This window comes from Camellia sinensis, chromosome 2 (assembly GCF_055761805.1).
Source record: "Camellia sinensis isolate YWXY chromosome 2, ASM5576180v1, whole genome shotgun sequence".
NCBI classification, from domain to species: domain Eukaryota; kingdom Viridiplantae; phylum Streptophyta; class Magnoliopsida; order Ericales; family Theaceae; genus Camellia; species Camellia sinensis.
The window spans coordinates 120,615,906-120,687,994 of NC_138962.1; the positions used below are offsets into that span (position 1 = coordinate 120,615,906).

General features: G+C 35.5%; 1 protein-coding gene and 2 long non-coding RNA genes across 31 annotated transcripts; 2 read left to right on the forward strand and 1 right to left on the reverse strand.

The window, feature by feature from the left end:
- Positions 1–9,811: 9,811 nt before the first annotated feature.
- On the reverse strand, positions 9,812–36,917 carry LOC114323164 (uncharacterized). Of its 28 annotated transcripts, XR_014361584.1 has the most exons (9): positions 35,734–36,895; positions 34,872–34,946; positions 31,881–31,955; positions 26,701–26,775; positions 25,855–25,929; positions 24,452–24,556; positions 24,129–24,203; positions 19,929–20,285; positions 19,431–19,846 (listed from the first exon to the last, which is right to left on the reverse strand). XR_014361584.1 is itself a non-coding variant. In XM_082915504.1 (8 exons), exons 1-8 carry the CDS (start codon positions 36,453–36,455, stop codon positions 10,268–10,270), a joined length of 1,212 nt encoding a protein of 403 aa, XP_082771630.1. In that variant the 5' UTR covers positions 36,456–36,895; the 3' UTR covers positions 9,812–10,267. The 28 variants fall into 28 exon arrangements, 26 of the variants coding, with proteins under 26 accessions (XP_082771630.1, XP_082771642.1, XP_082771639.1 ...); XM_082915504.1 differs by lacking the exons at positions 19,431–19,846; positions 19,929–20,285 and adding an exon at positions 9,812–10,277; XM_082915501.1 differs by lacking the exons at positions 19,431–19,846; positions 19,929–20,285 and adding an exon at positions 11,571–11,899.
- Positions 10,369–17,366, forward strand: LOC145820311 (uncharacterized). Of its 2 annotated transcripts, XR_014361587.1 has the most exons (4): positions 10,369–10,705; positions 11,176–11,241; positions 11,324–11,371; positions 16,571–17,366. It is a non-coding gene; the product is annotated as an uncharacterized LOC145820311 (long non-coding RNA). The 2 variants fall into 2 exon arrangements; XR_014361586.1 differs by lacking the exon at positions 10,369–10,705 and having other exon boundaries at positions 11,108–11,241.
- On the forward strand, positions 17,812–18,580 carry LOC145820312 (uncharacterized). Its single transcript, XR_014361588.1, has 2 exons — positions 17,812–18,168; positions 18,251–18,580. It is a non-coding gene; the product is annotated as an uncharacterized LOC145820312 (long non-coding RNA).
- Positions 36,918–72,089: the final 35,172 nt, after the last annotated feature.

Below are 72,089 nucleotides of genomic sequence, written 5' to 3' on the forward strand. Positions count from 1 at the left end.
TAGAGACTGTCGGCCACCTGCCGGCCATAGAAGTGGCTTGCCGGCCATCTATAGTGCCCTGACAGCCATGGATAGTGGCCTGTCGGCCATTGATGCACTGTTTCACTTGCTGCAACAGAGGACAAGCAAAGCAAAAAGAAGGCATTCTCACAGATTATTTGTACAATTCACCCCTCATTTTCATAAACAAATCCAAGGAAAGGTGAACTTAAGCCACAAACCACCAATCCAAGCAATTTCATTGCATGATGGCTTGTGATTCAAGATATGCAAGCTTAATAAATGCAACACAAGACAAACAAGAACCATTACCCTATCATGCATGATCAAGGGCAATGGAGACCTAGGAAACTTGAGACATTTCATCACTTTGAGTATGAAATGTCCTAACTTTCCTTGTGTTCAATTAACGTTCGATTGAACACACAACACACAAGTTATTATCTTGCTCACTTTTACTTGCCACTCTTATTTGCTCATTTTAATTACCAACCATTACTTAGTCAATTAAGTCCATTGGTGAGAGTTTTCTAAAGTGAAAGAAGTGTCAACCAAGGGGTGGTTTAAGGCATGAGAGAAGTTTCATACCGTTGGTAATGAACCCTCAAAAGGGGATTAAACCATTAAGCATGGACCTCAATCTCAAGCTTAAATAATCCCAAGTTTGAAACAACCCTCAAAGCAAATTAAAAAGTCAAGAAATGAGGGAGGTTGCAGAGATTATAAGTGCTGAAATGAAGTGCAAAAACATCACCAAAACATGCAATCAACTCAAACAATAGGTGCCTAATGGCTTAAAACACCATTCTTGTGAGGACCTTTACACTACAACCATGCAAAACAAGACTCAATTGACCCAAACAGCCCAAAACAGAGCTAAAGTAATCTAAAACAAAGGCAAAAACATGCTGGAATATAGCTACAGAAAGTTAAAAAATCATGTTAACATATTGAATTAACTAGGCTAGCAAACAAACCACAAGGAGAGGAGGCTAACCCCTCCAATTTTGGACTTCAAAACATGTTTTTTGCCACTGAAAATACTCTGAAATTCAACGGTTAGAGGCCCAAAAAAAGTTGGTTTGAAAGTGGGAAACAAAGGTGCAAAAGCTTTAGAAGCAAGGAATAAAAAAGGATGAGACACCCCCCTAATGTTAAATGGCTTAAAACACAAATTTCAGCCCATTAAAACAGAGATTTTTACAGCTCAAAAATGGCCCAAAAAACAGTGAGAAAAGATAGAGAAACAAGTGTACTAAAACAAGTGTTATACCTCTTGAAGCCAAGCACAACTTTAGGCACAAATACAAGTAAAAACCATATTCAAGAGCTCCAACAAGGCCTCAAGGGACCTCAGTTCAAAGGTGATCAACTTTGGTTAAAGATGTGTATGCAAAAGAGTGATATGACTAGGCAAGTGTGCACAAAATTGCAAGAGAGAGAGAAATCTAGAGAGAGAATTTTTTAGTTTGAGATCTTCTAACCTCAAAACATGAGAGAGAGGGGGCCCTATATATAGAAAACATAAATTATATACAAGGAGATCCAGCCCTCCACGTATGGACAGATGCAAGCATTTGTGCAAACAGCTGGTACAGCTGGCATAAAATATCTGCAGAAAACACTGGTGGCCGGCAAGGCATCATTGATGGCCGGCAAGGCACATCAATGGCAGGCAGACAAGAAGTGCTGGCCGGCAGCCTCCATGGATGGCCGGCAGGCCACCAGAGACTGTAGGAGGGAAAGACCAAGGCATGGTCCAAAAATAAGACAAAAAGGATACATGGTTTGAAAGGCTCAAAGTTGTGGCGTTCCGCTGAGGACTTCGAGTACTCGGCGAGCAAACAGGCTCATCATCGGATGTACTTGCAAGGACATCCAAGTCTTGAAGGGTCGTCAAAAATGGGATGTCTACAATGGCGTCTATCTCCCAGGATACAATGATCTACATAGATTGTAATCGCACTCCAAGCAATCTGTACGGCAAACTAGAACCTGTGTTCTATACTCTTAGAAATTTCTCTAAAAACCTAGTATGAAGAACAATGCAAATAGAGAGCAAAAAAACTGGAAGAGAATTAATTTTTTGGATCTTTGAAATCTGCTAGAAACCTGTTTTATAGGCAAATTGGTGACCCTTTAGAAGGGCCGAACAAGTAGGTTTCCAAACCGAACATGTATGATTCAAACTTTGAATAGATTTGCTGGAAAACCAATTTGAATCTGTCCATAACTGCTAAGCAATTTTAAATCTGTTAGAAAACAGTTTGAACTTGCTAGAAAATGGAATCAGAAGAGGCATTATTTGGACAGGAAATTTGAATTCAAATTTGGCGCAAAATTTGAATTAATTTCATTCAAAAAAAATAATTTTCCCGTAAGAATTTTTTGGAAAAAAATCGAACAAATTTTGTCCAAAATTAGTGTAAGGACCCAACCCACAACCCGCACCCGGCCCAGCTCGACCCGGCGGCGCGTGCACATGTTTGGTGGTTTGAGCCAAGTGTCACGCCCCTACGGAATTCTCCAAAATATCTAGAAGGGAGCATGCAAGAAAGAGAGGCAAATGTAAGAATCTAGAACCCTTTAGCAAACTATGGATAATTCTAGAAGAACCTAGGAATTCAAGAACCTATACACTTGTACATATAATTAGATATTTGTATAGATAGTTCTAGAAGGCATTCTAGAACATTCTTGTAGCTTGTAAAGAAGGCTTCCATGAGAAGCTTCTACATGACATTTTCTTGAGAGTTCTAGAACATATAATTAGATATTTGTATAGATAGTTCTAAAAGGCATTCTAGAACATTCTTGTAGCTTGTAAAGAAGGCTTCCATGAAAAGCTTTTACATGACATTTTCTTGGGAGTTTTAGAATGCTCCTAGGGAGCCTATAAATATCAAACTCTCTTGTATTCCTTTTACGTGTCTTTCTTCTAAGTTTGTGAGTTAGGCTGACTTAGCATCATCAAGTGAAGCTTGAGATTGTCTAAGTGCCACACAGATAGCTTGGAAACAACCAAGGCCGTGACACAAGACTCATTTTGTCCATAACTCCTTCCTTCTACAAACTTGGGGTGTCCCTTGGGGCCCAACCTAAGTTTGTCCACGTAGAACTTATAATCACATACAAGCTCTCTTAAAGTTTTAATGTGGGACAACCATTTTAAAGAAACCCACATTTTACTCTTTAATTGTCCATTCCATAAATCCGAAAACGATGTCAACTTCCTATTCACTCATAAACGGTTTTGATGAACCGTCTTCACCGTGTGACTTGCCATGGACCCATCCCAAAAGACGTGTGGGACCCACTCAAATTTGGGCTCAAAGTTAACTCAAAATAAGCTTATAAAAAATCACAATTCCAATAAAAATGACTACATCCATCGACGAAATAGGCAAATTTACTATGACTAATAAATAATACAATCATAAGATAAAAATATACAAAACCTAACACCAATACCCATGACCCTTGCTCAAGGTTAACTGCATTCTTGAGCCCCAATCCCCGCTCATTGGTATTTTTACATTTCACACGCCTCACTTCTCTATTACACACTCCCTTTTAGAGCATCTCAAGCTGTCCTTGTAGTACATTTTGCTATCTCTAACATGTTCATTAGGCGAGTTAAATAACCACCGAAGGTCTCATATTTGAGAAGATCCCACATTTTTAGGACCCTTAATAATATATATGATTTCTTCTCATAATAATGGGCAAAGCTCAAAAAAATTGTTATTTCTTCCAAAAAATAAAGTTTGGTCATGCCTGATAGGTTCAAATCAAAAATTAAAATGAAGCCTCATGTCTTCTTTTTTTTTTTTTTTAATATTTGTTTTTGTATTGGGGGTCAAATAAATAAAATTCTCATGCAATTGAATGTTCTAGAAAAAAAAAAGATATATATATATATATATATTTATATATTTAATTTGACCTCTAAAATAATCAAGTGTGTTTGAAGCCTAATATTTTTCAATAATGGTGCCTGACACAGGGCAAAGCTAGCACGTCTGTTAACGACTTACAAAGCTAAATGACCTAACCGCAATCACTGCTAACGGTCTGACTCTACGCGACTTGGGTGACGTCCCACTAACCCTATCACTGTTCTACCCATCATTAAGCACTAACCCAAGAATATTATTAGTCATAGTTTTATTTTATTCTATTCTAATTATGCCATATATGGTTCATGTATCTACTGTGCTGGAGGAGAAGGTGGAGGCCTAACGGCCGCAGCCAAGAGGAAAATCTGTTCTTGTATTTGAGTCTGGAGTTGTGTAATCTATTGATTACAGGTTTCTAACTGCTGGAGACCCCAAGGATCATTAGACCAAATAGATAAATAATTTTCAATATTACTTTTTCTTATAATGTGAAAATCTAATATATCATTTAATATAACAAGATTATAAACAGACATACATTAAAGAAATACAAAAGAAGAAATACTTACAATCAGAACTTCAAACTTTATTATCTTTTAAACAGTAGTAGAAGGAGTACACACTTTAGAGGGAGAGAGAGAGAGAGAGCACTATGATATTATAAACTTAATACTTCAAAAGAAAAGCGTGCCTTCAACAAGGGTGAGGCATCCCTTAAATAGAAAAATAAAAGTAACAAGATAAGGTTGAGGTAGACAGGTGGCGTGTCCTGGTTAGCTTGGAGTCGATCATCCTTATCTCCTCGAAATTGCCTTATCTATAAGCGTCGGCAGAGGACAGCTGGATGGCCAGCTATAATGATGGCAAACAAAGGAATCTACTTTAGCCGAAAGCAAATTTGTCGCTTCATGATACTGGAAAGTGATGCTGGATTAGTGGAGGACAGAGGTAAATTATTTATTCCTCTTTTCCTTTTCCTTTTCTATCTTTTTCCTGGCTCAACTTTTCAGAAATGAGGCTAGTCAACGAATTCCAAAAATCATCAAAGTTGGGTTCTTCTGGTTCTTGAGACTCTCCTGGTAATACTGTAAATTCATTTTCATCTTCCAAGAGAGGATCAAAATGATCATCTTCGGGACCACCATGACTAGAAGCAGACTTAATGCTGGTATCATCTCTGGAAAAAGACTGCAAGAATTGTTCCTTCATAAAATCCATGCTTTTGATAATTAATTCTTGCTCTGATAATGCTGGAAACTTTTGCCTTCAATCATTTTGGATTTGAACAAAAGGATTTTGTACTAGAGCAGCTGGGATAAGTTTTGGAGTGGTATCCCAGCAAGCCTGTGTATGGGCTTTAATTTTCTGGAGAAGTTCCTGATGTGGTTTAGGATCATCCATTTTATTCTACCATTTATAAAAGAACACTCTTTTTAAACGAGGAATTTTATTCTGGAAGTCACACTGGAAATCCCATTTCCATATCCATGGAATTCCAAATCGAATGACAAAATGGACTATAGATTTGGACATTGAAATATCCTTGTTTACTGGAATGTGACTGTAAGCAGCTTGCCATTCATTGAATGCAAGACGAATTGGTTCTGGAAAAGCATCAATCTGAATCCCAAATTTATCCCACCAAACGAGAAACCAGTTTGGGAGATCGTTGTTGAGAACGGCGGGAAGAGCACGAATAAACCAAGAATGGTTCCGTGGAGGATTCATATAATAAAAGGCTTGGGAAAAAGCATCTATATAATCCTAATAGCTGTAGCGAGATTCCTTATTACGGATCTCAAGAGTTCTGGTAACATGAGGGTGCATACCCCAAGCAGCCATAGGCAAAATTTGCTGGATTGTAACTTTACTGTAATTGATTGGACTGGGAGTACGGTTCGGTTCAGCCAATGTATGTTTGAAATCCATTGAAGCAGTTTCAACAAGAATCTGCTCATAAATATATATGTACTGATCAAAATGAGGGAGGGCATGTTGAGTAGTTAAATACCTCATTTTGATCTCCTAAGGATCATTCATCCATTGGATATCTGCTGTATCAATATAAAGGACAGTGTCCTCAGTAATGAAATTCAAGACATATAGTACTGGAGGAGCTAGGAGGACATCCTTAGCCGTTTGGCTAGATTCCCCTTTTTTACTGGAATAGGCATTGAGCCTTGGAAATTCTGTATGGTAGGGATTTCCCCTTCTGCGGCCCCTTCTGCATGGGCCTCGGCCTCTACTGGACATTGGTTGGACCCTGTAAATATTCACGGGTTAAAAAGTCTGGAAGAGAATTATGTTCTCCTTTGATATATTCAATATCAAAATCAAAGACTGAAAGTTGGCCTTGCCAAGTGGCAAAAATTTGTTTTTGGGCTAAATTTTTAACATCTTTTTTAAGAATTTGTTTTGCTGCAGAACAATCAACTCGTATTAAGAAATGTTGATTTAATAAATCATCCTGGAATTTAAAAACACACTTAATAATGACTAAACATTCTTGTTTGATTGTAGGATAATTTTTTGCAGCTGAATGCCAAATACCAGAAGTAAATTTTAAAAGTTCTTCTTTTTACTGTTTGTATTAAATTGTTTTAATATGCCACCATAACCAAGGTTAGAGGCATCAGTTTCAACAATTTTTTTTCATTCTGGATTTGGTAAAGATAAACAAGGTAGAGTCTTGACTCGAGCCTTAATTTTTTGAACAGCTTCTGTATGTTCTGGTCCCCAGAGTGGGGGATTTTTTCTGAGTCTAGAATATAAAATAGTTGCATCGGTAGCAAGATTAGGATAGTAATCATGAATATAATTTAAACTACCTAAAAATCTCTGTAATTGAGTTTTATCTTTAATTTCATCTGAAAATTTGGATGCAAACTCCATGCTTCTGTTAATGGGGATTATAGTGCCATTATGAATATTATGGCCCAAAAATCTGATTGTAGTCTGGAAAAGTTTCATTTTTGATGCAGAAACTACCAATCCATTTATGATAATAACATGCTTAAAAATATTAAGATGTTTCATATGCTGGTCTATGGATGATGAAAAAATAAGAACATCATCAATACAACAAATTGCAAATTCTGTATAAGGAGTAAAAATATCATTCATAATATGCTGGAATTCAGATGGAACATTCTTTAATCCCAATGGCATGACATTCCATTCAAAATGCCCAAAGGGTACTGTAAAGGCAGTTTTATACCGGTCTGGTTCAGCTATTTGGACCTGCCAATATCTTGATTTCATATCAAATTTTGAAAAAATGATAGCATCCTGGAGGCAATCTAAAAGATCTTTTATATTTGGAACTGGATACCTAATCCATTGCAAGACATCATTTAGAGGTTTATAATTGATAACCAATCTTGGCACACCTCTTTCTATTTCTGCATTTTTATTTATATAAAATGTTGTACAACTCCAAGGAGATTTACTGGATCTAATGAGCTTTTTCTGAAGAAGAGTACTAATCTCTATTTTACAGAGTTCTAAATACTCTTTTTTCATTTAACTGGGGCGAGCTCTAGTTGGAATTTTGCGCTCGTCATATCCTGGTTCATAAGGAAAGGAAACTATGTGTTTTTTCCTATCCCAAAAAGCATTAGGAATATCACTGCAAATTCAGTTTGGAATTCTTGTTTGAGTGATTTGATCTTTTGCTGGAAAGAAGACTATCGAAGCCTTTGTTCTGTAGTTAAAAAACTAATCTCTTTCTGTAAGAAATTAATTTGTTTTTCCTTAAAATCAACTAGATCTTTGATTTGATCTAACGTTTTGGTATAAGGTTCGGTAATAAACTCAAAAATAATCGGCTGATTATTAAGGGTTGTGTAAATACCAATGGAATCAATTTTTGTTATTGGCATTAATAAACACAGGAAATGTGTCCCTAAGATTATAGCTTGAGACATATTTTTGATCAGAACAAAGGATGTTGGTAAACATAATCCTTGATTGCAGATAAGTACTTCGGGAAGTTTATACTGGATGTATAACGAATTACCACTTGCACTTGTAAGGGATTGAGTTGTTTTATGAAAGTATTTAGTAGGAATTAATCCTTTCTGAATACAATTCATATCAGCTCCACTATCTACAAGAGCAATGGCATCTTTTATAATAGAATCAGGTTTTATCATAAAAGTAATTCTGATATACCTTTTCTAAAAAGTAACTGTATTCATGAGCATGAGATAATCAGGCTCAGAAGGTTTAGTTTCAGTTGGTTGACTGGAACTTGAAATTTCAACTTCCTTAGGTTGGTTTTGTAATTGTTTTTCCTGGATTTTCTAAAAGTATTTTTTGAAAAACTTTTATGTTTCTTTTGTTTATGAGGATACTGTAATTTTGTATCATAGGCAAATTGTTCACAAAATTCACCTAATTCTTTTCTTCCTCTAAGATGTTTCATTTGTTGCTGTAATTTAAGGTTATTGCATAAAGCACGTCCTTCATCAGTGATAATACCTATCAATTGACCATAGGTATATCAGTGATAATACCTATTAATTAACCATAGGTATATTCACACCCCTCACTTCTCTATTACACACTCCCTTTTAGAGCATCTCAAGCTGTCCTTGTAGTACATTTTGCTATCTCTAAGAGTAACATGTTCATTAGGCGAGTTAAATAACCACCAAAGGTCTCATATTTGAGAAGATCCCACATTTTTAGGACCCTTAATAATATATATGATTTCTTCTCATAAGAATGGGCAAAGCTCAAAAAAATTGTTATTTCTTCCAAAAAATAAAGTTTGGTCATGCCTGATAGGTTCAAATCAAAAATTAAAATGAAGCCTCATGTCTTCTTCTTCTTTTTTTTTTAATATTTGTTTTTGTATTGGGGGTCAAATAAATAAAATTCTCATGCAATTGAATGTTCTAGAAAAAAAAAGATATATATATATATATATATATTTAATTTGACCTCTAAAATAATCAAGTGTGTTTGAAGCCTAATATTTTTCAATAAAATCTACATTTCATCTCACTAAAATTGATTAGAATCACGCACTTAATTAGTAAACAAATTAAAAAGTATTGTCAATGAAAAAATATATTTATAAAAACTTAATTAATAATTTTGCATTATAAAAAACAAAATGTTTCAAAATAAACTTGTTGAGTTTCCGGTACCAATAAAGCCTTCGCACTGAAAAACAGGCCTACATTGTAAAAACTAATAAAATTTGTGGTTTTTGGACCATTTACTCTAGAGCTATCACGTCTCAATAAAATAAGAAAAAGGTCTAAGACTTCCACAAGCAACCGATGTGGGATTGAATTGAGGGTGTATGTTTAAACGTATGATTGGTTGCCTCGTAGAGTAGAATGTGCTAGTTGGATGTGGGAAGTGGGTACCGAATGTGCTAATCCAATGTGTGTAGGGGAACTATGGATTAATAAAAAAAAAACATGTGCAACCTTTTGGAATCTCACCAACACTACTTCAAATTCAAATGACCATAACTAAGTTTTATCATTTTTGTTTTACACGTCAGCAAAGATAGTATATTCCACAATTTTACACATTTGCAAACTTCTACAAAGAAGAAAATACTTGTATTGAATTTATAATTTTTTTCCTCACATGTAATTTCAAATATATTCATAACATACATATACCGTCACAATTCGATTTCAATCCACTTAATATTTAAACTCGCAACTTTTCATCTGGTCTTCTTTTTGATTTGCTCAACGGTCTAGATTCGAAACATCAATGAAAGTTTAAAAAAAAAAAAAAATTTAAATAATAATTATTTAAATTAATATTTAAAAGATCTTGTTAGTAACTACTACAAAATGTCAAAATATTTATAATCTCAATACATTTTTTACATATCTCAATACAGTTTTACACATTTCCAATTCTAAAGGCTATCTCTAGCATTTTCCATATTTAAATATCAAAAGACCACCATTTAAAATTTGACTTGAGATCCCAAAAATAATTGAGCCGCTCTTACATTATGACACCTTTATAATCCACTGCTGTTTCTTGTTTTTCAGACAGAGAACCATCATCCTAGGAATAGTTTATGAAAGTACAACCATTTGAACTTTCGGATACCACTTTTTCCTTTTTCCTAAGGCAGTATCCCGTATCCCTTATTTTTCTCTGCTTTAGAACATTGTGTAGGAATCTTTTTGTTGGGCAGAAACCCAACAAAAAAGGATATTCAGATAACAATTATCATGTCCCAAAATAATAATCAACGGATCATAGTAAACAACCTTTTTGAATACAACTTTTTGTTTTTTCCAAGCCAATGGCACATGCACACAACGTGCAGCAAACTTTTTCTAAGGCAAAAACAACCAACAAAAAGGACAATCACAACGCCATCATCCATGCCTGCCCCAAAAACATTAATTAAAGAATCATCAGAACCAATGATTGCATAAAAAAAGCACCATAATGGGAAGCATAAAGACACAAAATTGAGGGAATGAGAAAGCTCTAGACATTGGGAACTCCTGGTTCATGGCAATAGAGTTGAGCACATCTCTTCTGCAAATGGATTCCCAGACAGTGCTTAGAGCATGTGCAACCGTGGTAGTTGCCGGAGCTGTGGTGATGGTGATGGTGATTGCAAAAGACATAAGACAGCAAAGCTGGTTGGGAGATTATAGAGAGAAGATGGAAATATTGAGGGAGAAAGAGAGGGTTCCGGTTATAGACTAAAATATACAAGTTCCATGGGTGTTGACTTTTGCAGTGCAAAATGGACTCTAAGGAGGGTCTTTTTTCTCTCTTGGTATCCAACTATCAGCAGTTCTGATGTAAGCTTCTATGGACTCCATAGTTTTCTCTTTCGTGCTATACTGGCTTGCCGTCTATTAAATAGTAAATGGGCAAAGACGGAAAAGCACTTATTGAGAAGCAAGACCAGAAGCACTCATTTAAACAGAAATCAATTTCGACTTGAGAGATGGCACCTCTAGGGTTAGATCCTCCTTATTCGAAAGTCTAGAAGCTTCGAAATCGTTCTTTATTATGTAGAAGTAGCTAGATATATAAATTTGATAATTTTCCAATTTTTTTTCTGAATTAAGTTTTCCATTAGGGTTTGTCCTCTCACTCTCTTCACTAGTCGGACTATACACCTCGTTGCCATCTCTCCGCACCCCCCCTTCTCTCTCTCTCTCTCTCTCTCTCTCTCTCTCTCATTTGGTCAATTGCATTTTGAACTTTGTCTATCCTTCCTAACGTTAGGGTTTTAATCTCATTCGGTTTGCCATAACTCTCACAGATTTTCGATCTTAGGGTTGTCAATCTTGTCGGAGCTGATTACTTTGTGACAGACCTAGATTCAAAGGTGATATACATTCCCATCGTATTTGAAGCTAATTTTTATATGTTTGTGTTTGAATTTATAAATTTTGTTGACTATTTTGTAGGTTTTAAAGATCTGACTTTGTTTTCGGCAAAAACTTTAAGCATTCAAGGTATTAATCAATTTTCACATTTTCTGTGATTGATCATAAGCTAGATCGCTGAGAAACTTTCAATTAGTTGTTCACTATCCGGCTAAAATCTCCATTTTTCTTTTTTTTGCCTTTAAATTTGCAATAGCTAATGTGCTTTTCTATTGATCTTGAGCTCTATATGTAAGTTGAGGTCATAGCAGTGACTGGTCAGGAGTCATATAATACCAAAGGCCTAAATAAACAAACCCCTAACAAATTTGGGGTAAAACTGTTTTGGATAGCTAAAGTAAATCAAATTGAACATTCTTTATTATATCTTTCTAGGAAACACAAAAGGAGTACAAGATTTGCAAAGAGGATGAGAAGTTGTGCTTTCTAAAATTGAATGTGACAAGGCTTTCAAACTTCAAGTCTTTTATCGAACAATTAGGCATACAAACTTCCATGTCTATTCACATATATACTTAGCTTCAAACATGAAACCTTTATACTATCATCATCACGTTCATATATAAGGAAGACGGATGAGCCAAAGCCCAATCAAAGCTGCTTTGAGACAAGAATATTCAGATTTCAAATTATAATAAGCAGTCTAAAATCTTATAAGCTAAATTTGCATTTGAAACGTAACTTATGCATTTTCATTTCACTAGTGATAATGCTCATACAAAAAATACAAAACAAAACATAATTAGGTTGATTCTGATTATGTCAAAACCACAATTTAAGATAGCATTCACAATATCAATAGATTTAAGTTCCAAAGAAGACATTGTTTTGTTTGCATGTTGACCTTCAAGTTTTCATCACATTTGTAGAATTTTGATATCTTTTAGTTGAGCAAAGAGTTTGGAATTGTCCTACGAGAGATGAAAACACCTACACAAAAATAAAATAATAAAACGTAAGGGGCATCCCTTTCATTGTACAAAAGTGCACTTGCTGCTTAAGGCTATAACATTGTCTACTAGTATATATTTTTTTAATTAGTTGCTTATCTTCTGATTTTTAGTATGCCATTTATGTTTTATTTATTTATTTTTTATTTTTTATTCTATGATACTTGAGTGTGTTTGAACTGAATATCAACCAAATGGTGGACTAATGGCACTTGTTAAGCCATTATTGATGCAGAATAGGGTCTTCACCTCTGCAACTTTATATATCAAAATGTCCATGTATATATTTTAATGTGCTAATTTGTGCAAAAAAGGATATTAGACACAGATTCAGGTTTTTGGCTTTATATACCGAAGGATTTTCCCTCCCTTCTCTTCCTTTAGGTTGCTGCCTCTGAATTTTGCCTTTACTTTCATTGAATGTTGCAAACTTTGGTTGTCTTTAGGTTAATATTATTTACTTGCTAGCAATTTTATTACCTACTGGTACTGTACAATCTTCAGTTCTGTATTTGGAATTTTTTATTACTAATTTTACTATGTATAGATAAAGCAATGGGTTGTGGCTATACTTGTTTGAATCTGGTATAAATCTTTCGGACAATGTAATTGGAAGTATCATTGACATGGTACTACTTCCTCGATCTAATTGACGCTTTTTATATGCCAAGGCCTTTGTAATATTGATGCGGGATGCTCACCATTGTGGTTATAATCACCCACTTCCCATAATTTTATGTTATACTCTGAATTTGTTATCTCACTCTGTTACTTTATGCACATCTTGAAGATGTAAGCAACCCTGTTGGTGCCATTTTGGTAAATAACATGGACTACCTTTGAGGCATATGAACATGTATAATCATGTTGATATAGGAGGGATACACAAACAAATCTTTGTCAATTAGTTTTGTTTTAGTTTTATATTTTTATTTTTTCAGAAAATGTAAGATGGGAAGATATGATTTGCAAGGGGGGGATTTTTTTTTCTTTTTTTCTTTTTTTTTTGTAATTTCACGGTTGAAAGACAAAATAGAAGCTCATTGAGGGAATATTGGATCTCTATTTATTAGATGATATTACAGAGTCATAATCTATCCTACTGTTTGCCTACCATTTGGCTCTTGTTGCCTATAGATGCAAAACCCACAAGGAAATTGAGGAAGAAACCCTGTTTTCCATTTTTTTAGAAATGGAGACAGTTTTTGAGGTCTTGACAAGGATGTATCAGTTGTGTGAAATAGTGAAAGCCTGTGTGTTCACCGTGAGAGTGCTGGATAACATATTTTGGATTGTTACTTTCAGTAAAACCGAAGTTTATCTTAAACATCAAGGAAGCACAAATATGGAATACAGGGTACAAATATGATATGATAATTTGTCAAAATCTATATATATATAATAAACTAAGATATAGCTATAGCAGGGTACAATATTAACAAAATATATTTGAAAGACTACTTATTTTTTCACTCAACAGATACGTAACTTGTAATTCCTCATGGTTTTTGGTAATTTAATCATGATTTGGTGAAATGAAGCCTGAGAAATTGATGCAAGACGAATAGGGACAGCGTTGTAAGGACTGTTCTGCAGTTGTGAAAGTGCTGAAATGTAAGGAAAAAAAAGAAAGAAAAAGAAGAAAATAGATTTAGGAATCACTCCTACAATCCCTTAGGCATCACACAACCCATAAAGAAGCTTTAAAGCTCTCAACTTTTTATAAAATATTAACTCAGTTGAATGATAAGCATTACATGACTTTATATAGAATTAAGGGACTTCCTAAATCAACTATAACAAAAAAAAAAAAAAAAAAACTATTATAATATCTTTGACTTTTAAAACTAATTTAAGACTAAATAAGAAACATAATGAAAACCCAATTAAATAACTTGACCTACAAGACGACCCATGGACGACCCCTATAGTCCATGACAACAATAATGAAATTACCAAAATACCCTTGACCTAAAAATCCTACAAAACATAAAAATAATTATAAAATAATACTAGAAACATAATTATATAAAATTCCTCTCAGTTTCTCTATGAAATCATGCCAATATCCAAATATCATTGCTTCTTTGAATTTAGCCTTCCTCGAACTTCTTATACTTTGCACCATTCTCCCTTGGTTGGAAAAAACTCAACCTTGAGTTTTGAAGTGCTGGAGTATAAGAATCCACAAGCTTTGAAATTGCATCCATGGCGTTACATTAAAATGTTCAAGTTGACGCCGCCTTTTCTTCGTTGGAGATTATGAAAAAAAATAATGAGAGATTGATCTTTTCAATCATATCACAAAATTTTTATGGACTAACAAAGTCAATTAGCATAGAAATCAAATTTGAATTCATCCAAATCAAATTTCATAAGGCTTTCTTCGATATTCTCAACTTCGATCCTTCTGTTTTTAGCCTCTTTTCCTAGCACAAGGTCATCTTTTGATTCACCATTGGCTGCTCCTTTGATTATGATTGGAACAAATGCAGTAGGGGACTTTGTAGGCACTACATCGGAGATCTCGGGTTGCAATATCATGACCTTTAAAGGCATAATAAGTTCTGGAACAGCAGCAGGATGCATTAATTCTTCACTCCTTACAGCTTGTGTGACATCCAAGTCTTCTATTTGGACCTCATCCTCTTCTCGAGTAACAATTGGAGCTCCTTGGGGTGCTTTTGAATCATCAATAAGATTATTTTTTCCCATTATAATTTGACTGTTTATGACCTTCTGTTGGGCTGCTCGTCTTTCCAAAGAATTAAGCCAAACTTGAAAACTATCTAACTGCTCCACAATTTTAAAAAGAATTTGATCTCTTTGGTTTTCAAAAAATATTTCCTTTCTGAGAGATCTTCTAAGATGTGTAGACATGTTTTTGAACTTCCACACAACAATAGGATCTTTCACTTTGATACCAAACTAATGCATGACGAATAGGGACAGCAGCAAATCTAGGCTTTTGGGGCTGATTTTAATTGGATTTTTTGGTGGCTGCAATTGCAATAAGAATATAGGGGACAAGTAAGGTTTGTTTAATATATAGGTAAGAGTTTAAGCATGAAAAGATGTGATTTTAGCACTGTTTAGGGGCTGTTATAAGGATGTGAACAGTAACTCGTGAATAGTAAATTAAAACAGAAAAGACGAAGGAGGAAGAGAAGAAAATAAATCTAGGACTCACTCCTAAAATCCCTTAAGCATCACACCTAGGTTTAATTGCATCACACAATCCATGAAGAAACTTCAAAGCTCTTAGCTTTTTATAAAATATCAACTCTATTAAATTATAAGCATTGCATGGCTTTGTATAGAATTAGGGGACTTCCTAAATCAACTATAACCAGAAAAAAATGAAACTACTATAATATATCTGACTTCTAAAACTAATTGAAGACTAAATAAGAAATATAAATAAAACCCAATTAAATAACTTGACTCACAAGATGACCCATGGGTGATCCCTACAGTCCATGACAACAATAATGAAATTACCAAAATACCCTTGACCTAAAAATCTTACAAAACATAAAAATAATCTTAAAATAATACTCTAATAATACTAGAAACATAATTATATAAAATTCCAATCAATTTCTCTATGAAATCATGCCAATGTCCAACTATTATTGCTTCTTTGAATTTAGTCTTTCTTGAACTTCTTATACTATGCATCAATAATGAAGTTGTTCATTAGCTTTGCCTTTCTATTGAGTCTGTTGAGCACAAGCTGACATTCTTTGCATTTTTTTTTCTTTCAACTTTGAAAGAATGCCTAGCCTAACACCACACAAAATGCACAACTGTTTGCTGCTTTGAAAAGCATAGATATGGACAAGGGACACAGATAGGATGACAGAGACACGTCAATATGGAAAATTTGAAAGAAAAAAAATTAAGGCACGAAGATGTTTTGAATACGTCACAAATAATTATATCTTGATATATAGTATATTACTTATATATAATCTTGATAAATAGTAAATTTTGTATCTACTTCTTTTACGTGAACTTTTAGAATATTGGACCATAATGGTTAAAAATAAGACAAACTATAACAAGCATATGTGATTGCAACATTTGCTTCATCCTCGTTAGCCATTTGCTATTACATTTAGATATTTTTTTCATTTTCATTTAATTTTATGTGAAACTTCTATGGGATTATTCTTAATAATTATACAGTTTTTAAGGATATCAAATTCTTAAACTTTGAAATTCATAGTTTGTTTGCCTTCCAATGTTGCATAATATTCCCCCTACTTGTTTTTTTTTTAATAAAAATAAAAGGTTTGACAATATGTTTTTGCAGGGACATTATGGAGAGTTGACGTTATACTATAGTAAATATTTTGTTCAACGCCATTCTCAAAGAAATTCTTGAGAAGTTTAATCTTAAGCTAGCAATTCACTCAATTGAGAACATTGGACGTAATCATAAACCTGCTTTCATAGCTAGTGCTGACAAGAAAAAGAAATTTTATGGAAAGGAAAATTCAACGAAACAAGGAACCGAGAAAGAAGTAGCTATGATGGTGATCAAGCATCTTAACGATCAAAGTGAATTGGTAAATGTCAAAGCAGACCATGAAAGACTATGTGAAGATTATCACAAACTTTCGACAGTGAAGCAGCAGCTAAAGAATGCAATTACTCAAAGTGAAAAATCAACTGGTAAGAATATGAAATAGACTGCTAAATTGCTGATATCTTTTGCACAGCTTTTAGAGCATTGGCTTTTAATCAGGGAATACTTCTCACTCCTCTCTACAAAATATAATATATTTCTTCCTTTTAAGACTGAATATATATTTTTGTCTTTCTAGGATCAAGTGTCAATTCCAATATGTTGATATTTGTTAAATGTAAGTAAGGAATGTTTTCAATAGAGGTAACATTTTTTGTTTTTGAATAATGTAGAAAATGTTGACTGCTTATTCTTTTCACAATTCTTTTAATTCTACTTGCCTGTATCAATATATTTTTATTACGCCATGGCGAATTGCACAGATGCTTTGCACAAGCCAAATGAGTTACATAGCTGATAGATTGTAATCTTAAAACACACCACACTTCCATTAAAACAAAACACAAAGAAACAAAAAAAATTGCTTATATTTCCAGCATCTTCTAACATGAATGAGAAGAATATTCAAAACCCAAGTAGCATAACTTTGGCTGTTTCCCTACACTGAAGTCAAAAGGGTTAAATAACTAACTCTTAATGCCATGTCTAGTAGTATGTAATTCTATGGGGGGAAAAATTCCATATTTTATTACATGTTTTTGTACACAAATTTTTGGGACTCGTATGTAAAAAGCTTAATGCTTTATGTTCCTCAATAATCAGGGTAGTAAATTTTTTGGTGTTGCATAGCATTTTGATTTAATTTTTTTAAACATGTAATTTAGTTTAATTTGAGTTTGTATTGTAATCCCTATGGATTTGTGTTAGATTACATAGTTGGGAAGTACTTGTTGATGGTTCTTTAATACAAATTTTGTTGTTATGTTTTTTTATAGAGACCACTAACTCGAATTACAAATTTACAGATGTGCTTTCTAAAGACTTGAATACTGATTTGCCAAGGACCATAACATCTGTCAGTTCATTCATTTCTAACGGTAAAATATGTATTGTCAACAACACCAATTCATACGACGCAACCATGAAATGTCAACGTTTTGTCATCTTCTTCCAAATAATGATAATGTTCATTATTGGTGTAAGTTTGCATCGGAGCACAAAAGCTCCCATTTGCTTAGAATATTGGGGAAGGCCTATGTAGGGGATGATCAAATAATACTATTTTCTCAACCCGTGGACCAAAACTTTGAAGATTTGACGCAACACAATCTTCTCATCAACCTCGACAATCATTTGACACCTTCTTTTACGGCCCTTTTATTGTGAGTGCATCTCTCTTTGTTTATCTCTATTATTGCTTTTGCAATATGTTTATTAATTTTCTCTTTGTTTTCTATATTGTAGGGATATGTTGAAGGGGATAAATTACTTTCATAGTGTACTAAAGCATGCACATGGCAAAATATGTGGAGAAAACATTTATGTCATTGATGGGAGGGCAAAATTTGCTAATGTGGTGGATATTAATTTTAAAAAATCTTATGATGATGATATCAATAGCTTTTGCAAAATGGTAGAATCACCATTCAAGGCCAAAAACATCCCGCCTCCATTGGAGTTAGAGTATCTTCTTTCAAGCTTGAAAAAACCAAATGGGTGAGTTGCATGATTTTGTCGATACTATCTATTCGTATTACTATGATTGAATTTTAATGTGGTTACTTCTTTTGTCCACAAGTTGTGTAATTCTATTAACCACCTTGTTCTGTTGAATTCATATGGCGAAGCCATGTACAGGCATATGGCACTTATGGAAACCCGTCATATGAAAAATTATGGAAACTTCAACCAAGCGATGATTGCAGCATATCCTAAAGAAAAAAAAAAAAAGCAAAATAGAAATCTGAACTTTTCTTGGATTCAAAAAGTTACAGATGGAAAGGAATCTTATTTGTGATTGTTGTATTATGACTCTAGCCAACAGGATGGACAAGGCCAACAAATTAAATACAACAATTCGCCAAAAGAGTTTTTACGATTTAGTAGAAACATTCAAAACGTAGACTTAAGAATATCAATTTATTACCAATTTTGTTTGGGTATTTTTGAATTTCATTCTAAAATATTTTTTTATATAAGGAAGAGAGATCACAAGCTTTCTTACAAATATAGATTGTGAAGTAAGTATATCATGCAGTATCCCAAAAAATGCGGGTCAATTGAATTCAAATACTTATCTTTTTCTTCCTCTGTCTCCTGGACCAAAAAATAAAAATAAGAATAAAAAATTAGAATGAAATTCAAAAATACCCAAACAAAATTAGTAACGAATTGATATTCTTAAGTCTATGTGTTGAACGTTTCTACTAAATCGTAAAAACTCTTTTGGCGAATTGTTGTATTTAATTTGTTGGCCTTGTCCATCCTGTTGGCTAGTCATAATAGAACAATCACGAATAAGATTCCTTTCCATCCGTAACTTTTTGAATCCAAGAAAAGTTTAGATTTCTATTTTGCTTTTTTTTCTTTAGGATATGCTGCAATCATCGCTTGGTTGAAGTTTCCATAATTTTTCATATGACGGGTTTCCATAAGTGCCATATGCCTTTACATGGCATCGCCATATGAATTCAACAGAACAAGGTGGTTAATAGAATTACATAACTTGTGGACAAAATAAGTAATCACATATTAAAATTCAATCATAGTAATACAAATAGATAGTATCGACCTAATCATGCAACTCACCCATTTGGTCTTTTCAAGCTTGAAAGAAGATACTCTAACTCCAATGGAGGCGGGATGTTTTTGGCCTTGAATGGTGATTCTACCATTTTGCAAAAGATATTGATATCATCATCATAAGATTTTTTAAAATTAATATCCACCACATTAGCAAATTTTGCCCTCCCATCAATGACATAAATGTTTTCTCCGCATATTTTGCCATGTGCATGCTTTAGTACACTATGAAAGTAATTTATCCCCTTCAACATATCTCTACAATATAGAAAACAAAGAGGAAATTAATAAACATATTGCAAAAGCAATAATAGAGACAAACAAAGAGAGATGCACTCACAATAAAAGGGCCGTAAAAGAAGGTGTCAAATGATTGTCGAGGTTGATGAGAAGATTGTGTTGCGTCAAATCTTCAAAGTTTTGGTCCACGGGTTGAGAAAATAGTATTATTTGATCATCCCCTACATAGGCCTTCCCCAATATTATAAGCAAATGGGAGCTTTTGTGCTCCGATGCAAACTTACACCAACACTGAACATTATCATTATTTGGAAGAAGATGACAAAACGTTGACATTTCTTGGTTGCGTCGTATGAATTGGTGTTGTTGACAATACATATTTTACTGTTAGAAATGAATGAACTGACAGATGCAATGGTCCTTGGCAAATCAGTATTCAAGTCTTCAGAAAGCATATCTGTAAATTTGTAATTCGAGTTAGTTGTCTCTATGAAAAAACATAACAACAAAATTTGTACTAAAGAACCATCAACAAGTACTTCCCAACTATGTAATCTAACACAAATCCATAGGGATTACAATACAAGCTCAAATTAAACTAAATTACATGTTTAAAAAAATTAAATCAAAATGCTATGCAACACCAAAAAATTTACTACCCTGCTTCGAGTCCCAAAAATTTGTCTACAAAAACACCTAATAAAATATGGAATTTCCCCCCCCTCCCCCCATAGAATTACATACTACTAGACATGGCATTCAGAGTTAGTTATTTAACCCTTTTGACTTCATAAACTGATGTGTAGGGAAACAGCCGAAGTTATGCTACTTGGGTTTTGAATATTCTTTTCATTCATGTTAGAAGACGTTGGAAATATAAGCACTTTTTTTTGTTTCTTTGTGTTTTGTTTTAATGGAAGTGTGGTGTGTTTTAAGATTACAATCTATCAGCTATGTCTAACTCATTTGGCTTGTGCAAAGCATCTGTGCAATTCACCATGGCTTAATAAAAATATATTGATACAGGCAAGTTGGTTGGTCAGACCTAGATGAGAGAAACGGCTCAAGAAAGAGAAGTTGTTTCGGTTTATGGAGAAATTAAGAAAAAGCAGAAGAGGGAGAGAGAAAATAAGAAAGAGATGCAGAGAAGAGGACAAGAACAATGTCAGCCACCATTTGAACTGACGCAGTTGTATGGTTACCAACAGCAGCAAAATCTCGACCGCTATTCATGACCTAATTTGGTTTCTTCTTTCAGAAAGGTGAAACCTCGAATTTGGATCATCATCATGGTTATTATAAAAACATATGTTGAATATGGAGAAAAATCTACCTCCCAACAATGGTCTCTTCTCTCCAGATCTTGATCCATTCTTTGTCACCCCTCAACTCAGATGTTTATTAATGGCCAAAGGGTGAAGGATATTTATGATGTAGAAAACACTAAACAAACTAATAAATCTTACAAACTTTTCTTACTAATTTATGAGAAATTTGATAGTTTATATAACATTGCCTTTTCAGAGCATATATTATCTCTCTCACTTTTCCTCCTTTTCTCTCCTCTCTTTAGATATTCTCTCATTTTCGTACAACCAAACACCCTCCTATAGCTCCAATCTTGCACCACCACTTCCACCCATTGTCACCACCAAAACATCTGGCCACTGCTTGCTTGCCTTAAAAAACTGAGCCAGCCACATTTTCCATCTCCACAAAAATATCCAATAATCATATTCAAAACTCTAGACTTTCCTAATCTCTTGAAGAACCAAGGTTTGGGGCTTTTTGTTTCAGGATAGATTAGAAGCTCTTAATTGGCAAGAATCTCTCTAGAAAGTTCTAGTAGAGTGGCTTGCATGTTTTAAGTTACAGAGCATTTTTTGTTTAGATCCATCATGTTTAAGCTTTCTTGTTGAGTTATATGCTTCCTATTAGTTCCTATGTATGTTATTGCATATGGTGAAATCATTGATTTGATGGTTGATTTGAGGATTGAAGTTTGGGTAAATCTAGGCACTGAATGTGAACTAAATTTGGGAATTCTAGTGCTAGGGAATTTATATGTTGGAATTGACATGATGAATGATATATTGGGTATAACTGTTATAAATGATTTTTCAGAAATTTTAGAAATTTTTGTGGTGGTGTTGTGATTCTATAAAAATTATGACTTTTGGGTTCTTATAGTATAACAGGTGATATTATACTATTGGTTCAATGGTAAAACCTTAGCCTAATAGGTTATGAGTTCAAGTCCCGGGCCAACCACTTTGTGCACTATGCCAAAGGTTAGGTGTGTACCCAATCTTTCCTCTCCCAAATACACATTAATATATATTAACTGGATGGTGTTTTTTTTTTTTAAATAGTATAATAGGTGATATTTATATGTGCATGTCTTCAATGGATACCTTAGTAGTTCATAATTTGAAATTTATTGACGTAAAGTAATGAAATTTGAACAAATTTGAATGTTCCAAACAGGTGGGTATGGTGAGTTTAGTTCTGAATAGTTTGAATTTGTCGATTTATTTATTTGCTTTCTTTGTCTATTCTTGAGTCAGTTTGAATCTGCACAAATGTCAACCATGATTCCTTAGAGGAATTTGAGAAAACAATTGAGAACCCAAAAGCTTGCATTGATAAGATGCGATATACTACTCCCAGCCTTTCCGATACCAAGGATTGGCAACACACTAGGTCACACTTTTATTAAATGGAAGGATAGAATTTATAAGGTTGTTATTGATGGGTGTAGGTCCATTAATGTGGTGTCCAAGTCAGCTGTCGCTAGATTCAAACTCAGCTAGAACCTCATCCTCAGTCATATAAGGTTGCATGGATTGATAAGATATCTTTTCCCATTTCCAAGTGTTTCTAATGCCCATTAAATAAGTAATTATTCAGGCAAAATTATCTACGACGTCTTACCCATGGATGTAGCCCATGTGCTTCTTGGCTGTCCTTTAATTTATGTAGATGCCCAACACTTAGGTAGGAAGAATCCATATGTTTTTAAGCATAGTGACCAGAAAATAATGACGACACTAGCTAAGCCTATTGCAAGAGTTAAAGGACCTAAATGCAACTCTCAACTCAAGAACTCACTAAATGTGAAGCTTCCTCTGAAAAGAAAACTGTGGGAGGTTAAAATTAGCATAGAATTACATGGGTCCTAGAACAGACATGTGACACAATCATGGCCTACAGCAAACAAGGTGATGGTCAAATCCAAATCAAACAATATGTCTGATACCAAATTGTGATGTCCTAAACTTTGGAACATCATGGGATATCAAGGAAGTAATAAAGTATATAAAACACTAAGTTTAGGACTTTACCATTGAAAATTTAATATTTATAGAATACAAACCAAGTCCCAAAGTATCACCAAATACAAAAATAAAAACCATCTGGTTACATATCCAATCTAAGATCAAAACAAAATATGGCGCCAGGGATTTGTAACTACAAAAGGTAGGTAAAGCTGCTGCTACACTTGCTCAAGGCAACAAGGGTTTCAATCTGTCATCCGTAATAGGGTTTGGTATTGTACATGGCGTAAAACTCATCAACAGGTGAGATCTTATCGTTATAGAAGTCCCAAACAACTAGAAGTTGTGTTGGGAAAGACTTGCGGAGCAATCATATTCCTATCAGAGTTGGATACTTGTTAGGCAAGCAATCTTCTACTATAAACATACGTGAACCCTAAGGGTCTAGGTATGCAAATACGCAAGTGAATATACAGTCACAAAAAATTACTATTATATTCAAGATGGTAGTGCTAACTTAGGCATCAGAGTGCCCATCCAACATAAGCCGGATAGGGCACTAACGACATAGTATTTTAAAGATTCTTAGTGCACTGTTCATCTTTTTGTTGATTCATTCATCAGGGTACAATTTTTTCCCTTACAATTGGCACGTAGGAATCGAAGGTTCAACAGAGAAGAAGACGTACATCATTATCAAAAGTGTTCTCAGGGTGATCATAGGCACTATAATTGGTTGCTAAAAGAAGCTATTTTGGTCATCAAAAGGGCATAATTTTGGAAGGAAATAATTTCTACACAAAAAACATCATGCATGTATTTTACTAGACATCAGAGAGGAAATGTGTTCACAGTCTATTTTGTCATATCATTCAATTTCATAAACAAGAGCAATGCCACAAAACAAAAATATTAACAAATTATGAAAGAGTTGCAGAGTCACAATAATGTTCTGAAACTCAAAATGGAATGTAATAACACATGCAGTGACCATTACTAAATGCAATCAACAAAGAACATACCTATACAATCCAGAAAGATGCGCACACATGAAACTTCCATCAACCTCAACATTAAGCTGGTTCAAATTAACACGCCTATCCCACAAAAATAAAAATAAAGTCATAAAGCTCATCAAAATGAAGGCTAAAAGAGACAATGAATTCCATATATCTTCTTCAATCAAAACTACTTTAGCTTCATTAAAATTTCCATGCAGCTTCACATGTTGCAGGCTCAATTTATAAAGTGCTCAAACATTATGGGAAACCATATTCAAATAATACAAGTTTCACTATGTTTATCTCGAAAAAAGAAGCCAAAATACTAGAGACAAAAAAGATACCAGCACTTGACGGGCCAAAAGCACTCAATGTAGCTATAACTTTCATCTGGATAATTCTGACCTAGCCGTGAAAGGCTTATGTAACGAACAACCAATCCAAAATTGCTACATAAACAAAAAAAAATGGGATCTATAATAAGTTTGTTTGTTTGTTTTTTTTTTTTTTTTTTTTTTTTTTTTTTTTCCGCTCCCAATTGCCTCCTTTCTCTCATTTTTTTCTCCCTTTCCTCTGATCCAATAAAAAAAAAACACATCTTCCATTCCAACAAAAACTCAAAACAAACTCTTCCACTGATGTATACCACCATCGAATAAAAATTAAAAAAAAATAAATAAACTCAACGACACCACCAGACAATATTCACACAACACAAAAAAAAGAAGCAAAATGAAGGGGGAATTCAAAGTGAAAAACAAAGAGAGACGAGGGAGTGAAATCCAACCCAGGAGTCTTGTGCAACTTTCAACACAAAAAAGTCAATACGAATCTAATCTCATCCAAAAATAACATCAAATATGCAATTTTAAATTTGATCATAAAACCTATGCTTTGTGAGCAATCATCGTAGGTTTCATCTTGTCACTGCTAATTTTTCCATCATCATTGTCCATCACCCATTGATGGTGATGAACAATGATGATGGAAAAATTAGTGACGACAAGATGAAATCTATGATGATTGCCTAGCATGAATATTGTCATCACTGCTACTGTATTGCTTGGGGTTTACCTAGGGGCATCAAAAGAGACATTTGTGGGGGTTGGGAGGTCAAAGGAATGGAGACTGTGCTTTGTATGATAAAATAAAATGCTATCTATGTTTCTTGATGAACTGAAGACCCAGACATCGAAGTAGAATGAACTTTAGAGAGTGAAAGTATAACATTATCTCCACATTTTTTGCTTATGCGGCAGATTTAGGTTGGTTGCCTGTTAAATAAGCCTGTCCTGGCTCAGCAGTGTATAATTTAATCTTATACCATAAAAAGGATAGAGTTATATAATTATATTCCTCTCAACTATCCTTTATTTCACATGCTTGCTAACTTCACAACGAAACATCAACAATCCTGCATCCTTGTCAAAGATTCAAGGAAGAACATGTGTTTTATCATTATATATATATAGGGCAATTTGTCATTACAAAATAAAATTTTCCAGAGAAACAATTACTAATGTACTACACAAAAGCATCATGTGTGCATTTCCAGACATTAGACAGGAAACATGTTCCAAGACTTTTGTCATACCACTCAATTTCATAAACAAGAGCAATGCCACAATATACGAAAATTAACAAATTACGAAAATGTTGCACACTCATAACAATATTCTGAAATTCAAAGAGGAATATAATAACAAATACTTTAAGCATTACTAAATGCAATCAATAGAGAACATACTCATCTGATCTAGAAAGATATGCATCCCTGAAACTTGCATCAGCTACAACTTCATGCTTGTTCAAATAATAATACCTATTCCAATAAAACAAAAAAAGAGCTCAGTGCTCATCAAGATGGAGGCTAAGAGAGAGCGAACAAAGTAAAATGAAAAAGCGGCTAAATGTTTGCATTGACAAGTAAAACTACAACAAAATGAATTTCATACATCTTCAAGCAAAATTACTTTAGGTTCATCAAAATTTCTTACTTGATTCACCTGTTGTAGGCTAGAGTGATGAAGTACTCAAACCTTACAGAAATCAATATTCAACTAACTCAAGCTTCACTGTGTTTATCATGAAAAGAAAGCCAAAAGACGAGAGACAAAAAAGATACCAACACTTACAAGCAAAAAGCACTTAATGTAACCATTAACTTTCATCTGGATAATTTCCTAAATATGATAGAGATATATTCTTTTCAACTACCCTTAACTTTCACATGCCGGCTAACTCCACAACAAAACTTCAAAGATCTAATACCCTTGTCAATGATTCGAAGAAGAATGTGGGCTTATCAATATATATATATAGGGCATTTTTGTCATTAGAAAGGAATATTTTGGAGGAAAACAATTTCTGCATAAAAGCATCATGTGTTTATTTCCACACATTAGGCAAGAAATGTGTTCGTAGTAGTCTATTTTGTCATACTGCTCAATTTCGAAAACAAGAGCAATGTCACAGTACAAGAATATTAACAAATTACTAAAATGTTGCACGCACTAAAATATTCTTAAATTCAAAATGAAACAAAATAACAAGTACATTAATCACTACTAAATACAATCAACTGGGAACATACTCGTCTAATCTAGAAAGATATGCATCCATGAAACTTGCATTAGTCTCATCATAATGCTCGTTCAAATAATCACACCTGTCGCAAAATATATAAATATATAAATAAAAATAAAAAAATTCAATGCTCAATGAGATAGAGGCTAAGAGATAGCGAACAAAGTATAATGAAAAGGAGGTCGAATATTTGCAATGACAAGTAAAACCATGATTGTTAGAATAGTATGATTCAAGATTCGAAACGAGTTTTAACAAAAACGATTCAAATTGTGTTGTTGAGTCGGAAATTGAGTGCATCGTACGATTCAATTTACGATTCATTGCGATTTACTACGATTCATTACAATTCACTGCAATTCAGTTGTATTTCTATTTTTGTTCACATAATGCATGAAACAACGTCGTTTTCGCCAAACTATGAAGCTATATAGAAGAGATTAATTAGTTATATTGATATATGTGATTTTATATGTATATACATAATTTAATTTACATATTGTAATTTAGTTATATAGAATTATATATCATATTAAATAAAATGAATCTTACAATTCACGATTCACTATTTTAACAAAACGATTCATGATTCAATTTGCGATTTGACATCAATGAGTAAAACTACAACGAAATGAATTCCATATATCTTCTTCAAACAAAACCACTTTAGGTTCATCAAAATTTCTAAGCAGCTAGCGGTGCACGTTGTAGGCTTGATTGATAAAGTCCTCAAACCTAATGAGAAACAAGATTCAAATAATTCAAGTTTCACTACGATTATCTTGAAAAATGAGATGAAAATACTAGACATAAATGATGCCAACACATACAGGCTAAAAGCACTTAATCTACCTATTAATTTTTATTTGGATAATTTCATGAATAAGATTAGAGTTAAATTCCTTTCAACTATCGTTAACTTTCACACGCCTGTTAACTCCACAACCAAACGTCAAAGATTTAGTACCCTTGTTAATGTACAAAGAATGTGCGCTTATCAAAATATATAGGGCATTTTTTTCATTAGAAAGAAATATTTTGGTGGCAAATAATTTCTTCATAAAAGCATCATGTGTGTGTTTTCAGATATTAGGCAAGAAACGTGTTCCTAGATTATTTTGTCATACTGCTCAATTTCATAAATAAGAGCAATGCCACCATACAGAATTCTTAACAAATAATGAAAATGTTGCACACTCAACAATATTCTGAAATTCGAAATGGAATGTAATAACAAGTACATTAATCATTTCTAAACGCAATCAAAAGAGAACATAATCATCTGATCTAGAAAAAATTGCTTCCCTGAAACTTGTATCAGCCTCAACTTCATGCTTGTTCAAAAATAATAAGACCTATTCCAAAAACAAAAACAATAAAAAGTCTCGGTGCTCATCAAGATGGAGGCTAACAGAGAGTGAACAGAGTAAAATGAAAAGGAGTTTGAACGAATGCATTGACAAGTAAAACTACAACAAAATGAATTCATTATATCTTCTTCAAGCAAAATTGCTTTAGGTTCATCAAAATTTCTTAGCAACTTCACATGTTGTAGGATCAATTGATGAAGTACACAAATAATTCAAGTTTCACTGTGTTTATCATGAAAAAGGACGCCAAAATACACAAATAATTCAAGTTTCACTGTGTGTTTATCATGAAAAAGGAGGCCGAAATACTAGAGACGAAAAAGATACCACCACTTACAGGCCAGTAGCATTTAATGTAGCCATTAACTTTCATCTGGATAATTTCCCAAATATGATTTATATTGTTTTCAACTAGCCTTAACTTTCACAAGCCTTTTAACTCCACAACAAAACTTCAAAGATCCAGTACCCTTGTCAATGATCCAAAGAAGAATTCAGGCTTATCAATATATTAGGGCATTTTTGTTATTAGAAATGAATATTTTGGAGAACAACAATTTCTACATAAAAGCATCATGTGTTTATTTCCACACATTAGGTGGGAAATGTGTTCGTCGTCTATTTTGTCATACTGCTCAATTTAAAAAACAAGAGCAATGCCCCACAATACATGAATATTAACAAATTACGAAAATGTCACACACTCATTAAATTATTGTGAAATTCAAAATGGAATGTAATAACAAAGACATTAATCAATACTAAATGCAATGAACAGAGAACATACTCATATTATCCAAAAAGATATGTATCCATGAAACTTGCATTAGTCTCATCATAATGCTCGTTCATGTAATCACACCTATCCACACAATAAATAATAATAATAATAATAATATAAAAGAATAAGTCTCAGTTCTCAACAAGATAGAGAGGCTAAGAGACAGTGAACAAAGTATAATGAAAAGGAGGTCGAATGTTTGCATTGACAAGTAAAAGTACAACAAAATGAATTCCATACATCTTCCTCAAGCAAAACTACTTTAGGTTCATCAAAATTTCTAAGCAACTTCACATGTTGTAGGGTCGATTGATAAAGTACTCAAACCTAATGAAAAACAAGATTCAAATAATTCAATTTCACAGTGTTTATCCTGAAAACGAGGTCAAAATACTAGACATAAATGATAGCAACACTTGTAGGCTAAAAGGACTTAACGTACCTATTAACTTTTATCTAGATGATTTCATGAATAAGATTAGAGTTAAATTCCTTTCAATGGTCCTTAACTTTCACATGCCTGCTAACTCCACAACAAAACTTCAAAGATCTAGTATCCTTGTTAATGTTCAAAGAATGCATGCTTATCATTATATATTTGTCATTAAAAAGGAATATTTTTGTGATGACTGGGTACGCAACCCGTCTTGTTTTCTTCTTTTGTGTTTGGTCTACTTGTGTTTGGAGTGCCAAAGATTAATTTGATGTCCTGTCGACCGTTGGGTTCACCGTTCTTGAAACTTTCTTCAGATCCTTGTCTTTATTTTATTCCAGTGTTGAGTTTCACTTGTTTCGGGAGGCGTGAGGTTGGATCCGGGGTGTCTCGGGTTCAACTGTGAAACTTTTGGCTGGGAGACAGGACCGCATGTGTGGCAGCTTGGGCCGCACGTGCGGAAGAGGAGCCGCACGTGCGGGGGTGAGGCCGCGCATGCGATAAGCAGGGTTTGTTGAATGTGCAAGACTGCTTTAATTGCACGAGTGGAGTACAGGTGCGGAGGAGTGAGCCGCATGTGCAGGGGTGAGTGCCACACATGCAGAAGTGCGCTGAATCAGAAAACCTGCTCTTTTTCTTCTCCTTGGGCTGAGTGTATCTCACTTTTTACATATCTCTCTCTAAAAATATCTTTTCCTCTCCCTTTTCTCTAAAAACCTCCACCCACCACCATAAACTCTTGATTTCTTCTAATCTATTGGAATTTTGACCCAACATCCTTCATTAATTTTAGAGAGCTGATCAAGAGCTTCATTTTGTGCTTTGGAGATCGATCTTCAACACCGTCAAATTTGGGGATTTCTCATCTTTTCTTCTCCAAAACTTGAGGTAAGGATTTTCTTGGAGTTATATATATATATTTTTGCAAGATTATGTTAATTTTGGAACTCCTCCTTGTGGTATTGAAATTCAATTTTGGCTCAAGAGTGTTTGATGATTTTAAAAGTAGGTTCACTCCTTGTTTTCTAAAAACTCTTGCGGGTTTTGAACTATATTGTTAGGGAGGGATGTTTTGGAAAAATTCTTTCAAAAATGGGGAAAATGTCTAGTTTTTGGTGAAAACCTAGAAATTTGGGACTTTTGGAGAGATGTTGAGATTTCATGAGTTTCTTGCTTGTCAAAGTGTTAAAGTGAATGAATGATTGGGAATTTCATATTGTTGTATGTAAATGAGAAGTTCCATGGAATATAAGAAATGGTCGGTTTTGGAAGCTTATTGTTTAAGAATGTTGCTATAATCTTGAAATGACTAAGTTGAAGACAATGCATAAAATGTGGATATGTTGTTACTTCTCGATTGATATATATGTGTATATATATATTTTATGAAATTACATTGAGAAGAGAAATGGAAATTTTGATCACAATGGAAGACTGTGTGGAGGAAATGAAAATAGAAACATTTTTGTAATGCATTGATACATGTTACATTGGCATTCCATTTCATTTGATTATTATGAATTGCAAATTGAGATTTGAAAAATATTGCATTGAGAAAGAAATTGTTTATGAGATAAATCATATTGAATTGTTGTTGGGGTAAATACGTTTGGTAAGTTCGGATAGGGAGTGTAGATTGGTATTGTTTAAGTTGGTCTGAATGTCCATGGTGAAAGACTGAAAACACAAGCAGAGGAGGTACCACGTGCCTTCTGGTTAGCTACCGGTAAAGTGAGGATTTGGTAGTGCTAGTTATGCCTACTTGTAGACACTGACCTAAGGATTACCTGAGTTGTATTTACCACCCCTTAAACTTTATTGAGAATTAATGAATGGTTGAAATTTTAAGGTTTCATTGTGCATAAAGGTTTTCAAAAGATAAAGATGCGATTTTGAACATGACATGGTATATGCATTTCACTTCATGAGAATCGTATAAAATGTATATACTTTGGTAAGGATTTCCTACTGGGCTTTATGTTCACCTTATGAGATTTTGTGTAGGAAAAGATGTGGTGATTCCGCCAAATTAAAAGTGTGGGATATGTGTTGAGAGCACGAGGCTCTTGTTTTTGTTGTACTAATTTTTTGTAAGCCGAGGGCTAGATGTGTGTGGGTTCAAGCAACCACTTTTGTGTAACCGGATTTAAGCCTTAGACTTTGTAGCCCTTGAGGGCATTTATTTGCACTGAACCATTATACCACATGCTATAGATTCATGTATTAAGGTTGTTGTATGTATACCTGCATGTGGGGCCTCCTTTTGTAAATCTCTTAGTGAGTGTGAATGCTAATGTTGGAAAGTTGGGGATGACGTTAATATTGGGATTTACTTGTGTGAATATTTGGGGCGTGACAATTTTGGAGGAAAACAATTTCTACATAAAAGCATCATGTGTGTATTTTCAAAAATTAAGCAAGAAGCGTGTTCCGGGTCTATTTTATTACACTGCTCAATTTCATAAGCAAGAGCAATGCCACAATAGTGAAATATTAACAAATTACGAAAATGTTGCATACTTGAAACAATATTTTGAAATTCGAAATGAAATATAATAACAAATACATTAATCATTACTAAATGCAATCAATAGAGAACATACTCATCTGATCCAGCAAGATATGCATCCACGAAACTTGCATTAGCCTCAACATCGTGGTTGTTCAAATAATCACCCCTATCCAAAAAAAAAATCTCAGTGCTCTTGAAGATGGATGCAAAGAGAAAGCGAACAAAGTAAAATAAAAAGGAGATCGAATGTTTGCATTGACAAGTAAAACTACAAAAAATTAATTCCATGCATCTTCAAGCAAAAACTATTTTAGGTTCATCAAAATTTCTGGGGTAAATTTCACTATAATCCCTTATGGTTTGACCCATGTGCGGAGAATCCCCTTGTCATTTGGAAATAACTACATAACCCCCATGTGATTTGTGAGCCAAAACGCACAACCATTTGGCAACCGACAACAATTTTAGCCTAAAAGTCAAAAAGTCACTAAAAAGCCAAAAAGCCAACAAACTATATAAAAAGGTCAAAAATACTCTTTTCTCTCTACTTTTTTGTACCTTTTTTTCTTAAAAAATCAAAAAGTCATCTCAAACATACTAGTTTTTTTTTCTTACATTTTAGCCAAAAAATCATAAAGTTACTAAAATAGAACAAGAGGTAACCGAACATAGAGATTGACTTTATAGCCTCATCTTCTTCCTCTCTTCTATTCTCAATTAAACCCATATATATTCTTTCTTCCATCCATGGCTGCCAACTATAACAAATTCCCTTCTAAATTCTACAAGCAACCTAAGTGGCACACACACGACTCCACATCAAAAAAATCAATCACCCATTCTCACCATTAATTAAGAGTAAAATATTTTTGTACCAATTTTCATTTGTTCAAATAGACTGCTTCAACACACTGCTTCCACTTACCCAAACACACTACCTCCAGAAACATTCTCTTTATCTATTAAATATATATTTTTATGTATATATAGAGAGAGAGAAAGAGATTTGGGATCAAAGAAGTGTTACATTTGAACAATTAATATTAAAGCAAACATTGCATAAATACTGTCGTTGATGATGCTGCTGTGTGTGATGATGGTGCTTAATATGCTCAATTACTCTTATCAAATATATGGTGTGAGTTGGTCAATCTATGTTGTTGGTTGGCCATTAAAAATTCAAGAATCCCGACTTGATTTGGAGGGCGGTGGCTGTGAGACTGATCGGAAGGGTTAACTAGGTTGCTGTGGGATGCGGGAGGAGGTTCAAGGATGGCGTGCTAGGGGAGGGGCTGCAAAGGTACGATGGATGTGGGTGGTGGTTTGAGGGGAGGAGAGAGAGGGGTAAGGGTGGTCACCAGTGGCAGTCATAGGGGAAGCTGCGGTAGTACACAACAATGGAGGTTGATTAGGGGGAATCAAAAAATGAAAAGAAGAAGAAGGGAGAGAGGAGGTACTAATGGTTGGGGAAGAAAGTTATAGAGAGAGAAACAATAAAAAATATAAAAAGAAAAAATAGCATTTTTTTGTAAATTTGAAGATGTAGAAAAGATATTTTCATATTAAAATTTGACTCTCTCTACAGAGGCATGTGACTCTCACAGCTTGTCAACTTAGACGGAAAAGTTAACGGTGCATTTTAGTCTACAAACCACATGGGATTATGTGGTCATTTCCAAATGACAAGGGGGGAAATCCGCACACGGGCTAAACCATAAGGGAGTAAAGTGAACTTTGCCCAAATTTCTAAGCAGCCTCACATGTTTTAGATTCCATTGATAAAGTACTCAAAAACCTTATGGAAAACAAGATTTAAATAATTTTCACTGTGTTTATCCTAAAAAAAGAGGTCAATATTCTAGAGATAAAAAAGATACTAATAGAGCACATAATGTAGCTATTAACTCATCAAGCCAATTCCCTAAATATGATAGAGTTATATTCCTTTTAACTATTCTTAACTTTCACATGCCAGCTAACTTTCACAACAAAACTTCAACGATACAGCACCCTTGTCAATGATTTAAAGAGTAACTTATCATTATATGTCGGCCATTTTGTTATTTAGAAAGAAATATTTTCGAGGGAAACAATTTCTACACAAGCATCATGGTGGATTTCCAAACATTAGGGACGAAATGTGTTCCTTGTCTATTTTGTCATACAACTCAATTTTATAAACAAGAGCAAGAATGATAACAAGTTACAAAAACATTGCATGATTATAACAATATTTTGAATATTCGAAATGAAATATAATAGCAAATACAATGACCATTACCTATGAAGCATGGACACGGAAAAATCAGCGTCGTGGCAGTGTCGGACACGGGGACCAACCTAGGACATGGGGACACACCAGGGACACGTACAGGACACATCATCTGCCATGTTCCTTTAATTTAATTGTTTTTTTTTGTAGGGGACATGCGTGTCCAGATCTGGACACGGCATGAGACACGGCGAGGAGTGAGAGACAAACCTATCGCGCGATCGAAGACATCCAGTTGATCGATCAAACATCCAATCGCCGCATTGACATCTAGTCGTCGACGATCTATATCCCTTCGACTTCACGACTTCCACCATAAGCATCTCTCTCTCTCTCTCTCTCTCTCTCTCTCTCTCTCTCTCTCTCTTGTCTCTTGTCACACTCACATCTCTCATCTTCTCTCTCTCTTGCTCGCGTCTCTATCTCTCTCGCCAAACTCTGTCCTTCTTGCCTTCTTTCTTATCATATATATATATATATATATATTAGTATATACTGTATAAGATACTATTAATAAGACAATATTATTTTATAAGTATATATAACATGTGATATACTATTTATACATATTAATAAAAAAACAAATGTATATAAAATAAAATAAAAAATTATCAGAAACACATTATTTAAAAAAATATAATAATAAATAAAATAATTAACGTATATTAAAATAAAAATATTTATAAAAAAAAATTACCGTGTCCATGACCTCATTTTTTAAAAATTGCCATGTCCAGTGTCTCTGTCCGTGTCCGTGTCTGTGTCCATACTTCATAGACCATTACTAAATGCAATCAAGAGAGAACATACCTATATGATCCAGAAAGACATGCATCCATTAAACTTTTATCAGCCTCAACATCATGCTTGTTCAAATAATCACACCTAGATAGAGGGTAAGAGAGAGCCAAAAGAGTTAGATGAAAAGGAGGTCTAATGTTTGCTCTAACAAGTAAAACTACAACAATATGAATTCCATATACTACTTTTGGTTTATCAAAATTTCTATGCAGGCAAAAAAAAATACCAACACTAATGGCCAAAAGCACTTACCATAGCTATTAACTTTCATTTGGATATTTTCCTAAATATCAAAGTTATATTCCTTTTTAACTTTCCTTAAATTTCACATGCTTGCTAACTACACAACAAAATCTTGCAACCATATAAAGTTGAAACTTCATAGAAAGGAGCTTCTGCTACTTAACAAAGAGTGTTCTTCTAAGAAATGATATCATTAAATCACAACTTAATAAAATAGATAAACAACTGACCATCAACAAAGTGATAAAGTTCTCTAGCTGCGCACGTAAACGCAATTTGGCATGGACTAAACCAGATAACGAAGAGGGGTGTAGCACATAATTTCTTCCATTGCCCATCCTACCCATGCTCTACTTTGGGCATCAAGTTCAAAATTCATAGACTAGATGATGAAGACTATAACACAACAGGCAGGGCAAGAAGGTAAACAAATATTGCATAAATTGCCCAAGTCAAAGTCATATTAACATTGAGGTACAAGCGGGCAGTTACATGCCATTTGATTCCGTATGTATCAATACATAACACAAGTGTACTGAACACAAAGGCAACATAAAAAATAAAAATAAAAAAGGAAAGCAAATGAAACATATAAATTAGTTGAATGAATCGGAAAAAAAATATTTGCCTAACATACATGACAAAAGCAGAATCAATCCATCTAGCAGGATTATCAAATTTCTCAAAATCATAATGTTGCAGGGTCTCAAGATATGCATAGAGGAACCGATCACCAGCATCATTACATGAGATGGAAACCTGAAAGTTAGCTACACGTGCACACCACCTACTATAGTAATCAAAACCGGCATACAATAAACACATTCTATGGCCACCATCACCATCACCATCACCATCACCATCACCATCACCCAAATGGGTAAGAAAGCCCTGGAATTCGCGTCCAGCAAATGGAGGATTGAACACAGGCCAAAGCTCATCTAGCACCCGATAAGGATAAGGCTTGGCAATCGCATCCGCATCCGCATCCGAATCCAACCAGTAAGCAACGAGCTGTTGATGGTCCCATGGCATGGCAATTAAAAACCCATCATATTCAGCTGAAGCACGAGAGATAATAGGGAAAGGAGACAACTTCTCATCAGTAAAATCCCATTTATTCATGTCAGTGTCAAAAATGTAGAAACCTGCCCGGGTGCAAAACGCTATCTTATGACCCCAAACAAAGTGATGATAGATATAATCGCCACCTAATTTAAATTGGGCAGGGTCAGTCCAGGGCGGTCTAGGGAGCTCTTTCCACTGGATCAAAAACCTCGAAAACAGGCTGCTCAAGTGCTTTGTCATAGTTGTAAATTGATCGTCTTGCCAGAACATAAAATTTATCATTAACACTGACTACAAGAGGATTGAACTTTTGACCATGCATACTAGGTAAATCCTCGCAGATGCGAATTGCATCCAAATTCAAGACAAATGATTTTAAATTAGGACAATAATCAACCTCAGAAGAACTATCATCATCATCTTCGGTGATTTTCTGCTCTTTTTGACCCCCAACCATGTGCAATTTGGAATTCGCAGAGATACATCCCATTCCAATCGGTAATTCACCACTGGAATTATCACAAACTAGTTCAAACTCAGGCCGAGGTTGACTCTCGTCTCCTAATTTAGTAACACGCCATACTTGTTCATTCATCTGCACATACAAATAATACACATCCATGCCCCATCGACATCTTCTTCAAAATCGCACTCAGCGCCGAACCCTAATCTCTCTCCTCACTTTTCTTGGGAAACTGGGTTGCTTTGCTGCTAGCAGAACAACTTTGAAAAAAAAATATAGAATAATGTTATATATATATATATGTACTAATGTACTAATTAATATATTATGTGTTTGATTTTGGAATTTTTGGTGAAAGTCCCTTCTATGGATTTTTTTTGGTGTGAAGTCCATTAAATAAAAGGGTGATTTTATTTATACCATCATTTATCTTCTTATATCCTTCATCTCATTACATCACTTAAAAAAAAAATTGAATTCTCATTACACCTAATATAGTACCAAAAACAAACCCTATTATACAAAACTCTTCAAAATCCATCTCTTTACGCCCATACTTCTGGAGGGAAAAAAGAACGTCACAGGGAAGAAGAGTAGACAACACCGGCGTGGAGGCGTTCGGACGGCGTGGACGATTGAACTCACTATTCGCATTTGCCAAAGGTAAGTGAGAAAACTCTTCTTTCTCTCTATATATTGATAGACATAGATATGTGTATCTATTTATATATCTATATCATCTATGTCATCATTTTGGTGCGAATAAACAAAGAATAGCATATTCCTAACATAGCTTTGGTGGTTTTGATATTGGAATTTAATTGGGTTTGTGATTTTTGGTGCTATTTTTGAATGTTGAAGTTTAGATTTTGGTTCTATGTTTTATCAGATTTTTGGTCCTCTGTTTTGCCCTCTGTCTCTTTCTTTTTTCTTTTCTTTTTTTTGAGAGTGATAGTTAAGTGGAAAGGGTTAGAGTTCTATGGGTAAAGAGCTGCCATAAAAGGTTATCAATAGTTGTGGAAAAAAATTAAAGACAACTGAGGCAACTCTACTAGAAAAAGTACAAAAGCAATTTCACTGAGGCAACTGTACTAGAAAAATTTCATTCACTGTTGACATATCCTTCAACAGAGTCTCACAGAGCCACCTCCAAAATGCGTAAAACACAAAATGCAGACAAAACCATATGAGAAAGCAATGGAGATACTAATAATAACAAAATGAGGGTGCAATAACCACCAAGATTGCTATTCTCGAAGAGTCAAATCAATTGAATTATTATTTCATTTAACTTCAGTAGTGACTTAACTTTCACTAGAATTAGTGGCTTGATGTGTCCAGCAATGTTATCTGAGACAGTCCACATGAATTAAATATTAAACATGCCATATTATTCTATGGAATTTAGATATGGAATCTTCAACCCTCTCAATAATATTAGTTCATCGCTAAAGGCTAACACAGATGGATTTAGGCATATTAATTGGACCCATACTGTAATTCCCTAAACATACTGTATGGACTAACTTTATTGCTGATACAACTAACTTTGGACCAAGAGCATGGACTAACTTGATTTGGATTCCAATCCTTGAGCTAATCAACTGAAGCATTCAGTGATTCCTCAATACATAGAGGGCATCCCTTGAAACAAACCTCGTGATTTTGAACCATCAAATCAATGTATCACCCAAAACCAATGAGATTTACTAAGTCATTCAAGAACATAAAATTTGCAGATCCAAAAGCAAATTACTCTTGGTTCTTCCACTTTATGTTCATATTTTATGAGAAGAATAGAAAGAAGGAACTATAGCACAAAACAAGGACCACATAAATAGAACACACTAGTTAATTCTTATACGTATTTAATTTCAATAACAAATTCCAGCAAAGTAAATGGATAGTATGTCCATTTTGAGGACAAACTTTTCATTGTAGGTCTCAGCTTGCAACAGCACCTTGGAAAAGAACAAAAGAGATATGTGAGGACGTTCCGCAAAATAGGAAACTAAATCCTAATAGAAAAAGAAACTAAAATCCTAAAAATAAGAAACCAAATATTGCTAGGGTCCTAATTAAACTATAATAAAAATAAATAAACATAAATATTAAAAAATAAATAAAATCTTCATGCCAAATTTAGAACGTGCATGTTCCGCATCATAGTGCAATCAAATTCCTTCATGGAGGGAGAGAGAGAGAGAGAGAGAGAGAGAGAGAGAGAGAGAGAGAGAGAGAGAGAGCAAGGAAGCAAATTATCATGTTATGGTACGAGAAATTACAATATCTTATTAACGATGATGCCTAGAGGCCAACAGCTATGAGCCCCATCTATGTTTCTCTTTCTTTGAAAAGTGGAGATACCATTAAACTAAGTTCAAGATTACCATTTTTGTTTAATATTTCTCTTAATTTATGTTCAAAATTATAATCAGAATCTCTCATAGATATCTCCTTGTTTCATAGATTTGGGTTACCCCAAACTTTTTAGTAAGTAACTTTTTAGCAGTAGCTTGGGTTATTTTTTGGGGTTCTTCTTCACATAACATAAAAAAAGAGAATTAGAGATGACTGGTAGTAATAGTCAGCAAGGTTAATTAGACTTACTGATCCTATAATCACAAATGATTTATGGCCTCCTTTGGCACTAATTTTCATCTTCACTTTTTCAACAGCCATAGTATTTTAGCAAAAAACACGTCCAACAGTAAGAACAGACAAAATATGGTATTTTCCTTATAAAGAAGTGCAGTTTCATGTTTTTACTATCAATCCATTTTGCAAGTAGGTCAATGTCATCAAACTGGAATATCATTTGGCTCCTTCAAAATCACAAGAATATTCACCAACACCTATTTGTTCACGTCAATTTTCTTATGAGCTGTAACATCCAAAGGCAAGGTATCCCAAAAAGATTAGATTGTGATCTTTAAGATACAATACAATGTTAACATTTAAAAATTAAAAATAAACAAGACAAACTAGAAACTTGAAATAGAACAATTTTCTTATAGATCGAGTGGGATCCATATCGTTTATGTAGGACACACCATCCACTTTATGAGGTTGCATATTATACTGGATGTTTGAAATGTTTTGATATTGTTGAACCCTATCACCCCAGTAGGGTTTTGCGACAGTTTGGTGGGGTCCAAACCATCCCCCCAGAACCATTATCTCATGTTCGAGCTACACGGGGCAGTAAACCAGGACAGTACAGAATCATGTATATATACCATGACACGATATGGGCGCAATGGGAGAATCATGTGTTGTCCATTAATGCTCGTAGTGTGCCTGTACAGCAGAGGCCATCTGAATGTGTATGGGGATACCGTGAGTGGTATGCTTGTGTTTCGCATCGGGTTGTTCAAAATCCTACACATCACTCTCAGTTTGATCCACGTGTTCAACGTCCCGAGAATGATGTTACTATGGATCCTGAGTGGGTAAGAAAATTTTGAATTACCTTTTTCACTTTTAAGTGGTTCACCATAAATCAAATAAGTATGATTTTTATCAATTTTTTTGCAGTGTAATGATGCTGCTTTCAATGTTGGTGCTGCAGTCCATAGGCTCGGTCGTGATGAGTGTGTCTTGCACCCTGACATGCTGTATGAAACCATTGGTCGCATGCTGCAAGTTCTTGATGGATAGAGTTTGGGATCTACTTCGACACGTACAGAGAATCAAGTCTACTATCGTAAACGTCGTAGGATGGACCGTACATGAGGATTGAGATCTACTTTTTGTTTGATGACATAATTTTGCATAATGTCTAGCCTATATACGTTTTGGGATATGGTTTTGTGTTAACCGTACATGATATTTGGGATGTAGTTTTTTTTTTTGATGGCATAGTTTTTGTTAAAGCGTAGCCCGTACAGAATTTGGGATCTAGGTTTTTTTTTTGATGATATAGTTTTTGTGAATGCCTAGGCCGTACAGAATTTGGGATATACTTTCCCTAATGGCATAGTTTTTGTGGATGCCTTGGATCTTTTGTAAACTGGATGCTTGGTTGGACAAGTAATGAATTGTCATACTTTTGTAAGAAATTTAAACAGTTTCACATCTATTTTGTATTCAATATTTATGTCAATGGAAATTTATTTTGGCGAACATATGTATTTGTTATTGTTTGTAATGCATTGTAATGGTATTGAAGTGTTTTGGAGGGATATGGTACCATTTGCTAGAAGTAACATTGTTTTTTTCAGTGCTATGGGCCAGTTCAGCTTCATACTGTTACACAATTTGAATTATTCCGGTGTTCGGTTGCCGGAAACAATAGATCCCTCTAGCATTTAGTTGCTCGAAACATTTAGTTGCTATATATTTCCAGAGCCACTTTATCCTAAACAACGTTTTTTTATTTGTGCTTGGCCCGTTCGGTAATACAATGCTAAATAATTTGAGCTACTATAGTTCTATGTTACCGGATAAAATTTTGTTTCCCAGCTTTATGTTACTGTTCAATTGGATAATTTTTGTTTGCTTCCCAACAAAGCCAGTAGAGTCCACATTGAAGTGTCTGTTCGGTCACACAATGTGAAACAATTTACAAAAATTTAGTTCTATAACGCCGAAATAAATGGTTTTTTCCAGGCTTTTGTGGCTATACAATTACGGAGCCACTTCCTCCCAAATGATGTGGTAATAATTTATGCTGGGGCTGTTCGATAATGAAATGCTAGTGAATTTTAATTAATCTAGTGTTGTGTTACCAGACAAACTAGTTTTTCCCAGCATTATGTTGTCATACAACATGAGAATTTCAATTTGCTTCATAACAAAGTCAGTGGAGCCCACTGTGATGCTAGACTTATATTTTTTTTTCAGCACTGTGATGTTGGACTATGTTATTTTATTCAATTTCGAAGCACCGAACAAAAGTCGCACACCAACCCAGAAAATCGAAACAAAAACCAACCAAACTAAAAAAAAACTCACCATTTCACTTTTTTGATAGTTTTTCACCACCGTTTCTTCATCCATTGCTTTTTTTGATGATCAAAACACTACGATTATCAGTTTTCCAAAAGAGATGTGTAAGAGAAAAGAAATGTTGAGAAAGGAAAAAGACAAGTAGGAATTGAAAGGTCAGGGGATGTAAGGAGATAATCAAATACATTTAATTTTAGTGTTTTGTCCTTTTAAGTAATTTCACATATGGATAAAATTGAAAGAAAAAAACAATCTTGTATGGAAGGTGTAAGGAGGTAAAATGGTGGTGTAAGTAGAATCACCCTAAATAAAATAATAGTTTCAAAAGTCTCTTAAATAAAAAATATGATGAAAAGGCTGAAATGCCCTTTCATAGAATCCAAAACTCTCACTGAATCATTTCTCTTCATTTTCTATCTCTTTTTCTATCTCTGCATTATTGGTATCCTCTCTCTTCCCTTTATTTTCTCTCTTTCTAAGCCCTAAACCCTTTTGATCTCCATTTTCGATCCATCTCACAAAATTGAAATCTTAAAATCATCTATTGAAATCTACCACCATCTCAGATTTGATGCCTATGAACTCATGTTTGAGATCAATAATTTCATATTTGAGATAAAAAGACCTCATATATGTCAAAAAAAAATGATAAATTGATATATTACAATAAAAAATCGAGAATTTTTTGTTTGTTTGTCCATAGATCTAAAGTAAAATTCAACTATAATTCATTTATCTAGTATGTACTCTGTTTTCGCAACAGTAAAATTTTACTCTGGTTAATGAAAAATAAAGTTTATTCTCTTATGCATAGACAAACATTCAACAACACAGTAAAATTTTACTTTAAGATTCAGAGTAAATTTTATTCTAAAATACAGTAAAACTTACTAGAAAACAAATCAGAAACTACATAGACAAACATTCAACAACACAATAAAATGTTACTTTCAATTCAGAGTAAAATTTACTCTGAATCTTCAGAGTAAGTAAATTTTACTTTGAAGATTCAGAGTAAATTTTACCAGAAAACAAATTAGAAACTGCATAGACAAACATTCAACAACACAGTAAAATTTTACTTTTAATTCAGAGTAAATTTTACTCTGAAATACAGTAAAATTTTACTCTGAGATGAAGTAAAATTTTACTTGCATGTTAAGAAAACATAACAGATAACACCAGAGTAAAATTTTACTCTCATTTTATCAAACAAAAACAGAGCACATACCAGAGTAAAATTTTACTCTCATTCTGTCAAACAAAAACAGAGCACAAACCAGAGTAAAATTTTACTCTCATTCTGTCAAACAAAAACAAAGCACAAACCAGAGTAAAATTTTACTTTCATCATGTCAAACAAAAATAGAGCACACACCTGATTGAACTCGGCAAATCAACAAAAACAAATAAAAAATAACAACAAATTTATACAGTTTTACAAAGTAATCCCTCATTTAATTGAGAGTATTGATCTTGGATGGCAAGATCGTGTATTGTTGACCAAGGGTGAGATCGTCGGCGGTGAGATCTTCAGACTTTGAGATCGTCTTCGTGAATTTCGCAGATCATCTTCACTTTACAGATTGTCTTCAAGATCGATGTATGCATGAGTTGAGATTGTTTAAAGATATGATATATATATATATATATATGAGGGCAATATGGTCAAAAAAATAAATAAATTATAGAATGTCCTTATTGAGCCGGGCTTCTCTTACTCAGGTGCTTTTTGAAGGAGAATTCATTGAGTTGTCCTTTATCTTAAAAAAAGGTCCAAAAAATGGGGTTTCACCAAAAATCCCTTTAATTTTAGGGATTTTGAATATTTATAATTTATATAATAAGTAAGATCAGCAATAATAACATAATATTAGTTAATATATTAACATATATATTAATTGGTATATGTATCACCACTCAAAAATATATATATATATATATATATATATTTTACAAAAATACTGTCGAACCTTAAAAACGGTGACGTTTTGAACACTTTTTTCTTCTATTGTTTTTTTCTTTTTTGTAGGACAAACCAAATCAAATGAGGCCGATTGTTTGACAGAGTTGGGTTCACTGACCATCGAGGCGGCGCCGGAGTTAGGTAGAGAGGCGATGGCGATGATCTGTTTGACACCAGAATTCTCAGCCCTAGTCTTGTCTCCGACATCTATACTTATGAATTTGTCAAGTGCATATATTTATGGAAAAATTATACAAGGAAGTGTGTAGACACTCCATTTTTTTTTTACCGCCTTTAAAATTTAGGTGCTTTATTCCAAACACCCGATGATGAAAGTTACACTGTGCAATCTTTTGAATTCTCAGTGAAGAAATTTGGATTCAAGCTCTAATTCCAAACCTTGCACCCCATTTTGGCCAAACTATTTTAGACCTTAAAACCCTCATTTCAAAATATTTTTTCAAATATTTCTACGATGTTCCGAGGCTCGCATTTCATTTAAAACATTGTACTTTTTGATAAATCGAGCGAGGATAAAGTGGAAATAAATGAAAAGGAGGTGAAATCTTTGAAAAAATCTTAAAAATATCTTATTTATAGGTTTGGAGTTGGAGGAAATAGGAAGGGAGGGAAGAAAACTAGTTGGGGAAGAAGTTGGGCATCAATCTGTTAGGATATAAATGAACTGTCTTTACTAAAATAGGAATATCTCTTTGCATACTTAGAATTTAAATGTAAGGCTACCACCATTGGAAATTAGACTTCTGGGACTTCAATTTAGACTCAAGAATCACCTAAAACCGAGTCCGAATGAGGGAGATATCCCCATTTAAATTCGGGCCTGAAGTGTAGTCTTTTAGACCCAATCGGGTGTATTTAGAACTGGCCGTACCCCATTGAGGCCCGCCCAGGCCTCAATGAAAACTTTTTCTGGGTTGCTTTTTAGGCCTAGTCGTGGGTTTTGAGGCCCGGCCGAGTCTCAATGGCGCCAAACAGACAATTGGCAAGAATTGAACAAATATCTTTGTTTGAAGATATTTATGATCTTTTTGGCTCAAACTCTATAAATAGAACTTCTTCCTTCAGACTTTAAGGTTAGAAAAACCTTTCAAGAGGCTTAGGCATTGATAGAACATCAATTTTCCTTCCAAAGGCTTCCTTGACCTCATATCACCTTTTAGCTATGCATACACAATACATACACCATTAGAGCGTGTTCTTGGAGCTTTTTGTTGAGATTTCAACCTAAGTTTCACAAACTTAAGGGTGTTTAGGATCAAGTTTGTTTAACTGCAAGCATCCTCTCTTTCAAGAGGTATAATTTTTGCATCTTCTTCCTTATTTCTTTTTTACTCTTTTCTTCTCTTTTCCATGCTTTGTACACTATTTTGAGATTGTTTTGTGGGCTGAAACTTGGGGTTAACGGGCTACCAAAGGCAGAGAGGTTTACTAACCTTTCTTGCACCTTATCCCATAGCTCATACCTCTTGTTTTCCCACTATTTTCTTTGATTTACATGCTGATTTTCAGAATCCAAAAAGGTTGAAAAACATGGTTTAAAGGTCTTAAAAGTGGAGGGGTTTAGCCATCTCTCCTTGATTTTGTTTACTGGTTTTATATCTCTTACTTTTGTCTATCTTTTTGTACTCTTTAAACACACTTTTAGCCACTATTTTTGGGCTGTTTTTGGACTATTCTTGGACTGTTTTGGAGGCTGAAATATGTGATTTAAAATTGCAAAAAGTGGAGGGGTTAGTCACCCTTCCTTAGGCTTTGTTCCATAGTTTTTTCTCTACTCTTTTTACTTACTTTCTCTTGCTTTTAGCTACTTTTTTTTTTGTACCTTAGGGGCTGTTCAGAGGCTGTTTTAATTCATTTAATTAGTTCATGCTTTAGTTAGTTTGCTTGTTGTATCATAAGCTCTCATATACAGCTTGTTGTATGTTGTTCTTGGCTTTTCTTTATTTAACTTCCATGTCAAGAGTCCTATTTTAATAAGCAATCTAGCATTTATTTCTGCAACCTCCCTCTTTTATTCTTTTCTTCATTTGTTTAAGAGTTATTTCAACCAATTGAGCTTATTCAAAACATGTAAAAGAGATCTATGCTTAATGGCTTAATCTCTACGGAGATTCATTATCAACGGCATAGTCTCACTTTCATGATTAGAAACACCTCTCGTTTGGCGTTTCTTCTCATTTAGTGGACTTAACAATCATCTTAGACTTAATGGATTAAAGAACGGAAAGGACTAAGAAAATTGGCTTAAAATGAACCAACCAACATAAAGAAAATGAGGTATATTGCTTGGGTTCGGTCAGACGTTATGCCGAGTACATCGTGTCAAGGGTCATCATACGTCAACTCATGATGTTTTGATGAACCTTGAAGCGTCTCTACCTCCCTTTTTGAGTTTACTCTATGATAGAAAAGAGGGGTGGTTATTGATTCATTACATTCATTAATTTTTGTCCAAAATCATACCCTAACTCATAACCAATTTGCTCATTGATGGTTTTGGAAATGACTTTATCCTTCTCTTGAGGCTTAACATGAGAGAGAAGAGTAGAAGGGACAAACAGAGTTCAAAATAACTATGTCTGCACCGTTTTCATTTCAGAACACAAAAACAGGATTTTGCATAAAATTAAGGCACGACCGGCCTTCTTTAAGCCCAGGCAGGCTTCATTGAGGGCCAATCACCTATCAATGTTTGGCCAGCAGTGTGTTTTGCAGAAAACAGAGGGCAGTGACTGAAGGTGAAACAGAGTAGACCTAGGCAGACAGAGCTATTCTTGGACACTATGCATGCAACCTTTGCGCATCCTACTTACATCATTATTATAAATTAATGCTCCGAGTATTGTTGTAATTAATTCCATTAGTCTTGTTAATAATTAGTGTTTTAATTATTGTTTATTTGTAATTGTTATAACTAGTTAGCTTAAATAGCTAGCTTACTTATCATAGTTATCCTTGTTGTAATAGCCTAGTTAGCTAGTTAATAATTTAATTTATTCATTCAATTTTGTAATAATTAGTTTAATTCGGACTTTCGGACTTTGATTCACACCCTCTTGCACGAGGGCAAATGTGTAATAAGTTGTATGTCTTCCAATCCCACGTCTTTCTCCCTTTTAATTATTTGCTTACGATAGTTAGTATAGAACATCATTTTTCAAATTAGCGATCTTATGATTTGCATCCATTGTCTTACATGCATCCAAGGTTCGGCTCATCACGCTAACCTAATATCAAATGTTCAAATTCATTGCTTGAATACATGCCTTATCGCATGTCTTGAACGAGATCATATGCCATGCTCATAGCTAAGCCTATAAAATAAATAATGCATGCGCGCTGCATTTAGTCATATTGAATTAATTAGGAGCATGCATCTTTTTCTAATTATTTTGCTTTGTTTTGGCTCGGAGTACTAGGTGAGTAATTCTGTGTTTTAGCGTCTTGTATTGAATATTTGTGTTACCATATCAAAGCATACTTTCATGAGGCTAATTGCTTGAATGATATAACTGTTTAAATGCCTGTGGATGAAGGTTAGTTGCTTAAATTGGGATAGTTTGATTAATGTCCATTTTAAGCCCACTTTTTCAAGTGGCAAATTCACAAAACAATTTCAAATAAAACACGAAATCAAATGTTCCAATTCTTACAAATTAGTCTATATTTGTGTGTGCGTCACATAGTAAAGAATAGCTAATAAATCGGAACAAGAGCATATAATGTAAATAAGAATCACATCATGATTAGTAGAGTCCGATCTTTGATCGGGCGAGTATGGTGCTCAATTCATGACCTTCCCTTCTCGTACCTAAGTTCCCGAGCCGAGACACTTTGGTAATGACGGACTAATGGCCTTTAGCACAAGTCTTAGGTTTCCTAAATTTCTCAAAAATATTTAGGTGGCGACTCTGAAATCTGGCAAAGCAATCCATTTTTGACATTTGATTCAAACATCGATTTTTCAAAAAAGAATTGTCGGATTTGGACTCTTTTTGTGTTTTCACTGTTTCACATTACACTTGTGAAATCAGATTCAGAACCACAAGTGGCGTCCGAACTGTAGGGCTATTCGCCTTCCGAAAGGAGCGCGAAAAGCCGAGCTACAAAGTGTATAGATTTTACTTAAGAAAATATTATAGGTCTCAAATTTTTTATCAAATGAATAATCAAAGTGTAGGGTCTACTACACAACACTTATTTGAGATATTTAATTATTTATTTAGTAGAAAATTTGATATCCTTAATCTTACCTTTTTATTTATTTTATTTTATTTTTTTATATTTATTTAGGAGAAGTTGTTGCCAAACGGTAGAGGTGTAAATATGGCCCGGCCCAGTCCATGTTGGGCCTCACGCGCTCTCGTCAAAATTCAGGGCAAGGTGGGGTGGCCCGCAGGCCAAAAAATTAGGCCCAGGCCCAGGCCCAAGCCTAGGGGTATTCAGGCCTTGGCCTGCCCGATGGACCTGGGTCTAGCCTCGAGCTTGGGCAGATCTGACTTTTTTTTTTTGTTTTTTTAATTTTTTTCTACCAAAAGTTTATTATTATTTTTCACTAAAAATGACATTGGGCTTTAAGTCAAGCCTTAAATGGACCTTAAGCAGGCCGATAGGTGGGCCACGGGCCGGGTCGGGCTTAAAAAATGATGGCCTAGGCCTTGGGGTTTGGGCTGGGCTCGGACCCGGGCCTAAACGGGTTGGGTCCACCTTGGGCCGTAAGCAGGCTTCGAGCCGCCCACGGACCGTGGGCCATTTTTACACTCCTACCAAACGGCAACTAGTTGGATTGGTTGGTTGGTTGCGTGAGAGGTGTGTATTGTCACTATTGTGATTGGTTGGTTGGTTGCGTGAGGGGTGTGTATTGTCACTACTGTGTGGGTGTGATGTGATGGTGACATTGGGAATGTGACTTGACTTCTTGGTATGAATGATAAAAATGAGAAGTTATTGGTCAGTCTTGGATATATCACGTGTTGTTCAATGGTTGTGTGCAGGGGTGCTCGTGGAATGGATTTGTGCGGTTTGCGGTTTGGTTTTGACCCGCTCGCACCTATGCGGTTTGGGAAAAAGTCAAACCACAACCGCCAGCAGTGCGGTTTGCAGTTTGTGTGGATAGGGTTTGCGGATGTGCGGACAGTTGTGGGCGGTTCGCGGTTTGGATTTTTTCCTTTAAAAATTAAATTTTGATTTTTTTCCCATTTTGTAAATATTTAATTTGGGTTATTTTCTTCCAATTTTTTAAAATGCTTCAACATTAATAATTAATGAATTAAAACTTATAAAATTAAAAACACAACAAAATCAATTCCTAAGACAAACAAATCATTTAAAATCTTAAAATCATTCAAAATCATTCAAAATCAAATAAATGAAGAGAGAGAGAAAGAGAGAGAGAAAGAGAGAGAGATATCTTACAACAATTACAAAAAAATAACAATCATCATCATCATTAAAAAAAAACAAATGCGTGCGGATCTCACTCACTCAAATTCAAAGAAAAACACATCTGAACCGTTTTTTTTTTTTAATATTACCCTAATCTAATCTCTCAAACTCAAAGAAAAAAAATCATTGAATGATTTTAAATCTAATCTCTTAGTTTTTTTTTGTATTTCATCATTCATCTAATATCTTAGTTTTTTTTGAAATATTTCATCATCATAACAATCATCATCTCTTAGTTTCAAAGATGAAATATTTCAAATCTAATCTCTTAGTTTCAATGCGTCCAGATTTGAAGAAAAAAAAAAAAAATTGTTAATGCGGACAGGTTGGACGAGTGCGGTTCAAACCCACAACCCGCCCACAACTCGAAAATCTGCCAAAATCCAAACCGCACTCGACCCTAATGTATTTGCAAAACTGCTCATATGTGTGCTGATCGGATCGAGAAGGGCAGTTTGGACGGGTCGGATAACCCTATGCCCAGCTCTAGTTGTGTGATTGGTGAAAATAATGGAATTTACGAATTTATATTAGATAATTGAAAAATATAAAGGGTATGGTGAATTGTGATTGATATAGGATATAATCACGTGATCCTTCAAAACCAATCATTAATTTTTTGATAAAAAGTTGAAACTATTCGATAAAAAGCTGAAAGTAATAAATAAATTGTTTGGCAAATTACACTCATGGTTTTTGTAATTTAGGACTTGTGTTATTTTGATATTTGATTTTTTAATTGTGATACATTTGATTTTAAATTTTGAATTTCATTTTAAATAAGGACAATTGAAGACATCATTTCCTTTGTAAATTGAAAATGCTCCATTTTAAAGATAAAATCGTTAATTTGATAAAATATAAACTAGTTGGACAAAAATAATAGTCAAAAGGTTATTTTTAAATTTTTAAAAATTATTTCTACCTACGAAAAATAAAATTATATAAAAATGATAAGTCTTTTACATTTTTGTATTTTTATTTTTTACCAAATTAATTTTTAGTGTGTGTTTGGATGATTATCATATAATAGTGATTGTTTTTGTTGATGTTTTTGGATACTTATCACGTAATAGATGGTTATTTTTGTTGTTAACAAATATTTTTGAATGGTTATCATGTCATGGATAGTTATTAAATTTTTAATCAATATGTTTAATATATGAAATGTTTTTAATTTTGAATTTTTTGATTTAATAGATTCGTTTAATAAGTTGTCACCATATTTGACTTTTGAAAAAATAGAAACTAATTTAATGAAAATAAATATCAAAACAATAATAATTTTAAAAAATTATTTCTATCCTCCCAAAAGATAAAATTATATAAAAATAACATTTTTTTTTAAAAAAAAAATTACCAACTTAATTTTAGCTTCTTAAAATTTTTTTCTAAAAATAGATTATAAAAACCAAACCAAACGAAATATTATAACCAAGAAAGTGTCAGATTATTCATTGAATTTACATTTCAAACAATATACAAGTTAACCAACAAAAAATAAGTTGTATGATGATTTTGCCCTTGAAATGGACCGTTTTGCAAAGGAAACATCTTTGATTGTCTTTATTTGGAACAAGATTCAAAATTTAAGTTCAAATGTATTACAATTGAAAAGTCGGGGACCAAAGTGACACAAGTCTCAAATTACAGGAACTATTAGTGTAATTCGCCTTAAATTGTTATATTTAATTCACTTAATTTTAATATTAAATTTATGATTTTGTCTAAATTCTAATTTATTATAATTGTTAGTATTTTTTTATGAAAAATATACACATAAGTAACATTTTTAAATCAAACCGGTATCAAATGAACTTTTGTTGAGCCAAACTCGAATAGTTTGGTACTTTTATGTAGTTAGCTTATCGAATAAAGCCGAACAAATAATTAACTGTTCAAGCTTTGTTTGAAAACTTTAACGAGTTTTAAAATGCGCTTAAGCTTGACTTATTTAGCTAACGAATTAAGTTTGAAAGAGTTTTTAAGGAGTCAAACATGAGTCAAGTTCGAACTATTTGGTTCGTTTATCACCCCTACTTATTGGAAGAGGGAAGGCGTCTTTGACAGAGTATTGGTTTACGAAAAAAATAATGTTACATGCACAAAAAGTCTCTACACATAAATTCTCACATGTAAGACTCACCTTCATGTGGCAACTTATATGTGTTCTATAAATAGATTTTTTTTTTTTTTTTTTGCGTAAATAGGATTTTATTAAGCAGTCACAGAGCAACGTGTCAAGCTCCTTTATTGCTTCTTCATACCAAATGTCAAGCTTTTTTAACTATTTTTATATATAGGCTTCTCTCAAGTTTAAATTTGAACTTGAGAGCTCGTGAAACTCATTACAGGTTATATTTTAATAATTTGAACCGTTTATTTTGTAGGACTCTCCGCATATATCATTCATGAAAAGAAAAAAGAAAAAGTCGGTTCAATAATTGTAGTATTTTCATTTTATTGTGTTTGTTTCAATAAAATGAATGGCTTATTTTCAAAAACTTACTTCTTGTCCATTTTTTTTTTTTAAAACAAATATGATAAAATGAAAATGTTATGATTATAGGATCAACTTAAATATTTTCACAAATGACATACAGTACAGGTCCTATAAATAAACAGTTCAGATTAATAAAACAAAATTTGTAGTAGGTTCTACAGACCCCTCAAGTTCACATTCGAACTTGAGAGAAGCCCAACTTGTTTTTATAGGACTTGACTCTCTTCCAATTCAAAATTTGAACTAAAGGATGTTGTTTGAGCTCGTGGAGTCTATTTCAATGATCCAAATCATGCATTTTATATAATATTTCATATATATCATATACACAAAAAATTAAATCGATTGGATAATCGTAACTTATATTCAATTTATTGCACGTCTCTAAAAAATAGCCATTCATTTTTTTGTGTAACAAACACGATAAATTGAATAAGTTACGAATATCTTATCGACTTATTTTATTATTATTATTATTTTGTAAATGATATATATGAAGGACATTACAAAATGAACAATTTAAATTATCAAAACGGGACTCGTTATGGGCTCCATAGACTCAAACAACAATTTTTAGTCCAGATCATGAACTAGACTAGAAAGTTGTGGATTTTACTCTCTTCACAAATTCTACCACTTCAGCACCAAATAGCACCGCTGTCATCTTTACCAAAAAGGTCACTCATCAATATTTATTTTTAAAAATAATAATTTGTATAAGAGACATATCATGTTAGTATATTTGTCTTTCTCTCACACCAATGAACCTACATTTGTAGAGTCTACAAATATGTGAGAAAGGAGTACAATAGGAGTGTAAAATGGCCTGCGACTCGAGGTGGGCTCGGCCTGGTTAGGCCCAGTCTAGGACCCCTGGGCTTGGTCCTGTGCCATCATTTTAAAGCCAAGCTCGGTCCGGCCCACTCACGGCCCGCTCAAGGCCCACTCAAGGCTCAACCCAAGGCCCAATGTCATTTTTTATGGAAAAAAATAAAATTTTGGTAAAAAAAAAAAAAAAATGTTCAAGCACTATCCAAGCCTGACATGGGCCGGCCAGGGCCTAGGTGGCCTGTGCCAAATTTACACCCCTAGAGTAGACCATTACACAAAATACAAATCTAGATAAGGAGAAAAATATTCAATTGTCTAAAGACAACAGATTAATTTTTATGTCAATCACTTATGATCAATTGTTTCGACCGCATTTAATTCGTAAATTTGAAGACAAATTTGAAAATAGAAGAGAAAATATGTATGAAACGTAAGTAAAATGTAATTATATTTTTTTTCATATTTTATTTATATATTTTTTTCTTTTCTAATTACTTTCTTAAGTGGATGAACCAAACATAACTTTAGAATAAAATAAAATTTGAGATCCCATGGTCATCATTAAAAAATTAGAACTTGATTCTTATTCAAAATGACCATTCATAAGTGTAAAAAAGAATATGCTAATTTTTGGAGCCATAAAATAATTTACTCTTCTTCAATGTTTAAGTAAGCTCACCTGTTGTATAACAAAAGTAATCTCACCTGGAAGTCAACATCAGAGCATACTTTATTATTGGAAAATTACAGGGCAATGTATACTTGAGAAATGGTACATTCTTAATTGACGCCGTCCAATTCAACTTTTAATGATGCAGTTAAGATTTATGTGAAGCGCTTTCACTCTTTTCTTTTATTTTTAATTTTTTTTAATTTGATATTATTATGGATGAAATTGGAAGGAACAAAATTAAAGGAATAAATTATTTTTAAAAAAATATTTATAAATTAATGCTAAATTTTACAAATATTAAAGTATAAAATGATAAAGTTTTTTATCGATCAATAATTAATTTTTAACGAATCCACTGTGTAGTAGTTTTCCCTTTATTATTTAGAGGTGATTCTATTTGTATCTAAATATTAATTCAGTACGTCCAATTAAAATATTAAAATTTTAATTTCTATTACACCAATCATAAAATAAAATATTATTTTTTCCTCGCAATATATCCTAACCCTAATTACTTATAAGACACAAACTCAAGAATTAGTGCTAGAAGCTCAGACGAGAATTTGAAAAATGCCATGACTGTTACATGTGAGAGCTTGCTCGTTGCCTCAAGAAAACCAAACAAGATTCTCACAATGGACGATTAGAATGTTACACAATCTAGGAAAAAAAAAATTAAAAAATTAAAAAAAAGTATTTTTCGTATTAGAGTCTCTTCATTTTCTTCCAAAATTTCAATTATTTTCTTTTCATTTTCTTCGTCATTCTAAAATTTCAATCTACCCCATCAAAATCTACAATTATCATTAACATCGTTGTTTCTTATTATGTTATTACTCGCAAATCGAAAGTATTTTTTGAAGCAATCCATCAAAGAAGGGGTAAGGGCACGTTTAGTATTATGAAATGGGTTGGAATGGAATATTATTCTAGTTTTGTATTCCATTTCCCTTATTTGGTATGTCTTATTTAAGTGGGAATAGTAATTCTATTGGAATGGCTATTCTAACAAAATATGAGAATGTCTATTCCATTCTCCAACCTAAGGAATGGCCATTCCATTTCATCATGGAATTACCATAAAATTTTATTATTATTATCTTTTTTGTTGGCACTTAAAAAAAATATTATTATTTAACTACTACTACCATTCCGTTCTCCTACCAACCTATCGCCACCGCCACCGCCACCTTATTGCCGCCGCAACCACTACTGTCACGACCCAAACCCGCCCCTATGGGTTTAGCACCGTAACCGGCCAGTAATCCAAGATTACCGAAGGCCTGCTTAACAGTAATACAATAATACAGAGTACAGGGGCTGGCGGAAGCCAATGCAGTAAATAAACAGTGTCCAATGAGTTGTGACAGTCTGTATGCAAAAAGACTTTTCATACATATATACATAACCAGTACAGAACAGTACGCACGATATTTACATTCATTTCGATCAGGGACTCAATCTCTATTAACAGTACAGTACAGTCTATACATTCTATTCAGTTATCACAAAACAATACAGAAGGGGGAAAACTAAAACACCCATAGCCTTAGCTCGACAGGCTCGGAACCTCGCAGTGAGGCACATAGGTTGGCTTGACAAAACTGGAGCTTACCCCGACGCTTCTAACCACAGTCTGGTGCCTGTACACTTACATATATATATGAGCAGTGAGCTAAAGCCCAGTGAATAACACAATGCGTAAAGGGGTTAAGAATGAATGTCCTTACAGTAATGAAAACAGTTCATTAAATCAGTATTTCAGTCATTCAGTCAGTACAGTCATATGTGGTACATCCATTAGCATAACAGTACAGTAAATAGTAGGTCTTAAAAGACCGAACAGTAAATGATGGCCATCAATCAGTAAACAGTAGTGGTTCCAACAAGGGAACCGACAGAGATCTCTGTAATAGTAGCAGTAGCCAGTAGTTGCTAAGGATGCCACAATACAGTTCAGAATATAGAACATACATTCATTCAATTAACAGTAATAGTTCAGAAAGAAGTACAGTTCAATTGTTCAGAAGATAATCATTTTGAACATATCTTTACACAGTTGTTACTCATAGAGTTTCTAGGCTACAGTAAAACTAGAGCGTGTCCCCAATCGCCAACCCTACACAGTTACAGATTGAACGCACACTAAGCTACACAGTTGGGAAAGATATAAACTTAATCCCTAATTTGCCTCGGTGTGGTTCTACATCCTATCCTCATTAAGATGCTTTAAACTAAGCCTAATAATGCCTAGGATGAGATGAGGATGCAAAGATGTACTTTAAAAGCATTTTTAGAATTTTTAGAAAACAAGGGTCACGCTCAAGCATAGGTTACTCCGCTCGAGCGGACATGCAGACAAAGGTTTCCGCTCGAGCGTAGATTTACCCGCTCGAGCGTTCTGCAAAACAGTCAAAAGTGCTGGAAAGGTGAAAATCACTCTCGATTGGGCGCTCGACACCCGCTCAAGCATAAGACACACTGTCCCGCTCGAGCGTTAATTATTCCGCTCGAGCGGACTTCAAAACAGAACAAAATGCCGGGAGCACGATTTCCACGCTCAAGCGCCAGTCACCCCGCTCGAGCGTGAGTCCAAATTCTGGAAATTCCAGATTTGAACCTCAAGCTCAAAACCAAGTTTTTAAACCATAAATTCGATCCTCTTGGGCCAATTTTCCAGAAAACACATCAAAACTCACACTTTAACATGATTCTAAAGCTCAATTGTAAAATCAAAGCCCAAGGGTGTTTCAAATAAATCCAATTCAAACCAATTTTCATGAATATGAAGAACATGCAAACATGCATGGATTAAAACCATTTCAAAGCTCAAATTTGATGCTCTAAGGAGCCAATTGTTCCAAAAACAAGATGACAACATGGACTTAACATAACCATGAGCATGCATGTGACAATTCTCCATGGAATCAACTCAAAATTCAACAATTCAAACATGCATGCATGGAATGAGCTCCAATTCAACATTAATGAACCAATTCTTGACTTAATCCACTAAATTTGACATGAATCATGTAAGAACAAGTTCAATTCACAAACAATGGGGTAATTACACTACCTTAGGTCTTGAATTAGAGGTATGGAGGCTCAATTATGCAAATCTCCTACAAGTTCTTCAAGTCACCAAGCTAAATGTGTTGAAATCACTCTATCCCTCTCACTTTTTCTCTTTAATCGGCTAGCAAGGACAAACGGGCTGAGGAAATGATATGCAATGCATTTGACCAAGTCTCACAAGTGCCTAGCAAGTGGCCCTTTAGGATGGCAAATTGGTAATTACGCCAACTCTTGACATTAAGCTTATTTTAATCTGATTTAATCATATCAAATCAAATTTCGGATAAATACACCATAAAATCACATAAATTCTACTGATCATGGAACACTAATCAATTTCCGGTTCGGCAGCCGATAAGGCCTTCAATTCGCAATTTAAACATAAAAACATGAACAGATAATCAAACAGGCAACAGATAGCAATACAATTCAAACAGATATATTCAATCAATCAGTTTCAGATTTCAGTCAGTCAGTTCAGTAGTTTATTCGGTTCACTTATCAGTCATGATCAGTTTCAATTTAACGATAATCAGTGGTTATTCGGTAAACAGCGACGAGGGTTGTTACAACTACTACCACCACCACGACGTTTACCGCCACAACCACCACACCACCATACTATCACCACCGTACTATCGATGTCACCACTACTACCACCACCACTACTATTGGCTGCCGTAACCATTGTCGCCGCTGCTGCCACCACCACCACCAGCATCGCAACCACAACACCACCTTACCACCACCACTAAGGTCACAACAATTTACTACCACCATCCTACTATCATTGCTATCACTACCATCGACACCACCACCGCCACTGCCGCCACTATTACGATTCACACCATTACTTTCACAACTATTAATATTATCATAATAAATATAAATTTTTAATTTATTTGTTACTAGCTTGTTAAAAAAATAAATAAATAATAAAAATTTATTCCATTCCAAGAGTTTAATAGGTATAACCAAACATGAGAATAAGAATTATTATCTTATTCCTATGTCATTTTATATTAGCAACCAAACAATGGAATGGGAATGGACATTTCATTTTGTATTCTACTCTTACTCTCATTCCATTCCCACTTCATTTTATTCCATCGTACCAAGCATGCTGAAGGGACTGAATATGAAATGGGTCGGATCCAAGCCTTGGGCCGGCCCAATCCATTAGACTCAAGTCTAGAGGAGCTGGGTAAACAAATGGGCCAACTAGTTAAGCCCAATTACATCATCAACAATCCACCCAAGTCCTCAAGCAATTGGGCCCAACCCGTAGTAGAAAGGTCAGTCCAGCCACGATGCTGGGCTGGACTGGGCTAGGCCGAGCTGTAGGACCTGATCCTTGGACCGAACCAAAATGGGCCAACCCCATACAAAGATATCCTACTGGGCCAGACCATTTCAACAAGCAATCTCATAGAGGACCGAGCCGAGGCACAATGGTATCAAGCCAAAGGAACACACCAGAGAAACGTGGAAGCTGTGAGTGTATGCATGTGCAAGTTGTCACCTCAGCTGGTCCCCTACACCTAGAATCATGAAAATGATTAATCAAAGGAATGTGGTTTGTTATCAGCATGACTACAATGAGTATATACACCCCTTGTCAACTACTGTAACGCCCTCAAAATAAACCCATAAATCATGCATTCGCGACATCCATAAACATAAGAGAAATAACATATTTTTATTCATCAGAGTATTTAGTCCAAAAGTATTACATGTTGACAACAAAAGTAAATGCCCTACGGGCTTACAACTTTCCAAGTCAACACTTGGTTACAAAAAAAGAGTACTAACTCTACACAAAATAAGCCCTTGGCTTGATATACATGTAATATAACAAAAACAACAAAAGAGTCCAACAGCCTCAAGCCTTCCAAGCTACGTCCTTGGAGGTGGCATAATACCTGTACCTGAAAATGATGTCCCATATAGGGTGAGCCAACGCCCAGTAGAGATATACTAAACATAATATGAGCAATAACTAAAACATTAGCATTTGATTAATGTTTAACTCACATAAATCAATTCATAACCCATTTCAATTACATGACAAATGTGTCCATGTTCCATTCCATTTTCCATTTCTTATCCAATTTCTCAATTCATAACTATGGCTCAGAACCTGGCCAAACAATTTAAATGAGATCACATCTCATATCAACAGTACTTCCATTTCAATTGAGATAATAACTCAAATTAAACACTTCATAATTTACAATAGATACACATAATTGCTGTATCAATCTCAAATAAAACACTTCCGTACTTCATATATGATACATAGATTTGCTGTATCAATACTTCAGTAGATACACATATTTGCTGTATCGATGGAGTCCTTCCCCTATCTCCTCCCAAATAATATCCGGCTTAGTAGTCCATCCCTTATCTTTCCCTAAACCGTGGAGTACATCCCCTATCTCCTCCCACACAATACAATGTATATAAACACATATCATATACATAATCAATCAATACATAAATTTGATGTACGATTCCAACCGTCATATTCGATGACATATTCAATCGATTAGTTTTAGTTCGCCTAATCATCATGCATTGTCTACAACGATCAAGACTATACTCCACCGATAGCCCAAGGCAATTATTTCTAAACAGATAATAAATGCCTCAACAGATATATATTCAACATTTTCAAAGTAAGCGATTAATAAATCCACTCCACCATTCTATCTCATATTATGCAAATTTCACCATTTCTACCTCAATTTCGTATTTCCATAACATTCCCAAATTAATTATATCAATTAATTCATAACAAAATTAAGGCTTTCCTCCCTCTTCCTCAACTTTGACCCAAAGGCACCAATATCAACAACCAACAGCAATACCATCATTTTAAGACCCAAAATACATATTTATGAGTCAAAATAACAAAACCCCTCTTTATACATTTAGAAACCCTAACACCCAAAATCACCCAACTTCAACATTAAATCAAAATGACTAAAAATTTATGTCAAAGATCATATAAATGAGTAGTTATCCCTACCTCAAATTCGGAGCTCAAAGGAAGAAGATGAAGAAATTCGAAGTGCTCCAAACCCTAATATTTTCGGATCAAAATGTAGCCCTCAACAAGCTCCACACTTTTTACAAAGGCCCAAGGTTAGAAGATCACTCCTACTAGATCAAACCTTAGAGAGAAGTTAGAGTTTTAGAGTGAGGTGCTCTCCAATGGAGGTTTTGAAAAAGTAAGAGAGAGAAAGAAAATCAAAAAGTGATCCAAAAAGGTGAAACTCGGACTGATATAAAAGTCTCCCCGCTCGAGCGTCAGACACAGACTAACGCTCGAGCGTCAAAACGCCCGCTCGAGCCTCGGATGCACACTCACAGAAGTTTTGCAGGTGATGGTCCTCGCTCGAACGTCAAACTCCCCGCTCGAGCGGAGGAACAAAATCAAAGGGTCACGCTCGAGCGTCAAAACTCCTGCTCGAGCGTACGAAGACCTGCAGAGAACAATACTGGGAGATGGAAATTCATGCTCGAGCGTCAAAACGCTCGCTCAAGCAGAGAAGCAACAACAAAGGGCCCGCTCGAGCGTCAAAAGCCCTGCTCGAGCGTGAAGGCCAAATTCTGGGCATCAACTTTTGGTTTCAAAGCACAACCAACCTGTTTCAAACCTGCCCAACACAACCCAAGACTCAAATATAAAGAGTAAAGGATGGAAATGAGAATGAAACAACAACACACCCACGGAACCGAGTCCGGAATACACTAAATAAAGAGAGGAAAAATCAGGATCGCTACAACTACCAGATGGTCCCCTACCTTGAGCAATGCTAAAGGAAATGGGACAGCACCGAAGCTCTATGAAACCATCTTGGCCAACAAACAAGGAGTCCTATATAAACTACACTCACTTCACATTGAAGGTAACTAATCTAAGCTGAACCATACTCACTTAAACACAACTCTCTACACTTAGAGAGTACCTTCCTTCTTCTCTGATTACTTACTCCCACACCGGAGGGGTTATCTGGCCACCTCCGACTGGGCAGCTCTAACGGTGCTCATTGTTGCAGGGTCTTAATTCCTGTATAGTCCAATCAGGTGCGGAGCTCCGATCCACAATCATTTAGTATGGTATTCAGTACGCACACATGCTATAAGTTTCCACATAAATATCAAATTTTTCTTGATTAAAAACTGATTACTCAAAAAATATTAAGTAAAAAGAAGTCCTCCCTAGTCAAGACGGATACATTCAATCATTTAATAGATTTGGGGCAAGCTACCTTTTATTTTCACATCCTATGATCATTATTTGCCATCAAAAATTGAACTAGAAGAAATTCATATTGTTGATTACGACATAACAATTAATTTTACATTTATGCTCATGAAAATTCTTATCAATTTATGTTTAAGGATTTTTGAAAATAGTGCAATTTGGGATTTTTGATTTATTTATTATTTGAGTATATCTTGAAAGGTAATTTGTGAAAAAACATAAGATGTATTGAGAGAAAATTATAACTCTAAATAATTTAATAGAGAGTATTAAAAAATTGAACGTACTTAATGATTTTTTGGATGTAAATAGAATCCCCCATTATTTAGGGGTGCACATCGACATGTTGGCTTGCCCAGTCCAACCCTATTGTTTTAGGACTTGGGAAGGTTGTTTTAGCCTATATGGCAGGACTAAGCCAACATTTTCAGCCCGATATGTCAATTGGTTGGGTTTGGGATTTATACTTTCCACCCAGTCCAACCCACTATTAAATTAATTAATTATAATACATTAAAATATATAATTTTTGTTATAATTTAGACTTTATCGTTGTTGATTTTATTGAAGCTCACATTTGTTATATGATTGAATTTATTTAAGAAATCCCTTAATTTATACACAAACCCTTTGTAGGGTGATTAGAGAGGCAAACTATATCAATGGTCTAACGAATCCGAGTTGGCTGGAGAATGAGTGACTAGGTGAGGATGGAGGAAAGTGGTTCGAATGGTAGTGCACAAATAGGAAGCACCTCTCCAAATCCCAAGAAAATCCTTCTTTTAGACCTGGGGAGATGGGTTCGATTTATAGGCTCTTGCTTGGTACCAAAGGATACGAAGTAGCCAAAAATAAGGTGAGGACATGTGTCTTTAAGAATCACATAGAATATTCTACCTTGGACCACCAAGTTGAAGGTGTCACGTGTCCATCTGCATGCACTATATACTATCTGTTTGACAAAAGTGCCTCTACAACTACCTTTTTGAACCTTGGCAAGTGCACTTACGGCGGTAGTGCTTGCCGTTGCACTTGCCTTTTCAGTTCAAACCTTAGTAAGTGCACTTGCGGCGGTAGTGTTTACCGTTGCGTTTGCCTTCTCTGTTTGGTTTAGCCAAGACATGCATTCTCAGGACTTCATAGTTTGCTATCAGCTATGTTTGTGTTCACCTTAGCGACGCTTCCACCCTGAGCCACCTAACTACAAACTCCCAAGCTTTCCAAGACGAAGGCAATCAAGCCTGCTATCAGCCATGCTGTGCCTTAGTACTGTCATGACCCGAACCTGCCCTTATGGATTAAAGTCATAATCGGCCAGTAATCAAGAGATTACTTACGGACTCAACCCTGATCAAACATACAAAAATAGAAATAAGGGGTCAAAACGGAAGCAGACTTGAAAATTTTGTCCAATGAGCTGTGCTTACATGATAAAGCAAAACATTTCGTAAGTAGTCCATAATAACTCACACATATAATCAGAGTTAATATTTTATACATCTAGGAACTTTCAGACATATAGTCAGCCAAACAAAAAGCTTATATACATGGGTAATCCATCATATTTACCAAGATAGCAAAAAGGGTAAGCAAAAGAACAAAAACAAAGTCTCGTGCGTGAGACATTCGGGCTAACTCCATAAAACATGACTTCCTCTCACTTTCTTCATTGGGGCTGGGTTTGGACATCTCTTTGCTCATCTATATGCATATAAATGAGAGTGAGCGAAAGCCCAATGAATAATATCGAAATAAAGAAGCTACATGAATAAAGTTCGTAATAAACATATCAAATGGCCTTAGGCCCATTCATGTTTCTATCTAATACATCAGAAACATATCAAACGGCCTCGGGCCCAATTCATTCTTATCAAACAACCTCGGTCCAATTCATTCATGTCAAACGCCCTTTGGCCCAATCATTTATGTCAAACGGCCTTTAGCCCAATCATTGGCATAACGAATTTTTGATTCAAATTAACAAATCCGTAGAACTCAAACTGAAGTAAGCATTTGGAAAGTAGCATGCTTCAACACATTCTTTGTAACGCCCTCAAAATATAACCCATTATATATATATATCATTGACAAGCATTATTTAAAGAAGACAATTTATTATTTCATTCATCAGAGTATTACTAAATAAAAGCATTACATGTAACATCGAATAAAATGCCCTGCAGGCTTACATCTTTCCAAGCCAACACTTGGATACAAAAAGATGAGTTCTAACTCAATACAAGAAAAGCCCTAGGCTTGGATGTTTACATGTACTAATAAATAAAGACAATTAACTAAAGATAGTCTTCAAAATCCAAGTCCCTTCCAAGCTAAGTCCTTGGAGGTAGCTTATCACCTGAACCTGAAAATGATGTTCCCATATAGGGTGAGCCACAGCCCAGTAGAAATATACTAAACCACATATAAGCAATGAATAAAGCAATAGCATTCAACAGATGGTTAACCAAGATAATCAATTACTCCATTTTACAGTCTCATGACACTATTGTCTAAGACACGTTTTACTTTCCAATTTATCAACAAGGCTCAGAACCTGGCCAAACTTACAACAGTGAAGTATATACATTATATTCACATTCTTCCAATATCAACAAACAAATGAGACTCAAGCTCAAATCAAACACTTCATACTTCCAGATTGATACACATTTTAGTGCTGTATCAACAAAACACTTCTATATAAATAAGCACACATAAAAGGGATGCTAATGGAGTCCATCCCCTATCTCCTCCCAAACAAAATCCGGTTTAGAGGTCCATCCCCTATCTTCCCCTAAACCGTGGAGTACATCCCCTATCTCCTCCCACACAAAACAATGTATGCAAATGCAATGCTCAATCAATACATGTAATTTCTGTATCAATGCAATAGTCCAAATTAATGACTTAACCAATGTGATTAGTTTCAGTTATTCCTAATCCACATGCAATGTCTACAACAATCACGACTATCCTCCACCGATAGCCCAAAACAGTTATTTCTAGACTGGAAATAAATATAACAACAATTCACTAGGCGAGTGGTTAAATTATCCCACCACACCATTTAATCAATAATTTCCACAATTTCATGAATTTAACCAAATTTTCCAATTCCCTTTAATTAATTATACAAATTAATTAATTAACACAACTAGGGTTTTTCCCACAATTATCGAAGTAACCCCAACTTATCAAAATACCAAAACTTAGAACAAAACTTATAAAGTGGAGTAGGAAATCCCTACCTCGAAGAAAACAACCCAAAAGGAGAAGACAGAGATGACACCCAAATACCAAAGTGCTCCAAATCGCCAACTATTCAGATTAAATGGAAGCCCTCGACTCACTCTATCTTTTTAATGAAGGATCTAGGGTAGAAACACTCCCTAAGTGGATCAAATCTAAGAGAGAAGGTGTGTAGGGAGAGAGAGAAGTCGGACCTAGGGTTTAGAACCAAAAAGAATAAGAAAAGACTGATCAAAACCCGCTGCTGCATATATAAACTGGACAGGCTCGCTCGAGCGAAGACTTGGTAGCTCGAGCGACCAGACACAGGGAAACTACACTCGAGCCAAGGAAGCCTTGCTCGAGCCAATAACTCAAAAGCTCGCTCGAGCGAAAGAAAGCTCGATCGAGCAAAGAACTCAAACCCTCAGGTCTGCAACAAGACACATGCTCGAGCGAAGGAACTATTGCTCGAACGAAGAACGAACTAACTCGCTCGAGCGAAGAAAAGCTCGCTCGAGCCAAGAATGCAAAGCTACAGGTCCAAACCAGACGCAAACTCTCGCTCGAGCGACCAAACCCCGGCTCGAGCGAAGAACCAAAAACAACATATCGCTCGAGCGACAAACTCCTCGCTCGAGCGAAGATCCAAAATTCTGGACAGCAACACTAGATTTCTAAACCCAACCAACCTGAAACAAACCTGCCCAACACATCCTATAATTCCAAATGAGAAAATAAGGGACAACAACAACCATCATACAATGACAGAATCTACGGAACCTATGTCCGGACACAATAGTCAAATGGGAAAAGACCGGGGTCGCTATAACCTCCCCCCCTTCAAAGAATTTCGTCCCCGAAATTAAGCATAATAATTTTTTTTTTTTTTAAAAAAAAAAAAAAAAAAACAGTTTTTTCTCAATTCCCAAAGATATTATAAAACAATAATAAACAACTTGACCCAATACTGGTCACTTCATCTCTTTATCAAAAGGCATCTCACAATATATAGATAAAAACAACATATATCTCAACCTGCATCACTATTGTGCATTATTCCTTTCAATGTTAGCAATTCCCATATCATATTCAATTGCATGATATATACAACCCATTCAACAATATAATCAACATATGCAATGTTACACTAAACTTCTATAATGAAGCCAGTTTCAAGATACACCCATTTATCAAAACATACACAATGTTTTACAACTTAAGACATTTATAAAGCTCTTAAGTTCAACAACATTACAAAATCTAAATACAAAATTACAAATCAGTAAACATGTCCGGGTATTTTTCGCGAACTTCCAACTCACGTTCCCAAGTGGCTTCTTCCACTCCATGGTGTTTCCACAAAACTTTGACCAAAGGGATGGTTTTGCCTCGCAAAACTTGATCCCGCCTATCCAAAACCCGAACCGGTCTCTCCTCATACGAAACATCCTCATCAACCACTAAATCGGTCCAATCCAACACATGTGATGGATCCGGCTCATACTTCCGAAGCATACTCACATGAAACACGTCATGTACTCCGGACAACTGCGGTGGCAAAGCCAAACGATACGCAGCCTCGCCAATCCTCTCAAGGATCTCAAACGGACCAATGTACCGAGGGGACAACTTCCCGCTCTTCCCAAACCTCATCAAACCTCGTCTAGGTGATATCTTCAGAAAGACATGATCACCCACCTCAAACACCAAAGGTCTCCTCCTACGGTCGGCATAAGATTTCTGACGACTCTGTGCTGTAACAAGCCTCTTACGGATAAGTTCAACTTTCTCCGTCGTTTCCCTCACCAACTCCGGACCCAACAGAGGTGCATCACCCACCTCGGCCCAACAAACAGGAGATCTACACGGTCGGCCATACAAGGCCTCAAATGGTGCCATACCGATACTAGACTGGAAACTGTTGTTGTAGGCAAACTCCACCAACGGCAAGTGCCTCTCCCATGACCCACTAAAGTCCAGAACACAACCCCGAAGCATATCCTCAAGGATCTGAATAGTACGCTCGGACTGCCCGTCAGTCTGAGGATGATAAGCCGTGCTAAAGGTCAACTTAGTGCCTAAGGCACTCTGTAAACTCTGCCACAACCTGGCAGTAAAACGAGGATCCCTATCTGAGACGATCGTCACTGGGACCCCGTGTAACCTCACTATGTCCCGAATGTACAAGTCGGCAAGATGATCTACCGAATCTCTCATGCGCATAGGAATGAAGTGCGCCGACTTAGTCAACCGGTCTACAACCACCCAAATAGCATCACTACCTCGCTGAGTCCTCGGAAGACCCACAACGAAGTCCATAGTGACGTGTTCCCACTTCCACTCGGCAATAGGCAAGGGTTGCAACAAACCCGCTGGCCTCTGATGTTCGGCCTTCACTTGCTGACAAGTAAGACACTTAGATACGAAAGCTGCCACATCTCTCTTCATACCCCGCCACCAAAACTGGCGACCCAAATCCTGATACATCTTAGTGCCTCCCGGATGCACCGCAAGGCGTGAATGATGGAACTCTCGGAGTACCTCCTCTCGACAAGGCTCCAGCACAAACAGACGGTCTCGGTATCTCACACTCAGGTCGGAATACACCGTCAAACCCTTCTCAACCTTCCCACCGGAAATCTTCTCACGGAGAGATTCTACCTCAAGGTCACCTCTCTGAGCCTCTAACACTCGAGTCACAAGTGTAGGCTGAACAACAACAGAAAACAAGGTCGCAGCCTCAACGGATTCGCCCACAAGTAAATCGAACTCCCCAAGTGCACCCAACATCTCCCATTCTCGGATGGCTATACTAGCTATGTCACCAACAGGTTTCCTGCTAAGGGCATCGGCCACCACATTGGCCTTTCCCGGATGATAATGCAATTCAAAGTCATAATCCTCTATAAACTCCATCCACCTCCTCTGCCTCAAGTTCAAGTCTTTCTGTGTAAACAAATATTTCAGACTCTTATGATCCGAGAATACCTCAAATTTCTCACCATAAAGATAATGCCTCCAAATCTTCAAGGCAAATATCACAGCTGCTAACTCTAGATCATGCGTAGGGTAATTTTTCTCGTGAATTTTCAACTGACGTGAGCCATAAGCAACTACTTTCCCTTCTTGCATTAATACACAACCCAGACCCTCTCGTGAGGCGTCACAATAGACTGCATAACCCAACCCTCTCTCTGGAATAATCAATACTGGAGCGGTGGTCAGTCTAACTTTCAACTCCTGAAACGATTTTTCACAAGTCTCACTCCAAACAAATTTAACTCCCTTCCGAGTCAATCTAGTCAAAGGCGAAGCTAATCTGGAGAAATCTTTCACAAACCGACGGTAATACCCAGCTAACCCCAGAAAACTGCGGATTTCAAACACACTCTTAGGCTGTGCCCAATCTTGCACTACCTCAGTCTTGGATGTATCAACAGACACTCCTTCCCCGGATACCACGTGGCCTAAGAATTTGACTTCCCTCAGCCAGAACTCACACTTCCCAAACTTGGCATACAGCCTATGGGCTCTAAGTAACTCAAGCACCACCCTCAAGTGTGCCTCATGCTCCTCCTCAGAAGGCGAATAGATAAGGATGTCGTCCACAAAAACGACAACAAACCGATCCAAGAATTCCCGGAAAATCCGGTTCATCAAGTCCATAAAGACTGCCGGTGCATTGGTGAGCCCGAATGGCATCACCAGAAACTCATAATGGCCATACCGCGTACGGAATGCCGTCTTCGGAATATCCTCTTCCCTGACCCTCAACTGATGATAACCCGATCTCAAATCTATCTTCGAGAAACAACGGGAACCCTTCAACTGATCGAACAGATCATCTATACGAGGCATAGGGTACTTATTCTTAACCGTAGCCCGATTTAACTTCCGGTAATCTATGCAAAGTCTCAAAGCACCACCTTTCTTTTTGACAAAGAGGGCCGGTGCTCCCCACGGCGAAACACTAGGACGTATAAAGCCCTTATCTAGCAACTCCTGGAGTTGTATCTTCAACTCAACTAACTCGGCTGGGGCAAAACGATAAGGTGCCATAGAAATCAGCGCCGTGCCGGGCACTAGATCAATAGAGAACTCAATCTCTCGATGCGGTGGCAATCCAACAAGATTCTCGGGAAAAACGTCCGAGTACTCACAAACCACCCTTGGCAACACAATCTGAGTCTCAACATCCTCACTAATGGAAAGGTTAGCAAGTAGACTACTAAGCTCACTCCGTCCTCGCGGAACATACCCTGGTGGCAACACATTACCAACCCGGTCCCCCAGAAAATGAAAATACTCTCCGCTCACGGTACAACAAGTGACCCTCTGGCGGTAACAATCAATAACTGCCCGGTATGACGATAACCAGTCCATACCCAAAATAACATCGAAACTCCTCATAGGCATAACTACAAAGGAAAATGGGATTCTATGATAATCAACCTCTATATCACAACCCCTAACACCTTGTTTCAAAATCAATTCACCCCCAAGAGGTGACACTACACATATAGGAGATGCTAACTGTGCTAACTCCAACTCCAAAATAGATGCAAATGCAGCAGACACAAAGGAATGAGATGCACCCGTATCAATCAAAACATTAGCAACCGAGTTGCAAAACAAGAAGGTACCTCTCACAATTGATGGTGCTGGCACAAGATCCTGCGCGGTAACAGTGTACACGCGCCCAGACGACCTCTGATCAACCTGCTCACCCCTAGGAGCATAAGATTGCTGTACCGACTGGGACGATGAAGCCCCCTGATTGGCCCTCGAGGCCTGACCTGACTGAGCTGGCTGCTGACCCTGAATCGGCCTCAAACCAGATGCACCAGGTGCGCCACCCAACTGCGGGCAATACCTCTTCATATGCCCTGGCTGACCACACTGATAACACGAGAGTGGCTGGCCTCTACTCTGACTCTAGCTCTGAGATCGAGCCGAAGAAGATGCTGCTCTCTGAACTCCTCCCTTCTGAGGACAAACTGGAGACTTGTGGCCCAGCTGGCCACACTTGAAGCAGGTAATGTCTCCCTGACTGCCTTTCCCCGAACTAGCACTCGGCACAGGAAAAGTCGATCTAGAAAAGCTACCCTGAGACTGCTGAGGATTAAAACTCTTCTGTCTCCTACCATCACTCTGACTATCCTGACTCCTCTTGGAGCCCTTCTGTCCTTCCTCCTCCTCCTGCATCATAATTTCCATGTGGGCTGCAGCATCAACCATACGCCCATAATCCCGAATCATAGTTCCCCCAACTCTCAGCTTGAGGCCACGCCTCAACTTCTTCTCAAACTCAATACAGCGGCGTTCCTCAGACGCCACCAACTCAGGTGCAAACCTGGACAAGCTAGTAAATGCAGCCTCAAACTCGGCCACTGAAGAACTCGACTGCTTAAGCTGACAAAACTGGTCTCTCAACTTCTCCCTCACTGCGGGAGATAAGAACTTCTCCTGGAAAGCATTCACAAAAGCCTCCCATATACCTCCTATACGACCCTTAGTGAACTTCCACCACTGACCCGCATCTCCCTTCAACTGGAAAGATGCCAAGGTCACTTTCAATCCCTCGTCTTCGATGCCAAGCATCTCAAACGTCTTCGTTGTCTGTTCGAGCCATTCATCTGCCTTAAGCGGCTCTTTAGGATCACCCACAAATTCATCCGGGTTAGACCGGAAAAACTCCCTCTTCAGAAAAGAAGGTCCTGCATCTGCAACAACAACTTGAGCTTGATTCTCAGCTCTAAGAATGCCTACTGACTCCCTGAATGCCCCTGCTATCTCTCGGGCTAGAGCGCCCATAGCCTGCTGACCTGCTGGCTCGGCCACATTGGCCTGGCCAACTCCCTCCTGGACTACCGGAATCTCCTCCGGCACAGGCACCTCCTGCCTACCCGGCCTACCACGCCTAACGCGTCCTCGTCCTCGTCCTGACATCCTATCAAAGGAAACAAAGACATTAGCACATTAATAAATGTGCCGAAGCTAAACACTCGCGTCCTAATGCATTGGACAACAATAATTCATTCCACGTAAGCACATAATCACATAAGCACCTACGAATTTCATTCCCGGATAATGATAGTCCCAATGCGTTACTATAGTTCCGGTTGGAAGCAGCAGTGATCAAGTGCCTTTCCAACAAGACTACTAGAAACTCAAGGATCCAATCAACATCCTAGAAACTACATTCCATACCCACATAATCACATAAACATGTTATCACATAAGCATATAACATTACACTAAGTCTCCATCAAACGAGACGAACCCAATGTGATACTAATCACTTCCCACGTACCCAAAGTATTCAAACCCGGTACGCTCTGATACCAAGTTGTAACGCCCTCAAAATATAACCCATTATATATATATATCATTGACAAGCATTATTTAAAGAAGACAATTTATTATTTCATTCATCAGAGTCATGGTTTTAAAAACCGGACCGGACCGGCCGGTTCAACCGGTTGAACCGGTGACCGGATGGGGTTCCGGTCCGGTCAGCCCCCTAAAACCGGCCAAAGGTAAAAACCGGCCTCTTTAGTGAAAACCGGTAAACCCACCGGTTAAACCGGTGAACCGGTCGACCCGGTGACGGGTTGACCGAACCGGACCGGTTTGAATTTTTTTTTTTTTAGTTTTTCTGTGTTTTTTTTATCTTCTTTCTTTCTTTTCTTTCTTTCTTTCTTATTTTATATATATATATATATATATATAAAATATAAGAATATAAGAAAATTTTAATTTCAAACTCTTTTTCAAGGGTCTCCTCTTGTGAGGAATCCCATTAAGAGTTTGATGAAATTATTGTGAAAGTCTTCACCTATTTATAAGAAAAAAACTCTTTCAAAAAAACTCAAGAAATCTATGTGGGATTCAATCAAATGTATTGGAGGGAATATTGAAATTTTGATATCCCTCCAAAATTTTTGCTTTCCTTTCAATCAAATTATTTGAATTAAAATCATATGGAGGGAATATTAAATATTTGATTTCATCTTCCAAAATTAAAATTAATAATATTTTAAAATATATTATTATATTTTTCAGTAAAAAAAATATTAGGACAAATATTTAAGATAATTTAATATTTTTAATATTTTTAATTTATAATTTTATTACTTATATTTTTATTTAAATATAATTTTAATATATTTATTACGTCACGGTTCGATTCCGGTTCAACCCGACGGTTGAACCGGTGACCCGTCCACCCGATGCCTTTTCCGGTTCGTTCACCGGTCCGGTTTTTAAAACATTGATCAGAGTATTACTAAATAAAAGCATTACATGTAACATCGAATAAAATGCCCTGCAGGCTTACATCTTTCCAAGCCAACACTTGGATACAAAAAGATGAGTTCTAACTCAATACAAGAAAAGCCCTAGGCTTGGATGTTTACATGTACTAATAAATAAAGACAATTAACTAAAGATAGTCTTCAAAATCCAAGTCCCTTCCAAGCTAAGTCCTTGGAGGTAGCTTATCACCTGAACCTGAAAATGATGTTCCCATATAGGGTGAGCCACAGCCCAGTAGAAATATACTAAACCACATATAAGCAATGAATAAAGCAATAGCATTCAACAGATGGTTAACCAAGATAATCAATTACTCCATTTTACAGTCTCATGACACTATTGTCTAAGACACGTTTTACTTTCCAATTTATCAACAAGGCTCAGAACCTGGCCAAACTTACAACAGTGAAGTATATACATTATATTCACATTCTTCCAATATCAACAAACAAATGAGACTCAAGCTCAAATCAAACACTTCATACTTCCAGATTGATACACATTTTAGTGCTGTATCAACAAAACACTTCTATATAAATAAGCACACATAAAAGGGATGCTAATGGAGTCCATCCCCTATCTCCTCCCAAACAAAATTCGGTTTAGAGGTCCATCCCCTATCTTCCCCTAAACCGTGGAGTACATCCCCTATCTCCTCCCACACAAAACAATGTATGCAAATGCAATGCTCAATCAATACATGTAATTTCTGTATCAATGCAATAGTCCAAATTAATGACTTAACCAATGTGATTAGTTTCAGTTATTCCTAATCCACATGCAATGTCTACAACAATCACGACTATCCTCCACCGATAGCCCAAAACAGTTATTTCTAGACTGGAAATAAATATAACAACAATTCACTAGGCGAGTGGTTTAAATTATCCCACCACACCATTTAATCAATAATTTCCACAATTTCATGAATTTAACCAAATTTTCCAATTCCCTTTAATTAATTATACAAATTAATTAATTAACACAACTAGGGTTTTTCCCACAATTATCGAAGTAACCCCAACTTATCAAAATACCAAAACTTAGAACAAAACTTATAAAGTGGAGTAGGAAATCCCTACCTCGAAGAAAACAACCCAAAAGGAGAAGACAGAGATGACACCCAAATACCAAAGTGCTCCAAATCGCCAACTATTCAGATTAAATG

Excerpts from the sequence above, each read along its gene's own strand:
- LOC114323164 (XM_082915498.1), bottom strand. The coding sequence starts at position 36,455 with ATGATAAATTTTATGTTCTGGCAAGACGATCAATTTACAACTATGACA. Across the intron at positions 25,930-26,700 it reads TATCTTTCTAGATTAGACGA|GTATTATTATTTGAACAAGC; the intron begins GTATGTTCCCAG and ends TTATTGGAATAG. Across the intron at positions 24,557-25,854 it reads TATCTTTCTAGATCAGATGA|CAATTTTGGATTGGTTGTTC; the intron begins GTATGTTCTCTA and ends TTGTTTATGTAG.